Below are 69,848 nucleotides of genomic sequence, written 5' to 3' on the forward strand. Positions count from 1 at the left end.
ATGTCCCAGCTGAGTAGACAAGCCTCTCTCCACTGCCCCATCCAGAGCCAAGGGGGAGACAGGGTGAACTTTCAAGGTCATTTTTTGGCCATGATTCTATACAAAGAAAGGCAAGAGAACAGGGAGAAAGAGAAGATCTGTGTTTGAAGATACTAATATCCCAGGAGGATTAGAGTCCTCAAACATGGTTCTAAGAGTCGAGAGTTACACGGGGCTGAGATTCTAGAACTCACCAGATCTAGAATTCTAGAATTCTAGAATCCTGTGACTCTAAGACTCTAGCTCAACTAGAAGGAAAATATCATAGACATCACATCCTCTTCATAAAATCCATACTTCTGGAGAGAACCCTGCACCCCGAACTCCCAAGCCAAGCAGGCGTGTTTTCCCCTTTCTGCCTTTAAACTGTCTTCTTGCTCCTTGGTGTTCTGCTCATCTGCTCCCCCCTCCACAGTCTCTCCCCCAAGCCTGGCAGCCACACATTTGCCATCTGCATACAACCCAGTGATTAGCACAGCCATGCAGAGCAGGAGAAGAGGGGTTTGAAGCCCTTACTGCCTGCCAGTCAGAGGGCCTTCGGTCAACCAGGCTGCAGGGGAGTCACTCCTGGCTCTCCAGTAGGGCTGAGTAGGGGAGGGGAGACCTACTCATGCAGACACACACATACGCACAGAGGCAGACACACAAAGGTACAGAGAGACCTGCACATCACACATGGACATCTGTAGACAACAGCCACCCTCACAGATTCAAACAAATCAGAGCAGTCACACATCCCTGCAGGGACAGCCCCAACACACATATACACGAAGACCTAGAGAAAAACATGCACCAGCACACATGGATATTTGCAATGCAACACACACACACAGCAATGGAGACAGAGCCACACAGAGAAACACAATACCATGCATGTATATGTATATACAAACATGTGCAGACAAACCCAAAGACAGGTTTTACTTAGACTGAGACCCTCCCAGAGGGACACGACACTGAGCTGTTAGTGTACCCTCCAAAGGAGAATTGGCAAGAACATCATCCTTCCGGTACCCCTCTCATCCCCCTGCCACCCGCACTCATTCATGGGACATTATTGAAGGCCTACTAGGCATACAGCCTGGCTCCTGGCCCTCAGGAGAAAGATCCCAGAGCTGTGTGACACAGGGGAGCAGAGCTCAGAAGCAGCTGAAACACATGTAGGCATGGAGTTCAGGAAATCATTCCCATTGCTGAACAAAATGGATTGCCCAGAAAGGTAATGAGCTCCCCATTGCTAGAGGTAATCTAGCATACCGGAGAGGTTTATGCATCAGGTAGGAGAAGGAGTGCTGGGGGGAATGGAAGACCTTTAAAATCCCTTCCAGCTCTAATATTCTCTGTTTCTATCAGTTCCACTCCGTTTCAAAATAGTGATCTTGAACATTTTTATCACAGTCCCTATCAGCAAAAATATTTTATTTTTCAGGAAAAACATTTTAAACATACACCTCCATGTATGTTTATTTACAAATGTTTACATCCTTTTTGGGTAATACATTCTATTCTTCATAGATACACAGACACAAAAATAGAAAAACTTGAAATAATGAGATGAAAACACATAGATCCTTACCTGAAAGGACAGGTAGAACTGGTGGGAAAGTGATAGAACATTTATTGAGTGCCGCCTGTGTGCCAGACTTTTGATATATATTATTTCTTTGAATCTTCAGAATCGCCCTGTAAAGAGACTATCATGGATTTTTTCCCCCTCTCTCCTTTTTACAGATGAGAAACTGAAGCACAGAGAGGCTAAGTCTCTTACCCAAAGTCACGCCACCTGTAGCTGGTGAGGCTGCAACCTGGACCCAGTCAGGCTGCCTCTGAAGCCTACTGCTTCCCACTGAAGCTTGGGCATCAAGCACTGGGGTGGGGGGGGGTGCACCTTGTGTGGGGTGGGAGAAAGATCCATTAGGTTCTTGCACACACGGTGGCAAGTGTGAGGCCCTCAGCTGGGAGGAAGGGGCTCTAAAACATAGCAAGAGCCTCACATGACACCCTTGAAGGATTTGGACTTGAACCTGAGCAGCAGTCAGGATTCCCAGACCACCAGGACATCTGGGCAAGACACCTACTTTGCTCCTTAAAGTGCGGTCCATGGACCAGCTGCTTGGGCCTTACCTGAGAGCTTATTAGAGATGGGAGAATCCCAGGGGCCACCCCAGACCTGCTACATCTGGATCCACGAGTAACAAGGTTAAACTCTGAGAATCCGTGGGTTACCTGAACTTCACCGGGTCTGGGGTCCCACCCCACAGCGATGAAGGCAAGCAAGCCTAGCCTTGGTCATTCCGGGGGCTTCCTCCTCCCCAGAGCTGGCTCAATTCTGGAGTTGTAGAGAGTCCCAGAAAATCAGAGGTGGCTTCCAGGAATCTGTCTATGCTGCTTTCCTTGTCGCTCCTGGGCCCCATCTTGCTGTAAATCAAAGCCAAAAGACTGTTCCTTTTGCTGATATTCAGGTGAGATTCTCCGCATCACTTCCTTCCGGAAACTCCATTCCCCCAGCAGGACCCTCCCGGCCACGCTTCTCCCAGCAGCTTCAGTACCTACAGAGGACACTGTATCTCAGCCATGGGCTGATCTTCGTGCTCCCGTTCCAACGGGAATGTCCCCAGCGCCCGCACAGCCCCCAGCCCATGGCAGGTGCTCAGTGCGGGTCTGTGACTGAAGCATGGCCAAACCATCATCCCCTCAAAGGGCCCCACCAGCCCAGCAGCATTGCGCAGTCCTGGGGTCTGTGGTGAGGCCCAAGGCCTTGCAGCTCAGCTCTGGCTTCCTGGGCCCACCCTGATGCTAACCCCAATGCCCTGTCCCCAGCTCCCAGTCCCGCTCAGTGAGGGGCAGTGTTCGCCAGTCTGGGAGCCCATTTATCATTCATGTTTCTCCAGCATGTTCTTCCTCCCTCCGCCCCACCCCAGCCGCTCCTGAGTCTCTCTGATCATTTCTTTCATTTGAGACTTTGACCAGAGCTCAGAAGGCCTTAAATATGAGCCACGCTTCTGCCCCAAACCCTGGAAAGTACCTTGTGACTAAACCTAATCATTTGCTTGAAGCTGGGAGAGGAAAGCCTAGGGGAGCAAACTCAGGCTAACATTGCCGAATCTGGCCGGTCTCCCTCTCTGGGCCTCAGTCTCCTCTGCTCCAGGGGCATGGGGTTGGGGGTGGTTACAACTTTCTTCAGGTGGCAGATTTCAGGCACTTAAGAGTGGGACAGGGAGGAAGGGGGGTTGGGGATAAAGAAGACACATAAGGGATTTGGTACCAAAGGGTCGGTTCATCTCCTCGTTTGCTCCTGATTCCACATCACACAGCTATCCTCCACCCGTCACGGAGCTGTCCAAGTGGGGAGGCATGAGAAGAACCAACCCTGGCCAGATGAGATCTGCATCCAAGCCTAGCCTTCAACCCTGCATGGCCCTGAGGCTCCTGTGACTTAACGAGCTCTGGGGCGGGGTGGGGGGTGGGGGCAACTCTCATCCCACCTTTGTCCTTGCTCCAGAGGCAGTGGTGGAGTGGAGGCTGGCATGGCCACCCACTGCCCCGAGACCACAGAAGCTGAGCGGAGAAAGTGGTGTGTGTTTCTTTGGCTTTCCCTGCGAGCCAGACCAGTTCCTGCCCAAGGACAGACACTTCCTCCCAGGAACAGGAATGAGGCCAAGTGGAGTCCTGGCCTCCATGCCTGGGAAGGAAACCCAAGTTCAGTGAGGACATCTGTTCCTAGAGGAATCCCAGGCCATGCAGGGATGTCGGGGCAGAGGAGCCCATGCCCCTTTCAAGCAACCAGCATCTCACGGACAGAGCTGCTGGCAGCTAGGCGCCCTCTCTCACTCTGTCTACATCCTTTACTGAGGCCCTGCTCTGTGTGGGCACAGCTCCCGGTACTGGAGATCCAATACCAAGACCCTGCATGGAGCTCAAATCAGAGATGAGGGAAAGCCAGAGCAACCAAGAGGTATATGTAACACAGTATCAAGAAAAAGAAAGTAGGGTAAGGGCATGAAAATAATGTGAGTCTTAGAGCGGTTAGAACAGGCTTCTATGAGATGGGGCATTTGAGTAGAGACCCAAAAGAAAAGACAGAGCAGAGCAAGCTAGAAGCTATCCAAGGAGAGGGGGCTCTGCGTCCAGGGAGCAGCAAGTGCAAAGGCCCTGAGGTGGGCACCTGCTGATGGTATTCAAGGAATGCAGAGGAGATGCATATGGCTGGAGCTGAGTGAGCCAGGGCAAGAGAAGGGGTAATGGGTGAGATCGGGCAGGGCCTTGGGGGCCACCCCGAGTCCTGGGTTTTACTGCAAGTAACAGGGACAGGAAAGGCTATGGCAGGTTTAGGCAGAAGGCAAAACAGGATGGGGAGACTGGAGAGCAAGCAGGAAGCCAGGGAGGAGGTGACTGCTCGAATCCAAGTGAGAGCTGGAGGTGGTGGAGTAAGAGGGCGACATAGGCGATAAGGAGTGGTCAGATTCTGCGTCTATTTTGGCAGGACGGAGGACTACTACCTGGCAGGACTGTGAGTCAGGAGGAAGAGAGACAGAGAGGGCTTGAGGAAACCTTAGCAAACGCGCATGAGCAGAGCTGAGATGGGGAAGTCGGGACAGAAGGAGGCACCAGCCATGGTTCTCAGAGGCCGTTCCTCCTAGTTTCTCTCTCTCTTTCATACACTCCCTGCCCTTTTTATCTATTAATCTTGCCCTCAAACTGTTGTCAGATAAGGACACAGAGGCTGGGAGGCACCCAAGATCACACTGCTGGGCCGGCCAGAGCCTGGGGTTGAAAGCACATCCCAGTCTGAGCTATACTGGCCCATCACCACTGGAAAGAGTTTGCTACTTCTGTTCATTCACTATTTCATTCATTATTCAGATGCTTGTGTGCCTGCAACGAGTCAACAGGCCTGGGGCTAGGCGCCCTAGAGGAGCCTGGAAATCACAGAGCCAGCCCTGTGGTGGTGAGGGAGACTGCGAGAGAGCTGCATTGTGGGGCCCTCAGCTCTCAGCAAAGTAGAAACCAGAATGTGCAGAGACTGGGAGCAGCAGCCGGGGAATGTGAACTCCTGGATTCAGGGTCTCATGCTGCTGTTCACAAGCTTACCCTTAACCTCCCTGTGCCTCAGTTTCCTTATCTGTGAAATGGGGATAAGAATTGTGGCCATGTGAGTCAGAGTAAGGAGCATGAGAGAATCCGCTGAAGTCCTTCAAGCCTGGGGCTCCGTACATGCTCCTACACGTATGACTACGGGCAGAGCCTACACTTGAACTCAGGTCTCCTGGTGAGCGCCAGACAGCTCTCTGTCTGGACGCCAGCCCTCGCATCACCACCCTGCAGGGCACCCCCACCCAGAGGTGTTGGGGGAGGCTTGGCTTCGCACAGCTTGGCTTCGCACAGCTGGGCTCAGCTCTCAGCAGAGCCAGAGCCCCAGAGCCCGAGAACAGTGTTTAGGGCCTGACAGCCTGGTCCCACCCCTAAGGAGCTCAGGCGAGCTGCCTGCCTGCTTTGCCTGCCAAGATACTTAGTTGCTGACTTCCCTTGGAAAGCACTAATTACAGCATGGCTCCCCCAGGCCCTGGCTCCGTGATCTGTCACGGCCCCTCGGCTCTGGGGCACCGGCGGCAATCTCTGAGCCATGCCCTTGCCCCCTCTGCTCTCCCTTGGGCAGGGAGGACAGAAAACAGAGGGCTAGACAGAACCCACCAACGGGAATGCTGGGAATGGGCTCCGTGGTCCCCAGACCACAGCCTCAGCATCGCCTGGGACCTTGTTAGAAATGCACATTCCCAGGCCTTACCGAAGACCCACTGAATCAGAAACTCTGTGGGTGGAACTCTGGGATCCGTGTATTAACAATCACTCCAGATGACGATGATGCCTGCTCAGTAGGAAAAAAAAGCAGCTCTGATCCCTGTGCAGCTATGGTGGAAAAGCTGCAGGGTGCTGTGGATAGGTGGTTATAAGCTGGGCACTTTGAAGCACAAACCCAGAGAGACTCCCCCCACAATTCAAGGCCCTGCCCATTTCTTACCGTGCCATCTTGGGTAGGTCACCTCTTTAACTGAATACATATTTACTGATAACCTACTGTTTACTGTTGAAGGCCCTGGAGCTGTGGAAGGAAGAGAAAACAACAGCAAGCCAGCAATATCTTTTCCTATATTAACTCATCCCTTGCAAGAGACGTTTTAGGTATGCTTCTGTTAATCTGCAGTGGAGGCAACTGAGGCAGAGATGGTCAAGGTAATTTGCCCCAGGGCGAACCTGAGCAGCACTGGCATCTACATCATAGGATGTGCCTCCAGAGCCAAGCTCTGAGCCGCTGGGGCCAGGCTGACCTGTGACTCATCCAGGAGATGGACAAAATGCCATAAAGACTCCCTCCCCAACCCCTGGCAGGTCACGTGGTGTGCCAGGAAGATGAAATCAAGTTAGGAAGGGGGTCAAGTGCTTTGGGGTTTGGAGAGGTGACTCTTTTCACGGCGTGGTCTGGCCAGGGGACCTGTGAGCAGAGACCTCTCTAAGGCAGCTTTCTGTCTGTAAAAAGAGGGCCCTGTCCATACCCCTCCTCAGTGTGGTCTGAACACGTCACAAAAACATGTCTGTAACGCAGAGTAGCTGCCGGACAAAGAAGACCTGTTACTATCCGGAGAACTGGGTTCAAATCCTAAGTGGTCCGGCCCCTCAGCCACTCACTAGATGCGAGTCACTCCAGTCCCGTGGGCTTGTTTCTGCGGGGATAAAATGGCTGCCGGGAGCCTTGGCCATGACCCCACATAGTCAGGGAGCAGAGCAGGCGTGCAGTAAGGACACTCCCACTGCTGGTCCCCATCCTGATTGCTGGCCAGCTCATTGGGAGCTCCTTTCTCCGAGGCAGTGGGTCCCCGGGTCCAGGCTGCCCGCGGAGGCCTCGCTATTTTTATTTTTATTGTACTGGCTCCACAGCAGAGGCCTCTAACTCCAAATGGCTCCTGTTGCCCAGAAAACGAGGTGGTTGGCAGTGCAGTCTCCTGACTGGCCCCATACAAAGGCAGCCTGGCGGGCCTGCCTGTTGACGCCAGCCCAGGGTTCTGGGAAGCAAGGAGCAGAGCCCTGGGCGGGGCCAAGTCCCTGCAGGTTCTGGCATGTCCCGGCCTGGGCAGAGTGACGCTGGCCCGGTTGCCTTGTGCCTCTGGAAACACAGTGCCGTTGCTGGGTCCTCAGTGAGATGACACGTGTCAAGGGACCTGGCGCACACGCAGGGCATCCCTGCACGGGCAGAGGCTCAAACGCCAAATTCACTCCTACCACAGCTGCTCCCACCACACAGACCATGACCTTCATGTCAGCGTGGGCCTGGTTATTCCCATTTCACAGATGGAGAGACTGAGGCTCACAAAAAAAAATTTTTGTTTTCCCCTGAGTCACACCAGTCAAATTGGCAAAGTCTTGGCTTCAAAGCCCCTGATTCCCTCCCCACCTCCTCCCATGCTCCTTGGAATCTTCCTTCGGATGGGCCCTGGACAACAGGGGCAGGATGTCACCTGACTTCCAGAAAAGATCCCTCTGGCTGCTGAGTGGAGAGTGGATGGGGGAAAGGGGGGCGAGGGGAGCAAGAAGGTGCCCAGGTGGGAGTCGCGCTGCGAGGCAGTTTGGTTCTGGAAGGTGGAGCCAGGATTACTGACAGGTGGCCCATGGGGAGTGCCGGAGAAGAGCAGAGTAGGGATGGGGCTACCTCTGGCTTCCCTTCTCGAGTATTTCAGCCTTCCCTCAAATATCACATCCTCAGAGGCCTTGCCTGACCGGTCTCCTCTCCTAGGCACTGCTGGGCTCCTTCCCCGCTTAGTTTCCCTGTAGCCTTATTTCCACCTTACCACTACGCTGTCTGTTTGCCCCTGCTAGCAACAGTCAGCTCTTAGCAGACAGGGGTTTTGCTTGGCTTCCCTCCCTCACCCCCCCACTGCTGTATCTCCAGGCCCTATAGGGCACAGTGCCTGGCACATGGTAGGTGTTTAATAAATGTTGTCACACGCATGAATGAAGGGACTATGTATGAAAGCAGTTCAACTTTAATCCAGGGCAACCCAGGACGCCTCCTCTGGAGGTGGCTGGTTCACCTCAATGATCTGCCATAATCTCTCTGTGTGACCTCGGGCAAATTGTCCCCCAACCTCAGCCTACCCAGCTGCCCATTGGTTTCCATGACCTCCCAGCCCTGACAGTGAAGGATTTTTTTTTTTTTTCCTGTGGTGGCTGGACCAGGAGGGCGAAGCCAGAGGGCTCCTGGGGCAGAAGGCAGGATGGAAGGGGCCCCTGCGTGGGGCAGCCCTGCTAGCGCCTTTGTCAAAGGTGCGCTATGTAAATAGCAGGTGGTTCAATTATTATCCTTCCTAATCCGAGGCTTCCTAATCCTAGGCAGGTCTGTGTGTGCATGTGCTGGGGAACGGTGAATGGCAGAGCCTTCTGGAAGCCCAGGGCCAGGAGACGGCCTCGTCTCTGACCTTCAGCAGCAGCTCTTGCCCCCTCCTCGCACCCCAGAAGGATTTGGGTGATGGATTTTCCCAGGAACCTCGGGTGGTCACCTTCACGGTCTTGGCCAGATGTGGCCTACAGAGTCAGAGATTCCCTACCCCCCTACCTCGGATGAAGAGGACCCCCAAACCACCTCCTGACTGGTGTCCCGATTCCTTGCTCCCTAACCTCAGGCCCACCCTCCAGTCTCCACCAGAGTGGCCTTTAAAACCCATAAATCAGACCATGGCGCTCCCCTGCTTAATACCCTCCGATGATTTCCTATCTGTAGAATACTTTTACCAAGGTCTGCAAGGCTGGACCTTGCAAGGGCTGGACCACCCTCCTCCATCTTGGCTTAACCCCCTCTGACTAAGGCTGGCCCCAGGGCCTTTATACCTGCTGCTCCCTTCTCCTGGAACAGCAAATCCCCAAATCCTCACCTTGCTGCCCCATCTGGCATCTCAGCTCCCAGCATCTCAGGAAGGCCCAGTGCTTATCTGAATGAGCCCTAGCTTCTCACACTCGATGCTCTTCCGTTGTTCATGAATTATTTCTTACTTGTCTACTTATCTGTCTCCCCACTAGCATGTGAATTCCTTGTGGACAGGGACCTTGCGGGGGTCGCTGTACCTCCCACACCCAAAGAAAAGAAAATCCCCCTACACTTCAAATACTGCTCAGAACCCTGTGGGCTCCCAAGGACCAGCGCCAAGCAGTTTACTTATTTATCAAAGGCCGCGTAGCACTTGGTACACGCTCGGCACTGTTTGAAGCGCGGTACAAATATGAATTTATCTAATCCTCACACCCGGTTTTTTTTAGGTTGGTCCTCCTATTAGCCTCACTGCAGATGAAGAAGCTGGAGCACAGAAATGGTCAGGGATTTCTCTCAAGTCTATAGAGTCAGAAGAGATGGGTGGCTGATTAGAATGCAGGGAGCCTGGTCCATGCTCAGCAGGTGACAGGTGTACCCTGTCAGGCCCCCCAGGCTCAGCACAAGGCCAGGACCAGGCATTGACTGGAGGCTGGGGTGGAGCCGGGGGAGACGGGGGGCACTTTGCAAAGGGCTTCAACCTGGAAATCAGGAATTAAAACCTTGTTTTTATCCCAGGCCTTGCTGTGCGGCTTTCAGCAAGCGCACTCCCTCTCTGGGCCTCAACTCCCTCTCTATTTCTGGGGCTGGCCCTTCCTCCACCTTGTTTCATTTGTATCCCCTTGAGGCCTTGTGAAGCAAAATGGGTTATAGCTAATTTCCAAACCCCAGTCCCTCCAATTAGCAGAGGGTCTGGGACTCTTCTGCCGCCTACTGCCTGGCACGTCCCTTTGCCAGGTGACCAGAGCGTCCCCACTCCCTGTCACTGACCCGGCTGCTGTTGGGAGCACAGCTCCCAACAGCACAGGGAAAAAAGAGAGACAGAGACAGAGAGAGCGGTTTCACCAGGAGGCTCTGTCCTCTGTCTCCAGGCCCTTTGCCCCTGCTCTCCTTTTCCCTCATCTTACCCCCTGTCTGTCATTTTTTGGGATCCCAGGCCTTCAAGCCCCACCTCTTCCCCCGCACCCCTGCCTGGGCCTTCTGTACCCCCTCCCAATCAGCCCTACCCACAAAGACGCACCTGGCTGAGAGCCCACTGCCCCTGGGGAAGCCCAGACCCTTCCCCTCTGGTTTCTCAGCCACAGCCCCCCTTCTCGTTCCTTCTCCTCCCTGCTTCCCTGCGCCTCTCTTCCAGGCAGTACTGAAGTCCTTCCTACACACACGCTATTTTTGTACCATCACTCTCTCCTTCCTCTCCCCCTTCCCCCTACATTCACTTACTTCCTGCTTTTCCTTCACCTCGGCCCAGCTCTGAAAGAACCCGGCCCCTCGGGCGCGCGCCCACTGCTCCCACCCCTCAAGAGGGGCCTTCAGCTTTGGGGCCCAGGGGCAGGGCCACTCCGGGAGGGGCCTAAGGCAGACACCCCCGCCCCGTCCCCCCTCCACCCCCACTCCCGTGCCGCCTCCAGCCGCTCGCCAGCCGGCGGGAAGCAGGGACTAGCCGCGGCCCCGAGTCCGGAGGCTGGGGGAAGGAGGTCGGCCGCAACTTCCCCAGTCCACCTTAAGAGGACGATGTAGCCAGCTCGCGGCGCTGACCTTAGAAAAACAAGTTTGCGCAAAGTGGAGCGGGGGCCCCGGCCTCTGGGCAGCCCCGGCGGCGCTCCCACTGCCTCCTAGCCCTCGCCGGCGGCGCAGGTCCGAGCGCGGCGGGCGGGCGAGCGGAGCGGAGCTGGGGGCCGGGGACAGGGGGACAGGGGAGCGGGGAGGGAGCGGCGCGGGCGCGCGAACTGGCACATTGTTGCAGCCGGCGGCCCGTCCGGTCCCGGGCGCTCGCGAGGCGCGCCGGCGGCGGGGATCGCGGAGCCGCTCCCCGGGCTGCAGCCGCGGGGCCCGGCGTGGGGGAGCTAGGGCCGCCGCGCGGGCGAGGGGGCAACGCAGCCCTCCGCCTCCCCCACCTTCCTCCTCCCCACCTCCCGCCCCCCGGGCGCGCGGCTGGCGGGCGACCCTGGGCTGGCGGGCCCGAGCCCCGCAGCCTCCCCGGGCGGGCGGGAAGGAGGGAGGCGGGGAGGGCAGGCGGGAGGGGGCCGGGCTGCCGGGAGGGCGGGGGCAGGGGCCGGGACTGCGGACCGAGAGCGAGCCGAGCCGAGCCGCCGGCGCCGCGAGGAGCCCGGGCGGGGCAGGTGGGCAGCGGCGGGGGCGGCGCGGCGGGGCTCGGCGGGGCTCGGCGGGCTGCCCTCGCCCCTGCGCGCGCGGTCCTCCTCTCTCCCGCGCTGGCGGCGGCGATCTGCGCGCCGCCTCGCTCACTCCTCTCCCGCTCGCTCTCTCCCTCTCTCTCTCTCCCTCTTTCTCTCTCTCCCCTCTTCCCCTCTCTCGCCTCTCCGTGTCTCTGGCTCTCCGCCTGGCTCCCTCGGGTCTGTTTTTCTCTCCTGCCGCCTCTCCCTGGCCGTTCCCTGGCTTTATTTCTCGCGCGCTTGGGGTCTCTCCCCGTCTCGGTCTCTAGATCTCTCGGGGTTGGGGGGTGGTGTTCTCCGAAAATCGCAGCGGTGACGGCGGCTCCTAAGCCGCTCCAGGCGCCTGTTCCGGGTGGGGGGGGGGGGAGCCCGGCCGGGAGGGGAGGTGGGGGGGGAGAAGAGGGGGGAGCCTTAGTCATTTCCCCGCTCCAGCCTGCGCCCGCCGGAGCGCGCACTCACCGCCGCTCTCCCTCCTCGCTCCGCAGCCGCGGCCCATGGAGCCCGCCGGCCCGGCCCCCGGCCGCCTCGGGCCGCTGCTCTGCCTGCTGCTGGCCGCGTCCTGCGCCTGGACAGGTAAGCACCCCTGCCCCCCGCGGCTGCCGTCCCCCAACTGCGGGCCCAGGCCTGCCAGAGCGCCAGTGAGAGCCACTGGGCTAATGTCCAGCAGTAGTAAGGGGAGACATGTCTGTAACTGGAGTTACAGATGCAGAAACTGAGGCCCAGAGACGGCCAGCCACTTGCCCAAGGTCACACAGCCATGGGTAGGACCCACTCTCCCTCTCTCCTGTGTGGGCATTGTGCTGGGCCCAGTGCTAGGCAGTGGGACGTACCCAGATGAGTTGGTCCACCCAGCCCCTGCCCAATCTGATGGGGAAGGCAGGCTGTCAGCAGCTTTCTGAGCTAGGTGCCCCTGGCTTCTCTAGAAGCTCTTTCCCTGGACTTATGCTTTCCGCACGTCTGACTTCAGGGTCTGAGAGGAGGGAGTCGGGGCAGAGGTCCCTCAGGTGCTACCTGGAAGGGAAGAGAAGCAGGCTGTTGCCATTAAGGAAGAGTGAGCTTTCCCTCTGGTGCGTGGAGCAACACGGTGTTGGTGTGTGTATGGCAGAGAGAGAGAGGAAGGGAGGCCGCAGTAACTCCGGGGGTGAGCTGCTGTGATCAACAGATCCTAATGCGAAAGCACGAAAGCACGGTGGATTGTCCCTGGGTTTGCCAAAGCCTCTTGCTAGATGGTCTGCTCCTTGCTGTTCTCCCGGCTCCCCCACTTCCTCCTGCCTGCCTTCCCCGGGCTTCCACGCAGCTCCCTGCAGTTCAGGTGCTCTGTGGGGCTGTTACCTGTGGCTCTGAGCATGTCTTTTTGTTGGCCTACATCAAACACCTGGCTGTCTCCAGCCCTCGGCAGGCTCTGAAGGCTACCGTGTATGTTCGCCAAGGGGTGAGGTCACCATTCAGGAGTCCTGCTTCTTAAAGGGGTTTTGCAAAACCATGGGTCTCCTGGGAGGGCCTGGGTGGCAGTGTAATGGCTTTAAAGGAGTTGGGGTGGGGGAGAAGAATGGGGAATCTTGTTGTAGGCAGAGGGGTCCACACCATCCTTCTCTAGGAGGAAGGTAAAGATGAGCTCAGTACCCACCTCCCCCCCACACCCCTCCTTTTGCATTTGCCTAGAGACTGGTAACCATCTGATAGCAGTGAGGAAGGGAGAACTAGCAAAGAGTGGGTGGAGGGAGAAGTGGGGGTGGACAGCAGCTTCTCTCTGCCCTGCAGTTTCCCCAGAACCCCAGGGATCTACGTAGGCATCCCCCACCCCACCCCGGGTCTTCCCAGTATGTTTGGGTCCTGGCTGGGCGGAAGGAAACACTGATACATTTCAAGTCTGCTTGGTGAGTGGCATCTCCAGTCTGATCCACTTCTTGCTGCCCGAGCCACCCTTTCCACCCTGCGGAAGTCCTAGTTCCTGCCCCACGTCCTTCCTGGATCTGGCCTGGAAATGCACAAGTGTCTCTCACAAGTACTTCATTTTCCTGACACAGGGAATGGGGCCCAAGTTAATTTCTAAATGCCTGTTCCAGACCCTTCTCCAGCCAGGACCCCGTGGTTCAGTTTCTGGCAAATGACCTGGTGAGGCTGATTAGCAAGTGTTCGGATGGGCAGCCTGCCTTTCCTGGGGCGCTGGCCGGGAACACCGACACCCTTCTTGTGAGCAAATCTCCCCTTTTTGCCTATAAAAACAATCTATAAAATGGTAAAGATTAGGCCATAAAACTTCCGTTCCAATCCATTCAGCATCAATGGCCTGAAAAAGTGGGAGCAGCAGAGGGGCCAAGATTAACTTTGAAATAAATAAATCTGAGGAGGTGAGAACACATTTCTTGACCGAGGGTGGTGGGACAGGGGTGGGGTGTCGCCGTCATAGCTGAAGTCTGCCAGCCTCCTTCCCTCTGTGTCCTCCGGGCTTCTGGTCACACTCTGGGCCCCGGCATGGGCTTCACCTGGTCTGGCTGCCGGATGGGGCTGCGGCAGCCCCCCCTCCCTCGGCTGCTCCCAGCGTGGAGTTTATGACAAAGCACAAGAGAGGCAGGACAGAAGGGCAGGAAGGTAGAAGGAGGCAGTTGTCCAATTTTCCAAGAAAATAGATTTGTTCGAGTGAGAAACTCAAATGTCAGGCTTAGGAAGGCGGCATGAGATTGAATGACTACTAATGTCTTAGGAAGAACTGTCAGCCTGGTGGGGTGGGGGGGCGTGTGTCATGTGATTGCTGGGGCCCCACATGATCACCGCTTGCAGGGGGCCGGTCATGTGAATTATCTGGGTTGGGGAAGGCAGGAGAAGAAGTTACTAAAGATTGCTTTTAGCACAAATGCTGCCAAAGGGAAATTCTAAAAAGATGCCAGTGAAGTCACCAACCTGTGTTCTTGGAGCCGACGTGAGGCCTGTTTCCTAAAACAACCTCTCTGAGGGCCATTCGGAGCCTGGGAGTAGGGCAAGGGTCTCGGGGACACCTGGGCAGCCCCACAGCACCTGGCATCCGTTCTGCAGGCTCTTTGCTTGGTCCCACTGAGGTCACGGGCTTCTGGGGCCCCTACTGGGTAGATCTCGGTGACTCCCCCTGGCTCCTCCCCCTGTCCTAGAGGAGGCCAGGCCAAGATGGGGTTCAGGTGTTGGGGGCCAACTGGGCTCTCCAGCGACCTTCTGACCCTTTGGTAGAGGGGGACAGGGCGGTGGCTCCTGTGTACTTTCCTAACTGGTGAAATTAGTCTCATTTCCTCTTTCTCAAGAAGACAAAGGGGGTGGGGGGCTCTTTGACCCCAATGGACTCTGGCTGTTGGAAGTTTCTTTTAAACCCATGGTGTTCTCTGGGTCCTTTCTGGTCATGAAGTATTCCTTTACCAACTCCTTGGAGACCCGTGGTGTGGTGTGATTCAATCTGTATTTGTAGTCATTTGGCATGTTTGAGATCCTGATGGGAACCACATGTGGAGAAGAAGGAGAATCCATGTCTTTGAATGGTAACAGCAACAGCACCCGAGACTGTGCGCTGAGGACCTGCCTATGTCATCTCATTAGTCAGGAAAACAAAGCGTGAGGTGGCTTTTTATCCCCATTTTGCAGATGAGGAAAATCGAATCCCAACTTGGAGAAGTAACTTGTCTCAGGAGTAAGTGGCAGGGGGACTTAGTCCAGCCTGGAAGGAGTGAGAGGAGCCCCCTCCGGGCTCACATGGAGGTTTGTCAAGAGTTCCTTCTGGGGCAGGAGCCCTTCCCTGAGTCACAGTCGCTTCCTGGAAGGCACACTGAAGATGGAAACATCAAGAGCCCCTTGCCAGTGGCAGCTCATGGGAGCCATGTGACTTCCACCAGAGCCCCCCATCTGGGCTGCCGAGCTCTGGAGGCCCCCAGAGCTGGAATATTCCTCCTTACATCTTCCCGGTGCCCTTTGCGACAGATGGAGAGGGGGTGTGTGAGAGGAAGGGAGTCTAAAACTGTTGTACGGAGCCCACACACACTCGCTCGCTGCTTCCAATGGCTCCGTGCGACAGGTTATTTTCTTATTTGTAGAGTCTTGGACTGATGGAAGGCTCTCCCCCCCACCCCTCTTTATAAATGTGCTCAGATTTCTGGCCTGTCAACACAACGCAGATCATGTCACTCCCCAGCTCCAAACTGTTGAGTGGGTCCAAGTTTTTTCCAAAAACACTTGAAAAGAAAAGAAAAGAAAAGTGCAGCAGCCTGTGTGGGCTCCCTCCCTGACAGGCCTTACTCTCAGGCACATATTTCCCCAAAAGCTGACCTGACAAGACTGGCTGGCCCCCCATAGACCGTAGTTTGCCCAGCCCGCCAAGCGGGGGAGCCCCTAAGACCTGAGAAGCCCCAGAGTGGTAGAATCCCACACTGGACCCTGTTTACTGCAGCATTCCCCAAACATATGAACACGAGGCATTTGGCTTGTGCAAGGCTTGCGAACATGCGATCTGACCCAGTTTGGTAAATGCTTGTGTACCCATCCCGTGCCCTCAGCTCAACTCTCTCATCTCTGGGCCTTCGTGGATGCTGTTCCCACTGGCAGAGCTCCCCTTCCCTGCACCTCCTTATCTTCATATGCCCAAACCTGTTCCTCTTTCAGTTGGAGCCAAGGGAGCTCCTCCTTCTCTGAACCATACCCACCCCCAGGATTGTCTCTCCCTCCCCACCCCCATGGAGGCTACTTGTTGCTTTCTCCTTGTTTCCTGGCCATATGCATACGTGGTTCGCATCTGGTGGGCGTGGTGGTTCTGGATCCAGAAGCGAGAGCCACGGAGGGTGAATCCCAGCTCCGCCGCCTGTGGGGCCACCTCCAGCACTTGGTGTGTGTCGCAGTTCCCTCCTCAGGAAGACAGAGATGACCTCAGCAACTGTTTCAAGAATCAAGTGCATTGACGCACACACGTGTATGCTTGCCACTGTGCCTGGCAGGGAGCAAGCGCTCGGCACACGTCTGCCAGCCAGCCTCTCGGCCACCATCGCTTTGTTCTCCTGGGATTTCCTCCTCTACCAAAGTGGGGCTGACTTTTGTGAAGTACCCAGCACAGCTTCTTGCAGGCACTGGGCACGAAATCACAAACACTGTCATGGGAGGGCGTGGTGTTCCTCTTGGGGTTTTTCCCTGTAGCTGTGGGGGCCCTTGGAGGCTGGATGATTGCAGCCGATCCCCAGACTAGTGGGATTTAATTGTCTCTTCCTGGGACTGAGGCTGTGGGCGCAGGCTGCCTCTAGGTGTCTCTGTCCGGATCCACGGGTTTGGAATTGTGCGCTCCCAGACCCGGAAAGCCAGAGGGGGAGCCTGGGAGAGCCCCTGGTGGTCTTGCTGAGCGCCTCACCATGCCCCACTGGACAAGAGAGCCCAGCACTTGTGGGCTCACACCCCAGATCCACAGCAAGGCATGGATGGGATGCCAAGCGCCCTTTCTTCTAGGCCAAGCCTTTTTAAAACTGGGCTGTGCTGGAAGTTTCCATTGTTAAAGCCAGAAATCTGACAGGATCCCGAATTCCATGGAAAAATACTAAAGTAATAATAACAGGAACCACTGTTTCCAGCCACTTACGGGGCTGAGCACTGTATGCTGGCTGGCCTGTATGATCCCGGTGGTACTCAGTTAGCCTGGGCGATGTGCACAGTTATCAGATCACTGGACTAATGAAGAGATTGGGTCAGAGAAGTGGAGCAACTTACCAAGGCCACATCCGGACCGAGTCCAGATGACAACCCAGATCAGCCTGACTGCAGAGCGCAGGCTGTTAGGTAGACATCGCTCAGCCTTGTTTGACAGGTGGAGAAACCAAGGCCCCAGAGGGCTGGCATCCTGCTTTCTTGGTGCTCCTCTCGTATTTCTGTCAATCAGCGTATCCTCCCCAGGAGCTGGAGGTGGCCCATGTTCCCAGGATGGGTTTCCGTCCCATACTGGTGAAGGAAGCATCTATTTTCACAGCTGAAACTGCTTTCCTGTTCCCTTGAGCGTTGCTGGGGCAGGTCTCCTGACGGAGCCCCCCTCGCAAGATGGATTTTCCCCATCAGGTGTCTGGCCAGGCCCTCCGTCCAGAGTCCAGAGAGATGCAAAACAGACTAGGTGGAAGTCAGGCCACAGCACAGATCGGCTCTTTGTGTCTGTGAGATTTCCTGGCACAGCCACTTGGGGGCACAGGGGGTGAGATGGCCGCAGATTGGCTCCAGGAGCCTAAGGGATCAGTGGGGGAGATGGAAAGCCCGGAGCAAGCGAGCAGGGAGCCTCTGTGCCTGGAGAGCCAGCCAGAGGGGTAGACCCCTAGGGCCCGCTCCATTGCCAACCGTGTCCCCCAGAAATGGAAGCCTCGGTGGAAGGACAGAGTGTCCTTTGTGCTAGGGATGAGCTGGGCCTCGAATCCGTGCTCTCCTTCCTTACCTTTTTATTTTGGAAAACTTTAAACATGCACAAAAATGAGCAGGAATAGCGGGACGACCCCTGGCTTCCACACTGATCTGTCATTCTTTTTTGACTGCCCCCCCCCCACACCCAACTTTACTGGGAGCGGAGGGGTCAGGGGAGCTTTGGAAAACAAATGCTAGACATCAGGAGTCACTTCAGCCATTACTAGTCTGACTCACATCCCTCGATATGCTCCGTGGTCTAGTGCCCCCAATGTGCCCACAAGCGTGGAGTCCTTCACCCACAGTTCACAGAAAAGGAAACCGAGGCTCCTGAAAGCCAAGTTGGGCTCCTCCCATGGCCATGTAGCCAGTGAGAGTTAAAGCCAGATCCTAGCCTCGGTTTACTCTTAACCACTTTGCTATTCTTGTTATAATCATTTTAGTTATAAATATTGGTCCAACAAGTACTTTTGAACAGCTACTACATGCCTGGGTGGCTCTAGTTGCTGGGGTAACAACCATGGGTAGGCAAAAACACCTGTTCTCAGAGAGCTGATGTTCTAGTAAGGAAGAAAAACAGACCCAAGTAAATATTGCATCAGGTGGAGACAGGTACTGTGAAGAAAAGGAAAGCAAGACGAGGCATAGAAGGTTGAGTGGGGACAGAAGGAGGGCCTCTCTGAAGAGTGGAGGCCTGAATAATACTGAAGAAGCAGCCATGGGAATATCAGGAGAGCAAGCCATGTAGAAGGAATAGCAAGTGCAAAGGCCCTGGGGCTGGAAAGAGTTTTCTTTGATCCAGGGATAACAAGGAGGCCAGAGAGCCTGGAGTGAAGGGAGATAGGCAGTGTGGCGATTGGGAGAGGTCAGGGCCAGACAAAATAGGATCTGGCTAACTGAGCACCTTGACATTGAACATGTCAGGCCTTGTGATAGAATCATTACTCTGTGCCTCGCCTCATTAAATTCTCACCACAATTTATGAAGTGGGAAATATTATTATTGGACAGATGAAGAAATCAAGACTCAGAGAGGTACAGTGACTTGCCCAAGGTCACACAGCTTGTAAGTGCAGAGCTAGGGTTTGAGGCCCGGCCCTAAGTGCTGCAGCATCCTTGTCACTGCTTTCCTGCTTCCACTATTGCCCCCTCCCATGTCATCACCCAGAGCAGCTCACTGAATTAAATACTCCTTTCTCCTGCTCCAAACTTCTCAGTGGTTCCCACTGCCCTTAGTCAGACTTCTTACCATGATCCATGGGGCATGGCATTTTCCGGACCACGTCTGTCTGACTGACCTCATCTCAATCCACCCCCTCCTTCCTCTGTGGCTTATGGCCGCAGCAGCCCTCCTTCTGGCCCTCTTAGGCACTAGCCTCTTTCTTGCCTCAGGGCCTTTGTACATGCTCTTCTCTCCTACTGGAACAACTTCCTGGCTCTTGCTTCCTTCAGGTTTCAGCAGTAATCTCGCCTCATCAGAGGGGCCTTTCCCAGCCACCCCATTCTGTAAGTGGGTCTCCCCTTCTCTATCATGACAACAAAATTGTTTCTGAGCACTCCAAGCCATTTCTGTATTTGTGTCATTCTTTCAGCCTTGTGTCCCCTGCTAGGATGTAAGATGTTCCTACATGAGAGTAGGAACTGTGTCCGTCTTAGTCACTGCTGGGCCTCCTGGGGCCTGAGCACAGGGGCCGGCAGCAGTAGGCAGGCTAATACATATGGCTGAAAGAAGGAACAGGTGGGTAGTAAGATCCCCATTTTCAGGAAAAGGCTCAGAGCCTTGAGGTCACATAGGCAGTAACCCTGGTCTGAAAGCACAGTCCTGCCCTCACTACTTCTGTGGCTGGGGTCGTGGCCATGGCATGGATCCCCGCCCCTCCTGCTGTCATAGTGATCCCGAAAATGTCAAGAAGCACACAAATGTCAGGGCCAGCCTGGGTGGAGGGAGGTAGCCAAGACACCTGAGAACTGGTACTTAAAATTCGGGCTGTCCAAAACGGCTTGCCCGTGTCGGCACCGTGATGAATGAGCTGGCAAACCATGAAAGGTGAATGCCGTTAGTGCTCCAGTCTCTTGGTCGCGGTGGGTTTGGAGGGCCCAGCCCGACGTCAGCCACTCCCAAAAAGTCCTTCATTGCGTGAGGCCGCCCGGTGAGGGTGCAGTTGAAGTCCGACTGCTCCGCAGCCCCGTGACCCTGAGCGTCAGCCTTTTCCTCTGTAAAACGGGAGTAGTACCCGCCCTCTCTTGCTGGGTCCCTGTGGTGGTTCGGCGAGGCCCGTCGTCTTGCTGGCATTAGCGGTGCGTGATGCTGTCCCGCCGTGGTTACTATTACTGTTATTGTTGCCTGGTCATCGTGTCCTGGTTTGGGGCTGGGAAGAGCGAGTGGGACCCCCGTTCTGTCTGTTCAGTGGCAGCGAGACCTGAAACCCACACGCTGCCCCTCTCGGCCTCAGTTTCTCCTTCTGTGAAGCAGAGGCTCACCTTGGTGGCCCTCCTGTGGGCTCCTGCCTGCTCCAATGCCTCAGCCTGGAGCCCTTCTCACCCTTTGTCTTGCTGACACCCCAGGCTCCCTCTCCAGCAGGGGAGGCGGTGGAATGGCCATCAGCTCTGGGACCAATTCCTGAGTTCAAATCCAACATGCGCCTCTTACTCTGTAAGCAGGGGCTCTGGAGCAAGGGCCTTTCCCTGTTCTGACCCTCACTTTCTCCATCTGTAAAATGGAACCTCTGCCCCTGTTTCCTCTCGCGCGGGGACTGTTGAGGGTTAAGGGAATGAAGAGCTGTGGAAAGTGCTTTGTGAGCTACAAGGAGCGCTATAAAAGGCATCGGTGAATAGTGTCAGCTTGGGGAAAAAAATCTCATCCAGAGACTGTCTGCTGTCGGCAGCAGGGTGTGCTGAAACCTTGGCAAATGCCGTTTAATAAATGCGTGTTGCTTTTAAGGGGGCCTTTATCTCGGCTAGGAAAATGTGTGTGCGTCCTTGGCAGCCTGAGAATACAGCAGCCTGAGCTGGAGGGGACCCCATCGTGGCAGGGGGAAGCGATCACTCTCCAGCCCCAGGAGCAGCTATCTGTCTGCGTCCTGCTTCTGGCCCTGCTCTGCCTCTCAGGGTTCCAGCTTCCTCACCTGGAGGAAGGGGACAGCGACAATAGCAGTCCCCTAGCCGGGCTGTCATCGTGACAGTGAAGTGAGGGGTCCCCGTTCTGTGATCTCATGCACACGTGGGACCCATGGGAGAGCCCGGCCCTCTCCCTAGAGGAACAGTGAGGCCTGCGGTCAGAAGGACTCACCTGGGTCCTCAGCCTGTCCAGGTCCCACCTTTGGGCCTCAGTTTCTCCGTCTGCAAAATGGGAAGGTGAGAAGCAGATCCTTAGGTTGTTGAGGCACCAAGTATGGTGGATGATGGGGTGGTGTCCCCGTGTGCTCTCCCTGCCTCAGCGGGGCCACCAAGGCCTGCTGGACACAAAGCGTGTTTATAGCACATGTGTACCTTTCCCAGTGCTTTGCAGGCATTGTTTCCTCCCCTCCAGGTCCCTCCTGCACCGTGCCAACACTCACTAGGGCCTTCGAGCCTCCCCATCTCTGTGCCTTCTGGCCAGCAGTGGGCTCAGCCTGCTTACAGGGGCTGCAATGAGTGGGCTCATGCGTATGTCGGCCAGAGCCGGTTCTGCGTCAGAGAGAATGCTTAGCTCCTCGGTCTTAAAGCCGTGATCATCCATCATCCCCTCCATCCTTAAATGTCTGCCGCATGGCCATGGCTGCCCCGCGTGACCTGCTTCCTCTCTGCGTTCTTCACACGCGTTAGCCTAGAATGACCGTAGTGTTATTGTTATCATCGTCCCCATTCTACAGATGGGAAACCATAAGTCCGGAGGGGTTAAGACATTTCCTGGAGTCTCATAAGTGGCAGAGTTAGAATCTAAACCTGAACAGGATATAGCTGGGTACAAGATTAAGTACCTGCTCTTAAAGGGCCTATAGGTAAGTCTAGGGTAGGGCTATGGCTCTAACGAAACTGACAAATACCCATGTGATATGTTATGTGGTAGGTGATATGGAGAAAAATAAAACAGAGCAAGGGCCATGAAGTGGGGAGTGTTTTATACAGAGTGGCCAGGGAAGGCCTTTCAGGTAGGCCTGAAGGAGGTAAAGGAGCTAGAGTGTAGATATCTAGGGGATGAGAGTACCAGGCAGAGACAGAGGTGAGTGCAAAGGTCCTGCGGTGAATAGAGACTCTGGCATGATTGGGAGCAAGATGTCATGCCCTGATGGCCACCAGAAGGATTCTAGGTCTCGCTTAGAGTTCAGTGAAGGCTGCAGGAGGGTTTGGCTTAGGTTTTAGGGGCTCCTCTGGCTGTAAGGAGAGCATGTATTGTAGAGAAAGGAGGTGGAGGCAAGAAGACCAGTTTGGAAGCCGAGGTAAGGATGCAGGTCAGGGACGGTGGTGCGGTCAGGTGACTAGAAGAGATCAGAGTCTGGCCAGATCCTGGCAATACCCGCTCATTGCTGGGCTGGGGGCTGGGGGCTGGGGGCTGGGGTGGGGAGGGGGAGGGCAGTGGTCCTTCTGACCACTCACATCTGATGTTGGGGAGAGAGAGAGTTGGACCCCCTTTTTTTACAGTTTCGAGAAAGCGGAGGCTCTGAGAAGAGTGATTTTGCTAAGTCTCCCCTCTGGGGGTGAGCCATAGGGGCCATCTGGCCCCAGAGCCTGTGCTCTGGACTGTTGGCCCCTCAGGAGTTTCCCTGCTGCGTGGAGGGAGCTGAGGGGGTCTGCCTGCTCCCTACAAGGATATGGCACAGTGCCCAGAGCTGCCTGGAGTGGGGGTGGAGGAGAGAGTGCCCCTGTTTTATTTACAAGGCCATGTGCCTCCCTATTTGTACTGCCTGCGATGCAGCTGATATTTTCTACCGCGCCACGATGGGTCTGTCCAATGGTGCCAGGAGATGGCTCCCAGTGCTGGCCTCCTGTGCAGATGGCCCCTGAAGCCCAGTCCCAGGCTAGCCCCATCCCCTCTTGCTCACGACCAACGAGCATGTCCCAAGGACTCTGCCCTGCTGCCTGGATTGTGCAGAGCCCTTTCCTGTCTTCTGCACCTTTTCTCCTGTGGTTCCCCTTTCCTGGAATGCCTTCCCGGCTCTCCAGCCTCTGTCAGCCTTCATGACGAGGCTCATTGGCCACCACCTCCAATAGGTCTTCCCACATCCCACCACTCTCCCAGGACCCCATCCCCAATCAATGTCCCTCCATGTGGCCGGTGCCTGTGCTGGAGACTAGACCCCACAAGGGCTAGGACCCGTGTACTCAGCTTTGTGTCCTGTAGCTTTGAGGACTGGACTTGGCACTGGCATGGGGTTTGGGAGAGCACAAGTGGACGAGGCCTCCTCCAGAGAAAGTAAGTGCGTCACTGCGGCTCTCGGAGCCCTGGAACACTGGCGTCAAGCCCTGAGCCCCCATCTCGGGAAATGCAGGATCCATGAGCCCTCCACCCAGGCAGCCCCTCCGTGGATCAGCCTGAGGGGCTGTCTGCTCCCTGCCCTGGGGGGTGGGTTCCAGGTTTGGGGCAGGCCTCTTCACTGCCTAAGCACAGAGTAAACAGGTGCCCCAAGCTGGCCATCAGCCATCAACGTACATCAGCCACTGAGGACATAACTGTCCCTCCCCTTCTCTCACCACCATCGAGTATGGAAACCTGTGCATGCCAGGCACCTTCAGGCACGTGGGCACACGGGTGTGCTGCAAACACACTGTCGCCCCTGCTCCCAGCACTCTGCTAGTGCACACACTCACATTCATATGCCCGTCCCCCATAGCACTCAGGTTCCCTCCCCCACCCCCGCCACTCTCTACCTATGCATGCACACACACACACACCCGTGCACACCCCCCCTCCTGTGGTCTCCAGCCGGCTGTGCCCACACCCCTCCCAGACATCTGCTCACACCCTTGGGCACAGACACACCCTCTCATGCTGCCACCATGTTCACACACACCTGGGCCATGCATGGTTCACATACTTTCCCCCATGTAGTTTACACCCCCTTGTGCTGCTGTTTGCTGGGCCATCCGTGCACACTCATGAGCAACACTCTTGCACTTGCCGGCACACACGCATCATCTCCTGCACGTGCTCACTTGTGTACACACCCCTTTGGTTTGGCACACTCATGCACCTAGGTGCCCTCTCCCGTGTCTGTTCCTTCATTCTTGTGTGCACACTCAGCCACACTCCTGCACTGCACGCTGGGACACACAACCCAGAAGATGCCAAAGGCAGCCACTGACAAGGTGTGTTGGGGGGAGGGGTCATAAACCAGCAGTGCCCCCCGCCCCAGGACGGCCAGGAACGGTCGTGGTCATGGAAGGGGCCACTGAGCTCCCCAGCTGTGGGGGCCCAGTGCAGGGTCCTGAGGCCCCCCCAGGCATGCCTGGAGCTCTGGCCATGGCCTCCCAGACCTCAGGGCTCCTTGAGTTTGTGGAAATCTGACAGTGGCCGCCCGCCTGTTTCACAGCAAGTCCAGAGGGCTGTCCTCACCTGCTGCCCTGACCGCTCCTGTTAGAAAACTTACTCCTAGGTTTTATTTTATGACTTTAATTCTTTTCCAAAAGAAGTAAATGTTCGCTGAAGAGACACGATTTCCATATATTATTTAGTCTAAAGCGAAAAAGAAAATGGGCCGACCCCTGGCCTCATTTCCCAGACACAACAAACCTTAGCATCATGGTGTTGGTCACGCTAGATCATTTTCTCAAGACGTTCCAGCGATCAGTCAGCATCTGCAGACGTTTCTCGAGCATCTGGTCTGGGCCTAGCACTGTGTCAGGAGCCGGGGAAAAGCGGCAGTGAACAAAACAGACAAGGTTCCTGGAGGGGAGGCTCATTTAGACAGTAAAGAGGTCTGTAACATACATAGTACACGTATAGACTTTTCTTATTAGAGTACTGTAAATATTTAATACTCATCGAGTTTAAGAACTCTGAAAAAGATCCAAAATAGAACGAAAAACCTCTCAGGTTTAGATTCATGATGCAGAGAGAGTTGCGTTTTATAGCCTTGTATCTATAGTACCTGGCTCTTGTTTATTTAAATATGGTTTTATTTTATTTTACAAAGTCATAATCATACCGAAAGCACGGTTTTTCTTATTTTTTTATTGCACGAGTCATGCAAACAGAAAACATAAAAGCAAAATCCCTTATAAATCTACTACAGAATTAACATGGCTAATCTTTAATATGCACCTTGTTTTTTTTTTGGTTTTTTTTTTAACTTAGCAGTCTGAGACCACACTGAATGTGTCACTCAGTAAGGACTCTGATCTTTTGATATATTTTCGTGTTGATAATTGTCATTCGTCACCGTCCTTTTCAATGGCTGTAGACTCGGTCCTCCTGTGGGTTCACCATCACAGGATCAGTCACTCTCCTTCTCTTAGACATTAGGACATTTTCAGGTTATTTTTATAAGAGCACCCGAGTGAATGAAGCAAAATGTTTGCTCAGATTCTTAGTTATCGGAGGATGATTTTACATTGTTTTTTCTCATATGCTAACGACATCAAAATGTGGATTGCAGTTACCTTTGCTGGTATTCTCTGAGATTATTATTGTGTTTTTATACTTTTTCGTTTTCTCGACATGCTTTGCCACGAACAGGTTTCATTTGCATAATCACAATGTCATTTATAATTACGCCCCGCAAAAAATGTCCACGTTACCAGCTCTCATGGTGCTGGCTTTTTTAGACCTCCCTATAAGCCTCCCTAGGGGATAGGCCCTAAATCACTCCGCCATCCCCTCTCTCATGGGCAGCCTGGGTTTTTTCCTCCCCCAACTCTTTCAAGATCGTCATGTGGGAACCCCACACCCTGCTTGGGGTTATGTCCTCGCGGAACAGCCCCGCAAAGGCTGGCGAACAGCTTTCACACCTTTAGAACATCGTGCCAAACTGCCTCCCCGGGAGGATGTTCCAATTTCCCCTCCCACCGGCAGCCTGCGAGAATGCCTGCCCAGCCGCCCTCCTCTCCTGGAGACGGTTCAGGCGCCTGGACCGCGGCTCTCCCTTGCCAGGGAGTGCAGGGAGAGAGCAGGAAGTGGTTTTGCCTGCAATGCCAGCATGATGACCCCAGGCCCAGAACCGCAGGAGTGATTTTTAACAAGCCCAGTTTCCAGAACAGAACCTGCGGAGAAAAAGCAAAGCAAGCAAGGGGGAAAAAAAAAAAAAAAAACAAAAAAAAAACCTCTCTGTTGGAAAAAATACACATATACACAGATTAAAATAATATTTGGCACTTACGTCGCACTTTTAAAATTCTTCAAACACTTTATAAACACTAGCTAATTAATTAAGCCGCCTAAATCTGGCTGCAGTTGGTGGAGAGAGCTCAGAGAAGCTAAAAAAAAAGGGGGGGGGGACCAGCCCTCCCCAACTCCAGATTTTATTGTCGCCTGCCCGGGGTGTGATTACAGGCCTCCGGCTGCACCCCAAGAATAGCCTTGCTCCAACACGTTGCACGCCTGGTTCTGTAGCCGGCTCCTGCTCGCACCGCTCCTCTCACCAGCTGCTGACTCACAGCCCTGGGCCGCGTTATTGATAAGGATAATAATAACCGGCATCTATTCTACACGCCCTGGGGCCGGGCGTGGTCCCGGGGGGGGGGGGGCCCCAGCTCGCACTGTCTCCCGGATATGCCTGGGGCAGCTCCATTCAGCCTCAGCCAAGCAGAAGCTGAGAGAGGGGCTTGACCGGGGAGCAAGTGAAACCCTGCCTTCATTCATGCGTGCCTGCGTTCATTGAGCGTCTACTTACTGAGGGCCCGGAGCTGCCAGACTTTTTTCTAAGCAGGGGGTTGGAAACTGTTCCTTGTGGATGCTGCATCCTGGTTGGGGGGAAACATGACAATCAAGGATATAAATGTTATATCTGTGATAATAATGGGAACAGACACTGAAATCTACCCAGCCCCTACGAGGCAAGCACTTATGTCCCGCCGTGCCCTAGTGCTCAGGACGGTCCTGGGGAGTGGACGCCGGTACCCCCACTTTGTGGGTGATGGCATGGAGGCCCAGGGAGGGTGGTGCTGGGCTGGCTAAGAGAGGAACTGGCACCTGTGCTCCCTCCAAGCGGCATTTCCAGTTCCTCCAGTGGCCCAAGCTGGAATGCACACCCGTTGGGGTTTTTCTTGGCTGCTTGCTATTGGCAGGTGCCTGTGCTGTCTCAGGGGACTGCCTCTGCCTCTGGGGGCCTCCTCCGTGTGCCAGTCACACACCTGGCCAGCAGCTCCAGCCTGAGCCCCTGCCCTCTGTGGGCGCTGTTTTCCTCCCTGCATAGGGAGTGTCGGGCCGCAGTCTGGCTGCAGCTCTGCGTCTCTGGCCCTTGCCGGGAGAACCAGGAGTCCCCCAGCCCGGAAGACAGGCATGGGATGATGGGCACAGGGGTGGAGAGGCCTGTTCTGAGGCCCTGGGCTTGTTGGTAGGGAGGGCAGACTGGAGTCCGTGGGCTTCCGGTGGTGCCAGGCCATGGATGGGTGACAGATTCCCAGCTCTCACTCCTGCCTGGCCAGAGCCAGAGGGCATCTGCTGTACAGGGCAAAGGTGGCCTAGGGCAAGGTGTCAGGATGGGACGGGGTCATACTGCAGGTCATTGAGTGACCAGGAGGAGACAGATCCTCCCGTCCGCACCTACATCAGCTGCCACGACCTCCTGTCTGTCTTTTACTCTCTCTTCTCCCACTCCGACACCCACGCTCACGGTCCCTGCCCGTCCGCCTCTCCCCCCACCACCAAACCTGGCTCAGAATCAGACCCTGGGAGCTTTTGGACCTGAGTATCTTGCCGGCTTCTCTCAGCAGCTTCCCACGGCCCACTTGCCTTCCTGGCTGTGCCCCCCCCCGCCCCGCCACCCAACCCCATTGTCACCACCATGTCCTCTGTCTGGATTCCCTGCCTCACGGGCCCGACTGCTCTCCAGTTTGGGCCTCAGGCCCCTCCCCTCCACCACCCTTAGGAAGCCTTCCAGGGACCCAGACAGGATTCCTTGAGGCCTGCCTTGCGTCCAGCCCCTGTGTGTCCCTAGCACTCAGGACAGCCTGGCCCACAGGCGCATTAGCAAGGGTGAGCCAGAAGCTCACACCACAGACCCCCCTCTCATTTATTTGTCCTGTGATGACAGTAGCTTCCCTGTGCCCTGCCTGGTGCTAAGTAACTTCTAGGTGTCGTTGCATTTTCTTCTCTGAACAAAGCAGAGGGCTAGGGGATGCTCTGCCCATCTTGTAGCTAAGGAAACTGAGTCTCAGAACCAGGTGACAAGCGCGGGCCATGTTTGAATAAAAGGTGAGCCACGGCCTGAAATGGCCTGAACCCGTTTCAGGCTGCCTCAGATGGCTCTGGAGACCTATCCCTGGCCAGGGTTGTTGGTTGGTCCTGCCAGAGACTCACTGAGATGGGGTCACAGAAACTGATTGACACATGAGGAAACTGAGGCTCGAGAGCCATGAAGGGACCTGCTCAGACTCAGGGCAGCACTCCCATCACATCCACGTCCTGTTGGATGTTCTTGGCCCATCTGAAAGCCATCATCACAGAGCAGTAAGGTCTGAGCCGGGACTCAAATCCAAGTCCTTCCACTTCACGACTGCACAGCCTGCTGGTGGCTTCCCTGCTCAGCGGCTGCTTCCTGGGCCAGGCCTCAAAGAACCTAAGCTCCGCGTGGAGCCCAACGCACACGTGCTGCTCCCCACCTCTGAGCCCCTGCCCCTCTGCTGAGCCCTCTGTCAGGAATGCTGTGCCTCTCACATCCTAGGAAGTTCAGAGCCCAGCTCAGACCTGACTCTTCCTCAGAGGGCTCAGGACCTCTGGGGTCTCCCATTACAGGCTCGGGGGAGGGCCGCTCCCGGTGCGCACTCAGTCAGGGAGTTGTGCGTAAACACGTGAGGAGACGCACAGGATCATGGCAGGATGAGTTTTAACGACTGCTCTGTTTTCCCTCCAGGTGTGGCCGGTGAGGCGGGGCTGCAGGTGATCCAGCCTGACAAGTCAGTGTCTGTTGCAGCCGGACAGACAGCCACTCTGCGCTGCACCGTGACCTCCCTGCTCCCCACAGGGCCGGTTCAGTGGTTCAGGGGGACAGGGCCAGGCCGGGAGTTAATCTTCAGTTTAAAAGGAGGCCACTTCCCCCGAGTAACAAATGTTTCTGACGCCACAAGGAGAAACAACATGGACTTTTCCATCCGCATCAGTAACATCACCCCAGCAGACACCGGAACTTACTACTGTGTGAAGTTCCAGAAAGGGACCCCTGATGATGTGGAGTTTAAGTCTGGACCAGGCACCCAGGTCACTGTGAGCGGTGAGTATGGCCTGGGCCTCCTCTGTCCCCTGGTTGTGACAACAAGTCAATAAGAATGCCCTCCATTATCTGACCAATAGCTAAGTATCAGGAATTGTGGTGGGTGTCCCCGACTTCAGCCCCTTCCACGGATCAGGGAAGTTGAGGCCTGGGGAGGTCATTATGCTTGCTCAAGGTCCCTGATAAATGGTGGAAAAGTCTAGAACCCCAGTCTGTGGGTCCAAAGCTGTCGACTTTTCCAATCCTGACCAGCCCTCTGGTCCAGGGATGAGGGAAGTACAGTCTGAGTGACTTGCCCAGTCACATGACCCAGTCTTACTCCTGCCTCCAGAGAGTGTCCCCTACATCTGGCTAACTCTTCTCGACTCAACACTAACTGAGCATCTGCTGTGTGCAGGCTCTGGTCTGTGTGCCGGGGAAGCAGGGAACAAAACAGGGAAGGGCTCCTTTCTCATGAAGCTCACCTTCCCTTCCCTTCCTGTGGACAAATGCACCCAGGGCAGGGAGGTGGGGTGTGTCTCCCACCCAGCTCTGCCTTCCCTGCTCTGTGACCTCTGATGAGTTGTCTGCACATTGGGCCCAGTGTTCTTGTCTGTCTGTCACAGCGTGACCCCACAGAGCCACTGTGGGGACTGAAGGAGACCTTAAAGCGCCCAGAGCAGGGCCTGGCACGGGATCAGTGTCCCAGGAGCATAGCCAGGATAGGCCTGAGCCATGGGACCTTGGCCGGGTCACTTTCGCTCCCAGACCCCGAATGTAAGTGGGGTTTGGGGGGTGATGGGTGCCTTGCAACCTGGGCTGCTCATTAGAATCACCTGGGAAACAAAGATTCCCCAGCCCCTGGCTCCCCCTTAGATATTCTGACTGACTTCATCAGACATGAACCTGGGCAGGTGAATTTTTTATCTGCTCCAGGGAACGGTGATGTGTGGTTGGGGCTGAAGAGACCTAAGCCAGGGATTCCCCGAGGTCACAGAGGAAACACTGAATTTTTCTCCCCCTTGCTCCCTGGAGCCGGGAGAGGAGCTTTTCGGTGGGTGAGTGTTTCACAAGAGCCTGTGTCCGTGACCACTGTGAGCAGAGTGGCCAGGACATCCTCCCGAGGAACACACCTAGGGCCAAGCGGCTTCCTGCTATCCAGCCCAGGGAGAGGACAGTGGCACCCTGCTCAGATCCCAGCTTCACGACCAGGGACCTTCCCATCCTCCAGCACGTGTGCCCCTGAGCAGGGGCTGGGCTCCCCACACACACTCACCACTCAGCCCCAGAGCCCTCCCTGCCTCAACACACCCGAAACGTCCTGGTCAAAATCTGTCCTGCCTCTCTCAGACACGCTCCCTGCTTTCTGTAAATAGCTGATCTGCAGGAACACGCCTGTGATCCCATTTACATTTTGAAAGCCATTTCGCCAGACTTGCTTCCTGAGGGGATGATTAAAAGAAGAGGGAGAGAATCATAATTTGCTGGTTTCTGTCACTTTTCTCGTTTGGGGTTCTGCATGGCAGTGGCGGGGAGCAGGTCTGGGGACTCTTCCGGTGTTCCCGCCAAGCTTTCGTTTTGTCTTCTTACTGCCTAAAGGACAAATACGTAGTTTCAGAAGTGACCAGGACCAGATCTTAGGATAATAATCACCGGTGTTGTTTATTAAGCACCTACGGTGTGCCACGTTCTGCATTTTATGTGCATCCTCACCAATCACCGACATGGTGTTTTGACCCACTTTGTACCAGAACAGACACTGAGATGCAGGAAGAAAGAACAGAGAAGCTAAACTGAATCAGGGTGTGTGTGGGGGCGGGGGAGGTGAGATGAGCTGTGCCCTTTATTCACGGCGTGCTCTGGGCCAGCCGTGTTCCTCCCTGAGCCTTGTCCCCCTAAATGGGACCATCCTGGGGCCCCCCCTGAAAGGGCTGGCTGAGGGGTGAAGGAGCCATGGGGCAAGGAGGAATCAGTCCGGTGTCCGGTGCCCAAGATGCTGCCCGTGAGTGGTAACCAAGCACAGCCCCTTGCCCCTCCAGGGGCATTTGGGCCGCTGCTGGTTTCATGACTTCACTAACTCACCTGACCTCAACATGTTCCATGTATTTTAGGAAACAAGTTAAATACTTGCAAATGTAAATATTTGTAATATTTTGTATGTTTGTTGTAGGAGGTGTTGGTAATAATTAACAATTTAGAGATACTCTATGGAAACTTCTATGGGTGAAATACCCCCGCTCCCCGTTTGATTCACTGATGTGTGAGCTTTCAGGACGCCGGACGGCTTCTCCCTGCTTGTAGTCCCGTGTCTCTGCCCTTGAAATTAACTCATGATTAAGAAATAAACCAACTTGGGCTTTCTCAGCACTCGGTGATCTTGGTTTTCAATCCAAAGCAGACGCAAGAAAAGAACACAGTTTCAGAAAAACATCCCTTCATTCTCTCCTTGGATTCAGGGATGACACAGATGAGACCTTATGGAATATTTGTGGAAAGATGGGAAACTAGAGTTAATTCGTAAATATCTGAACAGAGAGCTCTGAATGTAGATCAGGTTTGGGATAAAGATCGATCTGTGTTTGTTTGGCTCTGAGAAGCATTTTCCGTGTTTTATTCAAAGTGAAACTGCTTGCATTCCCTTACTTGCCCCTCCCTGCAACCCCGGGAAGAAGAAATGCCTCCTGTCCCATGTCACAGACGGAGAGCCACACTGTGCCACGGCCACACCTGTGGTCAGCTGGCCAGCCTGGTTCCCCTCTCCCCTGCACGGACTGTTGAACCTGTTGCAAACCTCAGTGAGGTTTGCAGGGAGGCAGCTAGGAATGGTTGATGCCAACAGTCAGACCCATCAGAAACGTCCTTCCTGTGCCCAGATTTGTGGGAAGTCGCCTGGCAGAGAAGAGAAGGGGCGACTTGAACTCAGGCCTGGAACTGCACCTGGGCCCTGCCCCTGACTCAGAGTTCAACTCTGGGACCGTGGGGCCTCCTCCGTTCAAGGAGAAGACACGGCCCTCTGCACACTATCAGAAGGGCGGTGCGTTCTCCACAGCGTCTCACACGTATTCTGAGCGCTGATGACCACAGTCATGCTCACTGTTCACAAATGCTCCTCTTGTAGCCAAACCCTCTCCCCCCGTGGTGTCTGGCCCCACGGCCAGGGCCTCGCCGGAGCAGACAGTGAACTTCACCTGCAAGTCCCACGGCTTCTCCCCCAGAAACATCACCCTGAGATGGTTCAGAAACGGGAATGAGCTGGCAGCCTCCCAGACCAGCGTGGACCCAGAGGGAAACAGAACGTCCTACAGCATCTCCAGCACAACCAGACTGGTGCTGGCCCCGGGGGATGTTCGCTCCCAGGTCATCTGCGAGGTGACCCACGTGACCCTGCAGGGGGGCCCTCCTCTTCGTGGGACTGCCAACCTGTCTGAGGTCCTCCGAGGTAGATGCCCCTGCCCCCAAACCCCAGCCCAGGTCTGGCCCCCTAGTCTCCAAGCCTGCCCCTCCCCCGCTCCCTGCCCCAAGCCCTTGGTTCTCTGGAGTCTGACCCCTGGCAGACCCTCCAGGTCACCTGCAGCTAGATGTGCCGTCCCCTCCTACTGTTTCCATGGCTGCCGTGGGATGAACACCTACCACGTGCCAAGCACTGTGCTCAGTAGTTTGCTTTACTCTAACACAGCAATTCCAATTATTGAGCACCTGCTGTACTCCATGCCACCGTGTGCTTGGTGGGGTCATTTGTTTTGCTACAGTTATTCTGTTCCAAATGTATGCATGGAGCTGAGAATCTTGATTTCACTCATTCTTAGCTTATCAGGAGCCATCATTCCTTGAGCACCTACTGTGTGCTGGGCACTGTGCTTAGGGATTTCATTCATATGCAAAGACTTAGTGTTAGAGCACCAGCTGTTTGCCTAACTCTGTTCTGGGTGATTCCCTTGCTGTGTGGGGGCAGCTAAGTTCTCGAGCCCCTCCATCTGTTCCATGAGGTGAGAGCTTCTGCCCTGTGCTGTTTCAGTTCCGCCTACCTTGGAGGTTTCCCAGCAGACCGTGTCAGGGGACCAGGTGAAAGTCACTTGCCAAGTGAAGAAGTTCTACCCCCAGCGCCTCCAGCTGACCTGGCTGGAGAACGGCAACGTGTCCCGAACAGAAATGGCCTCAAGGGCCTCGAACCTCGTAGAGAACAAGGATGGGACCTTTAACTGGACGAGCTGGCTCCTGGTGAACTCATCTGCCCACAGGGAAGACGTGGTGTTCACCTGCCTGGTGCAGCACGACGGACAGCCCGCGGTCACCAGAAACCATACCCTTGTGGCTTCAGCCCACCAGAAGGACCAGGAAACGCAAAAAACCCAGGGTGAGGCCTCAATGCCGACTGTCCTGGCACTTTAGATTTTATGTTTCTTAACATTGAAAGTAGTAATTCCCATTTATTATGGAATAATCTAGAGGTCTGTAGATACGAAGTCTAATTTTACAATAAGTGCCCCTCCCCCCAAAGCCCACAGCTCAGCAGTGACCGCTGGTAAAGGTTTGGTACCCATCTTTGTAGTTCTTTTGACAGAAACATGCATTCGAGAGAGACCAGGGGGAGGGACACTGGCCTGTTCCTAGCTTCCTGCCTCCTGCTCCTGCACCTGACAGAGACTGTCACCAGGCCAGGCTAGCTGTCCCTCCTGCTGTTCTTTCTTGTCTGGGCCTTGTCTCTCTAGCTGCCTTTGCAAGCCTGCACCTCCGGAATGGGATGGGAACCCCAGAACCTTTGCAACTTACCTGTGATGAATGACCTTGCGCAGACTCTGATACACGTGCAGCTGTTTCTGGGGGACGATTTCCCAAAGAGCGTTTCTAGGCCAAAGTGCATGCCCGATGAAGACGGTGACAGCCTTGCCGTTCCCCTGTTCCAGTAAGAAGTGTCAGTGTGATTTTCTCAGCCCTCCCAACCTGTTGTCGACATCTCTCTCTTCTTTCTTCAAAATAGCAGCACCTCATTGGCATTTTGGTGCCACTATGGAATGTTCCATCCCTTGTCATTAACAGAGCTCTGCCTTGCACCTGGCCGACCTTTTGGATGGATCACAATAGAGACCATATCTTTCCTGGATGCAGCCTATGACTGAATGGGAGCTCTAGGAGCCTTGGGGCTGTGGCAAGGTGTCCCTTTGATGTCACTGATGCCTGGTTTTCATAGGATAAGCACTATACTAGCAGACAGGACCTGTGAATTTTGACCCTGGCCCTGTCACAGACAAGCTAGGTGACCTAGGACAAGTCAGTGCCTCTCTCTGGGCCTCTTGGCCTGCTCATGGCAGTGTTGAAGAAGACGCCCTTGACCTCCAGCTCTGAGACTGAGCTGCCAGGAAGCATTGCTGCCTTGTTCAGCATCATAGCTTCAGGACCTGGCATCTAGTAGACACTCAGGAAATACTTTTAAAAAGAATAAGTGAGTGAGTGAGTTGGTTGATTGTTTAGTTAGTAGGTTAATCCTCAGAGCTATCCAACAAAGTAAAGATTATTATTGGCCTCAGTCATACAAGAGGAGGTCAGTACGTACAGGGAGGTTTGAATGCCTGGCTCAAGGCCACACAACCAGGTGCACTGATTTGAACGCACATCTCTGCCACTCAGAGCCCTGCTCCTGACTACCCACAGTGCTCTAGGGCAGGATCCCTCTGACCTGTGCCCTAGCACCAGCCCTACCCACGCGGTCTCTATCCATGCGGTCTCTATTGCATGTGACCTGGAGTCCCATCTCCTCTGCCCTGGTGCCAGGCACAGACGAATAGACAGCTCCTGAGAGCTCTGTAGAGTCCAGTAACCAGCTGCACATGTCTGCCATTGGTCACCATCCCTCGACAACCCGCCCCCAGCCTATGTGTGACAGCCAGTTACGACTCGGAATTCCAGTCAGACCTGGGCTGTCGCGGTGGCCACTCTGGTTCATTCCAGATGAGAAGGAACATGTTTCTGTGCCTTGGGAGTGAGATTTCTGCCCACATCCCGAGGCCAGGTTTCCTACATCGCCATCAGCCAGGAATGCTTTCCCTCCTGGCCACCTCAGCACGGTTTTTGCACGAGGATCACACGGGACCCACGTGGGGAAGTGTGTGCCTACCCATGAACGTGCCCTTGTGACTCGGAACACATATGGCCAGATGTTCTCTGTTAATGATGCCTACCTAGTGGTGAAAAGGGGTGGTGGGTATTAAGTTTCACTGTTTTTAATTTGCATATGTGAAGTCTCTGTTCCATGTGGTCCCTAGACAATAATGACAGCCGGAGCATCTTCATTGTGGTGGGCGTGGTTTGTGCCTTGCTGGTGGCTCTGCTGATCGCAGCCCTCTACCTCCTCCGGATCCGACAGAAGAAAGGTGCGTGCATTCTCCTCTTCCTCCCCCAAGAGCTGGCCCCTGGGCTGTCCTTCCCAGAGGGAGAGACCACGAAAGTGCTCTGGGCTAACGTAGCTTGAGCCGTGAGGGAGTCCAGTTGCTTCCACAAGAAGCCCAGCGGTAACAGTGTCAAGGCTGGCCCAGCACCTCCTCCTCCCACCACCCCCGTCCCACTGCCCTGTGGGTCCCTCCCTCCGTCTCACTGCTCCAGGCCTCCCATCCTCCCAGGACCACTACCAAATTGGGAAGCAGGGAGATGCCAGGACATGAAGGGGGGCTCAGAAAGGAAACATTATTTGCTAGGAACCCCAGCAATGTCTTCTTTCCTCTTACCCATCCAGGTACATGCCCAGCCTCTAGGCGGGAGGCTAGAGGAGGTGGGGATCATACCAACGCCTCCTCCAAGACTGTTGGGAAAGATTAAGTGGGCCATGTCATGTAAAACGTTCAGGGAGTGCCTGGAACACAGCAGGTGCTCAGTAAATGTTAGCTCCTGTTGTCAGTATCGTATGTGAGCCCAGAAACAGGAACCACCTTCCTGGAAAACTGTTGTCACAGTGGCAAAGCACACAGCCTTTGTGCAGCAGGAGGGTCGAAGGGCAGATCTGGGACATCGTGCCCTCATTTGTGTGTGGAGGTGCTGTGGCCAGGCCTCTGACTTCAGAATCAGGCAAACCAGGGTTTCACAGCCTTGTTCTAGATTCCAAACAATCGCATTGGCCTCTGTGAGCCTCAGTCTCTGCATCTGTAAAATGGGTATAGCAGTGCCTCCCTCGGAGGAGAGTTACGAAACACCGATGGGCTCACGTAAAATAACATTCTCAGACCTCAGAAAATATATGCTCTCTTCACCACTCTTGGAGGAGACGATTTTAAGCCAGTGTTTCTGAAACTTCTTCAACTACGAGTTACAGAAACACATTTCATATCTCCACTCGGCGCACACCACACTCCTGTGGATAAAATTGGAACTCTGGTATTTTCTTTTCTGTCAGATTCTATACTAAATTCCCTTTAAAATGCTGTTTGTGACCCACCATATGCCGCAGATCGCAGAGCGCTGTCCTGAGCTGCCTTTCTGCAGCCGGACCCCGGGGCTGGGCTCCAATGGGTGTGGTGTTCATCAGTCACACGTCTCTGCACCCCTTCCCCTCTGCTCCCCAAGCTTCCCTCCCTCCTGGACTGGCTGGCAGGACTCGGCTATGAGTACTGGCTGAACCTTAGCCACCCCCATCCAGGAGGGCTGGAGTCCGGCCACCTTTTGGACTCTGGAAGAGGTTTCTGTTAGGTAATCTACCGGGTGGTTTTCCCCTAATGTCCAAGCCTTCTCATCACACAGGAAGGGCAGAGAAGCAGGCTCCCCTGCCCCCGGAGAGTGAGAAGCCCGCCCATCGGAGGGCATTCATGGTGGCCGTGAGTGAAATCCCAGCCCCTCTTCGGGGCCACCATGTCAGGCATATGCACCCTCCTTACTGTGGGCTTGGGCCCGGAAGAGGGATGGGGCTTGGAGAGCTGCAGACACTGCTGAAGGCCGCCCAGCCCTCAAGGGATGGGTCTAGTTGTGCTCAGAGCCCAGCTCTCAGATGTAGGCCCTGGTGACAGTGACAACTAGCGCTCTGATGTGCCATACACTGTTCTCACCACAAGCCTCTGCGGTGGTTTTATTAACCCGCCTTTACAGAGGCACAGACTGAGGCACAGAGAGGCTATAAAATTTGCCCAGGGCCTCACAGCTGCTAAGAGGTGGGGCCAAGATTCAAATGTGGTCCGTCTCCAGGGACCACGTCTGAGAACCACTCTGCACATCATCTCTGCCTTAATGAGATGACCCTTCACTCCTCATTGGTCCCTGGAGGCGTCTGTCCATCCTCTACCTCAATACCAGCAATGAAATGTACTGATTTCAGCTCTACTGCTTACCAGCTGTGTGACCCTAGAGAACCACCCAGTGTCTCTGGTCTAAAATGGTTGGTGATTGGTGTCCCGGCACTCTGCAGCCCATCAGCTTCCATTCAGACAGTGGATGCTGAGATGCAGCCTTCCCAAGGCTACCCGCTCACCCAAAAACCCACTACCTGCCTGCCCAGGCACCAGGTGCTCTCCTGGCAGGGAGAATTTTTGTGCTGTGGAAGGCTCTAGCCTGGCAAAGGGTGACTTTTGCAAAGGTGTACAGGTTGCCTCTTAATTACAATTTTACAGTGGGATGGGGGGTCAGTTAGTGGTCAAATCCCAGCAGGTTCTCTGTGGGATGCCCCTTATCATAGGTTTAAATTCTCTGAACCAGATGGATCCTTTCTTCCCGCCTAAGATCCTTTTTTGCGACGTAGTGACATGAAAATAAATGGATGTCCAGCCCAGTCCTGTGAGCTGGAGAGCTGAAATCCAAGCTCAGAGAGGGCACGTGATCCAGCCAAGGTCACACAGCGAGTGAGTTGGGGGCAGACATGGGATTTGCACCCGCTCCCCCAACTCTCACTCTGCTAAAATCTGTTCCTCAGCAGTGAAGTGTCCTGACGGGGACCCAGGCTCCTACAGGGTCTCAGGTAAGGTATCTGGCGAATGGAAGTGAGGCCAGACAGACGCAGGGCAGTCGGGCCCTCCTGGACTGAAGGCTGCTTGGGGATCGGACCTTGGCAACCCCCAGAGGTGGGAAAGTGGGAAGGCCCAGACCACTGGTCTCCCTGATGGAAGATACTGGACCTCCCGCTGGAGTGGCCATGGGGGATTCCTGTGGTTCAGAGGAGGTGATTTCAACAATTCCTCACAACCTCCCTAGAGGCAAACCTTTGCACTCCCCCCTCCCCCACCTGCGAAAAGTTACATAAGAACAGTGTGTTTCTAGGTTAAATAACTGGTTTGGGTTTCTTTTTTCTTTCAGCCAAGGGCTCCACTTCTTCTACGAGGTAAGTGCGCTGCTGGGCGAGGAGGGCTCTGTATTGGGTGGGTAGTCGGTTGACAGCCCCCCCAAACTGTGAAGCACCATCCACGCCCACTGACCCCCATTGCCATGCAGGGCAGCCTTGCTATTTCTCTCCTGTGTAAGCGGCTCTGCCAGGGCCGTGTTTAATAATTGTCTAGAGCAAGGGGATTTGAGGGGATTTCTTCGGCATGCGGAGGCTCTGATGTCCTGTCTGCCGTCCGCAAACAGTGAGACCCTCAGCCAGTCCCGTTCGGAGGGGGGCGGAAAGCTGCCGTCCCCACACGCAGCCCTATGATCCAAGTTGCGAAATTTGAGCTTCCTTTCTGTCATTCTGTGTGTGTTGCCAGCCCGGGCGCAGGTGGCCCTGGGAATGCCGGGACAGGTAGGGTAGAAACCGGTCTGCAGCCGACCCAGCAGCCGAGGGTCTGCTAAAAAGCAGGGGGACGGAGATTGACTAGCTTAGGTAGGAGATGGGGCCTCTGCTGAAGAGAGGACGTGAACAGGGACTGAGCCAAGGAGCTGTGAAGGGAGTTGTGTCTGCTGGGCAAGAGCGAGCATGGCCAAGGCGGGAGGCCGAGAGGAGGAGGCCTGCGTGCTGGGGCAGAAGGAACGGGAAGGGCAGGAGATGAGGCCAGGGAGATGCAGGTCCACGGTCGCAGCCCAAGGCCACGCAGCCAGGTTGTGACTAATTCAGACTTCCCAGCTTTTAAAGGAAAGCCCCCGATATTTGCCCCCAGCGGAGAGATCCAGAACCCCATAATCTACCACTTGAATGGACCTGCCTGGAAACAACAGATAAATTGCACAGACACGCCCCGCATGGGCCATAAATAAAAGCCATAAATAGCTTCATGTTGGCTCAGGTCAGGTTTTGCTAACAAATGGGTTGTGCAGATCTTTCCCTTTTTTTCTTTTTTCTTTTTCTTTTTTCTTTCTTTTTTTTTTTTTTTTTTAAGAGCTTTGTGTATTTCAGAACTGCAGAGTAGGAACTAAGGTTCTGGAGTGGAGGCCAGTGGTCCAGGCTTTGACTCCCAGTGGGACGAGGAGCCATAGGAGGGAGACGATCTGACTTGTGTTTTAAAAGGACTACCGTGAGCGGCATGTGGGGAGCAAGCTGTGGGAGGTGACGGAGGCGGCACGGAGGCCCAGAGGAGGTCGCCACAGGGGTCCAAGCCTGTGTGGGTGGCCTGGACCAAGGGGGTAGGATGGCAGAGGAAGGGGCAGATGCTGCATGTAAAGTCAAGAGGACTTGCCGATGGATTACAGACTCAAGGACAGTCCGATGGATTACAGACTCAAGGACAGTCCCCAGGTTGGGGGCAATGGGAGTGCCGTGTGTGTGTGTGTGTGTGTGTGTGTGTACACCAAGTACACTCTTTTCCAAGGGCAAGACTTCTCTTCTTTTTGTTGCTGTTTTTGAAGATTTTATTTATTTATTTGAGAGAGCATGAGCGGTGGGGGTTGGGGGAGAGGCAGAGAGAGGGAGAAGCAGGCTCCCCACTGAGCAGGGAGCCCGGTGGTGCGGGGCTTGATCCCAGGACCCTGAGATCATGACCTGAGCCAAAGGCGGACGTTTAACCCAGAGAGCCACCCAGACACTCCAAAACTTGACTCCTGTCCTTTGCCTGGAAACCTTCAGTGGCTCCCACGGCCCTCGACAGTGTCCAGCCGCGCCCCTGAGGCCCGCAGGCCCCTCTCAGTTTGGCCCCCACCGACTTGGACAGTTTCCCTTCCAGCTACTCCCCAGCCTTCACACTCCGTGACTCAGCCACGCTGCACGCCCTTCACAGCCTCCCACACGCTATGTCCTCGCTCTCCTCCCAGGCCTCACGTGCCGGCCTCTCTCCCTGAGATGTGCTCCTGCACCACTCAGGGTTCCCCCCCTGCCAGGGAGCAGCATCACCATGGGCTCTGCCAACAGTGCCCCTTGGAGTTGTGTGACACGGGAGCTCAAGTGGGCACCCCTCCTTTCACCTGCTTGTCTCCCGCCCTTCCCCTGGGCTCAGCGAAGACATTACACACACACACACTCACTCCAGGGACAGGGTCCCGTCCCGGCACTTCTCCTGGTGCCCCTGCACTGACAACCACCGTGTATTCCAGCTGCCTCTGGACCTGCCCTAGGCTGGAACCCACCCCGCAACCCTCCCACACCCACCACCATCCCCGTTAGGGGCAGGGAGCCTTTCCTTCAGGTTCTGCTGAACCTGGCACTGTGCCTGGAACGGAACAGGTGCTCGGTTAAGGTTTGTGGAATGAACCAAATGCACGAGGAATGAAAGAAAGCCATCCCAAACCATGGCCCCAATCCCCAATCTCTTCCCCTTCCGAATCTCTAAAACTCTCCTTCTCAGTGCCTTCCCGGCCGCAGATATGGGAGGATCGTTCTTTTTTATTTTGTTTTTATCGTTGTCGTTGTTTGCTTCTCTTAACTTCCCAATTAGACATAAGTTCCCGAAAGGAAGGGACAATGTCGTAATAGTAACGACAGCGTCAGCAGCTAACATCCATCCGTCAAGCACTTTCTGCATCCCGGGAACCCATCTCTGTCTTTTCCTCTAGTGGCCCAACAGTAATTTTAATTATAGCATAAACCCTCTGATTTACTCTTGCGCCATGTTCATTGAACAGAGCTTCTCAAACTCCGAGCGTGCAGCAGAATCTCCTGGATGGCTTGTTAAAACACAGATTACTGGGGGCCTCCCCCTCTCCCCTCCAGAGTTTCTGATGCAGGGTTTGCGTTTCTAACACGTTCCCAGGTGGTGCTGATGCTGCCGCTTCCAACCCAGACTTTGAGAACCCCTGTTCTGGAAGGTTATTCTTGTCACAGTGTATGCGGAGGAAACTGAGGCTCAGAGAAGTCGTGTGACGTTCCCAAGGCCCCACAACCGGCAAGTGCCAGAACTCGGGCTCCAGCCCAGATTTCCCTGCCACGGGAGCCCGTTGCGGCTGCTCACTGCTCTCATGCCTCCCACTGCCTACTTTTTCTTCCCCAGAGAAGCCAACCATTTTCCGCCTAGGTTTTATTTTTCCAGTGTGAATCTACCAAGGGAGCCGTGAGATTGCCTGCTCCCTTTCATCTCCCTAAACCGAAGCACTAGCTGGTGAGCGGGGATGCTGGTTCCCATGCAGCGGCCAGCTTCCGGCAGCCGGCTGGGATCAGGCACTTTCCAGGACAGGCCGGTGTAGATAACAACCGAGCACCTTTAGGAGGGAGCTGAGGGTGGGTGCCGCCACTTTGAGCTCAGGGGGCCCTTCAGGTCTCAGGGCTGGTGGAGGACTGGGTTAGGGACATAACTGTAGAACATTGTCTGTAACCTTCCCTGGCTCAGATGGGAGAAAAATAGGTCTCTGTTCCCTTAATTGGGCACTGGGGTTCATTCGGTCGGCCGTTTGTTCACTTGTCAGACGTTCACTGCGTTTATTCTTGGAATACTTAGGGCTTCTCTGATTCTTTCATTTATTCATCTGAATTGAGCCCATCTCAGTGCCTGGTCTTTAGCTGGGGGGTTTCGAAGGAGAGCAAAAAAAAAAGATACTCATCCTAGTCTTGTGGCACTTTTGATTCAATGTTCATTCATTCATTCATTCATTTCTTTGTTTAACAAATACTTAGGGTGTGCTGACAGTGCCCCAGCCCATTACCGGGTGTCAGGGCTTTAGTGTGGAGCCCATGATCCATCAGGAGGGAGGTCACCAAACAAGCTGGGTGGGAGGTTAATACACGATGTCATACAGGTGCTGGCTGGATAAAACAGAGCTAGGCAGGGAGCAGAACAGGGTGTGGGCTGCAGCGGGCGGTCAGGGAAAGCTGGTGTCCAGAGGTGACATTCAGAAGGTAGCTGAAGGACAGGAAGGATCTCACCTCGGGAATATCTGGGACAAGAGTGGGCCAGGCAGAGGGAACAGCCAGTGCCAAGACCCAAAGGCAGGAGCAGTTGGAATACGGAGGAGGCCAGGGCAGCCGGGCTGGAGCGGGCGAGGGGAAGAAATGGGAGACTAGAGCACTGAGCTGGGACCGACCACATAGGCGTGCCATTCTGGATACGGAGATGGATTTCACTGTACCGTGACAAGGGGTTAAGGGTTTTGAGCAGAAAATGACATGACCTCACCTACACCTTTTCCATGTGGAGAATGGCATGCCGAGGGGTGGGAACAGAAGCCGGGACACCAGGGAGGAGGCTCTCCAGGAACCTAGGGAGCTGGGATGGTGGTGGAGGAGACTTGAGTAGCTGAGTTTGAGAAGGATTTTGGAAGCAAAGTCCACAAGCGTTGAGATGGGCTAACGTGGTTTGTAAAGGAGGACAAGCGAATCAGGGATGATTTCCATTTCTTTAGCCTGAGCCCAAGGATGGGTAAGAGCAGTGCCATTCTCAGAGATAAAAGAGAGACCCAACAAAAATGGATAATTGCGTCTCATCTGCAATATTGCTCTGAAAAGAGGAACCCAGTGTTCTGAGAATGGAATTTGAAGCCCGGTGAAGGTTTCCCCAAGAACGGACTATTTGAAATAGAATCCGAAGAAAAAGAAGCAGTGAAGCAAACAGAAGCTGCCTGTGCAAAGGCCCTGGGGCAGTCTGAATGTCTTCATTCCAAGTCACTTTTACGCACCTCTACCCATGTGCTGACGAAGCATGGCAGGCAGGCGGCAGGCGGGAAAATAATCAAGGAAGCTTGAAGGTGTATCCTGGAAGGGCAGCCCAGCCAGCCCAGCGCTGTCAGAGAAGCTCTCCCAAGAGAGTGACACCATAGATAAGTCTTAAAGAAAGCACAAAAGTCAACCAAGAGGAAAAGTGGTTGAGAGCGGCTTTCCAGGCTGTTGTTGATGCAAAGTATGTCTCATTGAATAGCCATTGTGAAATACTCAGTGGGTAGATCTGTGGGTAAATAAGGTCAGGCAGTGAAAGGGCCTGGGGCAGTCCACAGGGGCCAGAGCACACAGCTTACTATGGGTTGATGGGTGATGGGTTTTATTTGAACCAGAGGCTGTGGGGAGCCTTGGAAGGGGTGTGGATAGAGCTTTGTGATCTTCCTTAGCAGCCGGTGTCCCTGCTCCCAGAGGGCTGTTTCTGTGGCCACGTGGGGCTTGTCATGTCCCAGAACTGCTCTCGGAGCCAAGATCTCGTGCCAAATCCATTAATAACCCTGCTGCCAAGCCCCATTGCTCATTTCTGACATTATCCAGGCTCACATCCCCAGAGTTGCCGGCCTGAGAATTTACACAACTCCCGTAAAACTGTGGCTCCGATGTGCTCACCACCTTGACCATGACCCTGAAGTGAGCCAAGCCACGGCCTTCAATTACAGAATCAAGTGCATGAACAGCTCCTTTGATTAACCAGGACACTGTACCTTCTCTTTTCTTTTCTTTTCTTTTTTTTTTTTTTTTAATGCTAAGACCTAGATGTGTAGAATATAGAACGTGTAGAAAATAGGGGAACGAAAAGGGAGGGGAAAAAAAAATCCTCCCAAAGACCACTGCTGTTAGCATTTTTACTATGTTTCCTTCCTTGTTATCCATACATTTTTAGAATCCAGATCAAACCACAGAGAATGTTGCCTTTTCACTTATCACTTTAAGGTAATCATTTGTAAAAAAAAAAAAAAACAAAAAAAAACAACCTCATAAGCCTTTTAAATCTTTATCTATGAACCTATCCTAATTTCCTAAACCAGTCCCAGTTGGCAGAGCTGTAACATAGAAACCTTCCTCCCTGTCCTGCTCTGTGACAAATGCCTCCGTGCCTAACGCTTTTTCTATATTTTGAATCCCCCCCCAAAATGCTCACTTATGAGTCAAAAGATGAGGACACCTTCCAAGCTCTCGATTTTGCCAAGCCGCCTCCCAGCAGGCTTATATGGGTTTGCCCTTCCCGCCAGCCATGTATGAATGTGTCTGTTTCACCATACCTTCCCCAGCACCCGGTATTTTAACTTTTTTTAAAATCCTTGCCAGAAAATGTAGGTTGGGGTCGGGGGGAAAGAAAGATAAGTGCATTGCTTAAAATTCCTTCTCACTAAGACTGACCCTTCAGTCCAAACATTTGATAAACCCTGTGTTGCTGTTGTGACTTGCTCCACCCATATGGGAAATGGAATGAAAATGTTATTCTTACCGATTTGCATGAGCACTTGAGATAGGGAGGATATTTTTATCTGTGCGTCTCTTTCCTTTTTAGGTTGCATGAGCCCGAGAAGAACACCAGAGAAATAACCCAGGTACAGTCCTTGGTGAGATGCCCTTCCTGGGAATCTCGATGGTGTGATTTCCTTCCCCTCAACCAGAGTTGCAGCTCCTGTTCTAAATTAAGACTCCTTCCCCAGAGCGGGGCAGGGGCTGGGGGGTGGTGGGGAGAGTCGGGGAGCCTGACATTCCTAATGTCCCCCTCGTCCTCTGTGCACACTCTCCCTCTGCCCCAACCAGGAGAGAATCACAGTCTCCTTGATCCAGCACACCCACTGTACAACTCCAGGGGGCGCTGTCCGCGGTTTGCTTACTAAATGCCTCGTGCAAGGGCGTACTCCCTTTCTGGCGCTTTCTCCTCAAAACTGCTGATGCAGTGGCGCGGGCAACTTGGTTGGCCTGATTCTGAGAAGCCTAGCCCTGCTTCTTGCTGGCTGATGTCAGACCTCGGAAGCAGAGGGCTTCTCCGCCTCTTGAAATGAGACAGGCCCTGCCCTGAACCCGAGAGCAAGAGAGGACCAGCTGTCCTTGACATTTTCCCGGCTCTGGTCATCGCTTCAGACACAATTTGTGGTTCAGAGTCAGGGCTGGTAAAAGCGCAGCATTTCTGGCCTCAACACTGCGGCCTGCTCTCCTGACCCGGTCAGCCCCAAGGGCTGGGTGGTGTGACCACAGCTGGAGTCCAACAGACTTTGGATCCTTTCCAGCTGTGTGACTTTGACCCAAGTATTTAAACTCTCTGGGTCTCAGTTGCTTCACTTGTAAAATGGGGTAAGTAATTCAACAACGGGCTGAGTGGGGCCTAGAGAAGGTGCTCCGTGCGACGGCATGGAGCCTCCAAGCCCTCGGAGGTTGAGCTCTGCAGTCATCACTGTGCACCGACGACAGCCAGCGGCTGCCGTCGCCCCCTCTGCCTCTACGGTCGGGGCAGGAGCGCGGAGGGAGCAGAGCTGGTAATGCGTGATGAGTAATTTGAAGGCAGCAGTTGTGCATGGCAAGACGAGCATGTGGGGGACCTTTGGGTTGGCTAGGTGGCCGATGATGGCTAATGTTTATCGAACATACGTGTGTCACTTGATAGGTGCCAGGCTCTCTCCTAAGAGCTTTACCTGAGGGATCATATGTGATCCTCACAGGGACTCTGGAAATACGGTTGTATCCCTGCTCTACAGATGGTGAAACCAAGGCCCAAAGAGTTTAAGTGAATTGCCTGAAGTCCCTCAACTAGACAAAGCCCAAGTGAGACGCAAACCCTAGGCCTCTTAATGCATCTGCTCCCCGGGGTCCTATGCACTGCTCTCCTCTGTCTCCCGGATCTCAGCTTCACCCTGAGTGAGGCTGAAATTGCTGTCTGTCCGTCCATCCATCCATCCATCCTTTCAACACTGATTGGGCTTCTTCAATGCTGGCCTTGGTTCCTGCATTCTAATTCATAGTAATATGTGTTGATGAAACCAGTAAGTAAATGACTGTGTCCACCCACTGTGGGTCGGCATCTACTCCAACCCCCAGACAGACTCTGTCATGGGGGATGGGTGCCGTCATGAGTGGAGGAGGCACAGGGCGGGAGCCCTGGAGCCCGCCGAGGCAGGGTCTTAGGATAAAGCGCTGCTTGTGCTGGAACGTGTGAAGCGGATTAGGTTTCATGATGAGGAGAAAGGGGTTGGACACCAGGCAGAGGAGGGAGCACTGAAAAGGCAGGATGAGGTTCAGGAGGAGGGACACTGAGGCAGGGCTGTGAAGTGACCCAGCTGGCTGAGTTCAGGAAGCTCCTTCAGGCTATGCAGGGCTTGGAAGGGTAGAGCTGGAGGTAGGTAACCCGGGCCAGAGAAGAATGGGGCATGACTCAGGGCTGAGCCAGTGGGGCCCAAGGGGAGACAGAAGCATCCAGCCTTTGGTGCCAACAGGCCGATGAGTGGCTGGGAGCCCCAGAATGAATGTCTCTCCACCACATTTAGATCCAGGACAACAATGACATCACCTATGCAGACTTGAACCTGCCCAAGGGGAAGAAGCCTGCGCCTCGGGCCGCCGAGCCCAACAACCACACAGAGTATGCCAGCATTCAGACCGGCCCGGCGCCTGCGCCTGAGGACAACCTCACCTACGCGGACCTGGACATGGTCCACCTCAACCGGGCCCCCAAGCAGCCAGCCCCCAAGCCCGAGCCGTCCTACTCGGAGTACGCCAGTGTCCAGGTCCAGAGGAAGTGAATGGGACCGTGGTCGTCTCTAGGGTCTGTCCTCGCGAGCCTTCCTGTCCCATGTGGGACAGCTGTGATGGGGACAGCCAGCCCAGTTCCCAGAGGGCCAGGATGGCGCAGGCCCCGGGACCCCAGGATGAGGCTGGCTCTTGTTTCCCCGACCCACTTGGCTCTCCAGCATTTCCAGGGCACCCGCCGTCCTCCCAGCATCACCACACATGGAGGCCGATGGTGCCGGGCCAGCCGGGGGACCGATCTGGGAACTGGCCAGAGCCGCCAGGGATCCAGGAACCCTCATGCCTGTCTCCAACGACATGTGGGTCTTGGTCACGGTCTTGGAGACCCTGACGAACCCCCTTGATGTTCTGCAGCCTGATCTTCCAGGGTGAGGAGGAGAAAACCCCACCTCCTTTCACCACCCATCTGGGGCTTGGGGGAAATGTTCCCTTTAGATCCAACCGCCCCATCCATGGAGAAGCTGGGGGAAAAAAAAAAAAAAAAAGAAACCTCTGGGACCCACATCCCAAGACTTGGTGAGATTGCTGCCAACGTCCTAGCCTCCCCATCCCTGGACTGATGGAGGCGGAGGCCCTGGGGGAGGGGAGGACCCTCCAAGGAACTCCCATGCAACCACCACCACCACCACCACCACCAAGGACTGCGTAACAAAATCCTTCTCCTCCTGGCGGCCCTCCGAGACTCCTTGAGGACCCATCATCCCAGCCGTGACGCAACACGTGGCCCCTCCTCTCCTTCCTAGACCTGAGCTTGCTTCCTCCAGCTAGCACTAACTCAGCAACATCTCGCTGTGGACGCCTGTAAATTATTGAGAAATGTGAAATGTGCAATCTTGAAACTGAGGTGTTAGAAAATTTGATCTGTGGTGTTCCGTTTTGTTTTTTTCTTAAAACGACAGCAACGTTATCTTGGCTCTTTGTCATGTGTTGAAGTCCCCTGTTGGGTCTCGTGTGACCTAAGGTTTACCGCTTGGTGGTCCTGGAGGGATCCTCTTACAGCAGAAACGGAGTTCCTGCACGACCCAGGCCCCGAGGATGGGGAGGAAGGTTGCGGTGTGGCTGCTCCGTGGAGATGCTTAGCCTTCTCTCTCCGGGACGAAAGTGGCCGTGCTCTCAGCCGAGCCACGTGGCCGGTACTGCTGCCTTCCGTGCCCCCAGCGTGCTAAGCCCAAACCTGCCCAGTACTTCTCCAGGCTGCGTCCTTCACAGGGCGAGAGGGAGAGAGGAAAGATGCCTACCCCACCCCCATTCCCTGCCATTCCACAGGCACTGGATGCCATGCAGGGGAGGGAAGCTATGCGTGGCTACTTCCCCGCCCATTAGTGACTGCCCCCTTTCCAGCTCTCCAAGCTAACCCCTGCTAGCGGAGTCTTCTATTTCTGCTCTCAAACGCTTTCAGGATCAAACTGGAATAAATCCAAGACAGCCAGGAGGTTGGGCAGATGCTGTGACCTACTACCCCTCACCCCCCACCCCACCCTTCTGGTGGGGAGTGGGGGCCTGGCTAAGCCCAGGGCCAGCACGTGTGGCAAGCCCTGTTTATTTGGTCTTCACGTATAAGCGACCGATTCTGCGAGCTGAGAGGTTCCTCTTTCCTGCACTCCTGGGTCCAGCCACTCGATGCCCCAGGGGTCCCAGGCCATCGGAAGGAGAAGCTGAGGCACCTTGCCCATCAGCAGGTTCCACACGTGGAACACAGGGAGCTCAGCTCGGACCCAGTTCTCTGGGGACAGTGATTTGGCGCTTTACGTGGTGGCGTCCAGGAATCGGCTGAGCCAGCAGGCCACGTGGGCAGTTTTGGCCCGATGAGCCGAAGTTTCTCTGCGGCATCTGGGAGCACAGTGGCCCAGCCACCTGGCTCGGGCCGCTTCCAAATTCCGAAAGGTTGGCTTGTAAACCTTAGTCTCCCTCGCTTCTGCCCAGAGAAGACACATGTGTTGAGCGTGCGTGCGTGTGTGCGCACACACATGCACACAGAATCTTAAGAGAATGTTTTCTTGGTGCCATTTTCATTTTATTTTATTTTGAATTTTGGAAGGGGAGTAAGGGAATGAGGCCAAGAAAGTTGTGCGGCTTTAGCTCCGGCCTGGCAGCCTGGAGATTCCCGTACCTTGTGTATTGAACCCCAGGAAAAGGAAGAGGTCGAAACAACACTGCAGAAGGAGCGTGGTTTCGGGAGTTTATTTTAAGACTGCTAGGAAGGAAACAGGCCCCATTTTGTATATAGTTGCAACTTAAACTTTTTGGCTTGCAAAATATTTTTGTAATAAAGATTTCTGGGTAACAACGACCCTTCTGGATGTTGAGTGGCTTTGTCTTGACGCGTGTAAGCCCCCCTGTCTCCGGGAGCCGGGGAGAGGCTGGCGTGTGGCCCTGGAGCTTGGAGACCGTGGGGTTTGGGTCTCTTTCTTGGGTTTTCTAGACACAAAGACTTTGTTTCCCCTGGCTCAGAGGAGTCGGCAGAAGGTTATGCCCCAAACACCTGCATAAGCCTTATTCCAACAGAACCGTGTTTGAATCCCAGCTCTGCCACTCTGCAGAGTTCACACAGCTCGCCTCCTCCCGGAGACTCAGACTCACCGTGTTGTCAACACAATGGGGACAGTCGTGCCCGTAGCCAGGGTTCCGGTGCAGATTGAAGGGGGCCGGGGCTGCTGAGCCCCAGGCCTGGTTTGTTGCAGGCCTTCACTAAGTGTTGGTCCTTCCTCCCTGCCCTAGACGTTGCACAGCTGGGACTGATCGCCCCTCCCCACCGGTGGGATCTTGCACAAGTGGGTCACCCTCTGGGAACCTCACTTCCTCCTTGACTAACCGAATGCAGAAGTCCGGTGCTCGGCCTAGAATATCCTCGCCAGATGATTCTTGGCAAGTGCTCGCATATCATGCTCGTGTAAATGTTGGCTTCCTTCCCTCTCCTCCATGGGAATACTCATAATATTAATGACAATTAGATAATGACAGTCATATGATATTAACAAGTGGGGCTTACCGTGTGTCAGCATTTGACCTTGCTGAGCTTCAATCTTCACGGTGGAGGTAGGAAATATTCCTGATCTTATGAATAGGGAAGGCACAAGGAAGAGGTAGAATTTACGCAGGGTCGCACTGCTAACGAGGGCTGTCGCTGAGACGCAGGCTCCAGCTGTGCGACCTCAGTGGGCAGCTTCTAACCCCTGAGTCAAGAATTGAGACCTCTCGTGTTGGCACTGGCCAGGTCAGATGGGGAGAAACACACCGGTGCCTCCCAGTTGTTACCTCATTTAGTCTTTCCAGCCCCCGGATGAGGGGGAGCTCTTTGTCATACCTATTTTGTGGATGAGTAAACTGAGGTCCAGAGAAGCTAAGAGCCCCCTGGCAGAGCGAGGCTTGGAACCCAGAGTCTTGCTCTTCCTCAACACATCCTACTGCCTCATTCACTTCTCATAGCGGCCAGATAGCAGGGGCTGTGCCCATTTGGCAGGGAAGGAAGGTGGAGGAGCAGGAGACTCGGGGCACCAGGCCGAGCTCATGCAACAAACCTGCAGTCGAGTTGGGACTTGTACTTGGGTCCGCAAGCCCACATGGGACCATCCCCGAGCCTGATCTGTGATCAGAGATCTCAGGCATCCAAGGCAAAGGAGACTCCCACCGGGCTCAGGGAAGTCACCTGCCTCACAGGCCAGGCCAGAGAACTGACAGAGAGCTCAGCCCTCAGCCTCCCTCGGGGCCCAACCTGGGAAATCTGTGTGCTGCTGGCTGGGATCGGGTGTTCAAGGCAAGCATCCAGGCTGCGTGGGCGAGGAAGTGCCTCGCGTTTTCTGAGAGGGTGGGGGATGATGGACAGTGTGTCCGGGCAAGGAGACTTGGGGGGGTGTATTTCATGCAGCACCTGGGCCCCACCTCCTCCACGGCCCAGATCTCCAGGGCTGCGGGTTGGCAGGCAGAATGAAAGTTGATGGGAGCCAAGTGACCCTCTTCCTGCCCGCCAGGAAATCAGTCCAGCAGTCGGCGTTTATCGGGTGCCTCGTCTGGTTCTGTGTTGTGCAGAGAACCACAGGACCCCACTGCACCACCCACCCCCCATGAGGACTCAGGGGCCGTTTGCGGCCCCCCACCCCGGCCCCTTTTACATGATCATCAGGAAAATCTCTGCCTTCTCTGCAAGATTCCAACACCCAACTGTGAAAAACTCTGCGTGTTCCAGCAAATTCCCAACAGCCAAAATTTGACCAAGGTTTGTTTATTTAATTTTTACATAAGTACTTTTTAATGTATCAGATAGTCTCCTAAACTCTGAACAAATATTAACTTATTTAAAATCAATTCACTCCATCCTTTTAACAAACCTAGAAGGTAGGTAGTATGATTATGTTCTGTTTAATAAAGACATGGGAGCAGAGAGAGATTGCCTGTCCTGTTCAAGGAGCCATTGTCCAAAAAGTGGTGTCACCCTGGGTGTGGGTGGGCACTGGATGGGTGTGCAGGGTGCGGGGGAGGGGGTGGTTTGCTGGAGACGCAGCAGGGGACACAGACGGTGGGAGCCAGGAAATGCGGTCTCAACCATCAAAACATCAGAGTATGAGGACAACCCCGGTCACCTGCCTGGTCACCGGCCAGTCCTCATAGCTTCGAGCTTCCCTGGGGCTCAACCCGGCACCATCACATGTCTCTACTGGCCCCCACCCTTAACCATGGCCTGGGTTTGTTTTCTGAACATGGGATTTTGAAATGGAAAATGATTTCCAAAAGAGACTTGCACCCCAGATGTTCGAAAACAGGCAAAACCTCGGTGACAGATCGGGGGATGGGAGCTGTCCTTATTGGGAGGCAGCAATGGGGACCAGTCTGAGGAGCCTTCTGGGGTGATGGGATGCTCTGTATCTCCATCTGAGTGGGGGCTGTGTGGGGTGGGGTGGGGGTTGCGGATGTAAAATTCCATCCCGTGCACATTTAACGTGTCTGCATTTTCCCATGTGTATATTACACCTCAAAAAAGACAGGTTGTCCCCCCGGGGCTTCAACCCCCACCCCGCCGTCGACTTCAGATGCCTGCCCCAACCTGATAGTTCTGGGGCCCAGCCCCAGGTGAGGGCTCTGGGAACACTGTCGAGCACCTCGGAGAGATGGCCTCCTAGTGACCAAAAGAGCGCACAATACGGGGAAGGCCAAGGCTACAGGACAAGCCATTTCTCTGACATCATCTGTCCGCTGAGGCTGCCTGACCTACTCCCCCCACGCCCACACTCCTCCTCCTGCCACCCGGGCTACCGAGGCCTCTGCACAGACTTCACCCTGTGACCTTGGGCAAGTGGCTTCACGTCTGAGCCTCAGTTTATGCTACTGGGAAATGGGATGGAGTCTTCCCCTCTGGGTTCTACTGAAGATTACATGGAGAATAGACAGAGGACCCTTTGCAACAGCATGGGACAGACAGCCGTCCGCATACTCATATTCACACTCACACACACACATGCTCACATGTTCACAACCCCCCCCCACTTGCAGGCATTCACACACACATTCACATACACACAGACACGCTCATATTCAGACCCACACAATTCACACCCCCCCACACCATGCATTTGCACACACATCCACATTCCTGTACATTCACACCCATGCTCTCACACACATCCATACACATAATCACACCCTCCCCCCACATACACACACGCACACACTCACACACACATTCACACCCATACACCAAAGCCAGGTTCTCAGAGGAGCTCAATGGTGATGGGCCTCCCTTTCTGGCTGAAGCAATATTAGCAGCTCCCTCCTCCCTCATTAGCCTGGGGTGGCTCCCTCTTTTTTTTTTTTTTTTAAGATTTATTGATTTATTTATTTGACAGAGAGAGAGAGACACACACACACACACACACACACACACACACGGCAAGAAAGGAAACACAACCAGGGGGAATGGGAGAGGGAGAAGCAGACATCCAACTGAGCAGCAGGAGCCCGATGTGGGGCTTGATCCCGGAACCCTGTGATCATGACCTGAGCCAAAGGCAGATGCTTAATGACTGAGCCACGCAGGCGCCCCTGGGGTGGCTCCCTCTTACCGACTCTGGGGAATCCAACACCCAGCCTGGCCTTCAGGCTCCTCTTCCTCACCCCCCACCTGACCTCTTTAAGGATATATCCTGCTCCTCTAGCCGGCCTCGTCCTGCCAGCTCCCAGCTGGAGCTACCTTTGGCTGCCCCCACCCCACAGTGAGTCACCCTCCCTCCTGCCTGCCCCTGAGCCAGACCATGAGCTCCCCAACACCAGAACGTCACTTCCTGCCTTTGGGATCCAGCCCCTGGGAGAAGGACTGAAGCCCGCCACATGCCAGACAGGGTCCAGACTTGAATTCTTTATTCCTCTGAAGATGGGCACTATCTTGTGCATTTCACAGATAAGAAAACTGAAGCTCAGGGAGGTGAAAAGACAAGATCACTCTTTTGCCGGGATTTCTTCAGCTCCTGCTGTGCGCCTGGCCCTGCAAACCTCTGGGGAAAGCATGCTGAGGAATGCCGACCACACCCTCATGAGCTCATGGGGTGCGAGGGAGCCAGAGCATCTGCTCAAGGGGTGTCCGTGTGTAGTTCTCAGGAAGTTACAAAACAGGAGAGAGGCAAACACAGAATGGCAAAGCCAAACGCAGCCACACTCCTTATAGAATTAAGCAATCCTTCAGGGGGTCTTCTTAAACAATGCCCCAGGAGGCATTGAAAGGAAGTTCCACCTTCTTTGCCTTATTTCCAAGTTCTGGATACTTTTTCTTATTAGGCTTCACTCGGTGTGCACAGGGCAATCCAGGCCTTCTGAAGAGGAAACCCCGAGCTGAGGCCTAAAGGATGAGTAAGAATGAGCCAGATAAAGAGGGGCCCGTGGAGTCAGCGCTGCCCAGAAGCCATTCTTCCAGCCCTGGCTGAGCTCCGCCGCCCTGTCTTGCATCACTCCCCCCATCACTCCTTGCACTGGCAACACAGTTCCTGGAATGAAACACAGGGCCTTTGCACGTGCTACACCTGCTGCGTGGAACACCTGCCGGGGCTCTTTCATGCTTGTCCTCCAGTGCAAAGACCGGGCTGAGTTCCCTTGTTAAAAGCCACCATTACAACACTGCGAGTACCTCTCTTTGTAACCCTGGTCACTGATATTGACCTTATGGTTCCTTGATTAACATCCCCCTGCTCCACTGGCCTGGAACCTGCCTCAGGGCATGGAGGATGTTGGCTTTGCTAACCAGTAACTGCCCTAGCCCACTGGATGCATCCAATAAGTATTTGTTGGGTAGATGGGAGGAGGGAGAGAAGGAGGGGGGGGAGGGAGAGAGAGAGGATGCCTGGGTGGATGGAAGATAGATTTGTGGCTGGGAAGGGAGGGAGGAGGGAGGAAAGGTGAGGAAAGGAGAGCATGTAGAAGAGCCCAGAAGCTGGAGACTGCAGGGCCTCTTTGGAGAACAGAAAGTTCCCCAGCTGGCAGGTTTGGAACTAGGATTCAAACCCCAAGCCATCTTGCTTTTCCCACTGAGTCCCTCTGCCTTTCATCGTGATCCTGGGTTCAGAGCAATCACTTTTTTAAAAATGGATGTGTGCTCCCCAACAGACAAGGAGCCAGTGACCTTTGTCTGAGCCTTTGATGCCTCCTCTGGGGAGACTGGGCCCGTACTTAGAAAACATGATGAGCGATGGCAAAGATCTTCTTCTACCCTGAGACTGCACAACCCCGGGTGGCCGGCCGGGCTTTGGAGCTGGTGGGGCTCTGCCGCCCCGCCCAGCAGATGTAGTTTCCTGGCCAGGTTTCAAGGACAACAGGCCAAGCCCTCACGGGGGAAGGTGCCCTGGCCGGCCACCCGGGCCTTCTGGCCCCGAGGACTCGCTCTGGGCAGGGTCAGCTGGTGTGGCAGCCGGTCGTCGTGGTAGGGATCTGGGCCACGGACCTGTCTCCAGAAGGAGGCCGGGTGAGGGTTTAATGGCAAGCTGGCTGTGGCCCCACAGAGGCTGTGGGCTCCGTCCTGCCCTGGCTCCCGGGGTGCCGGCAAATGGACCCTGCACGTGTGCAGATGAGAGCATTACCGCCAAGATCACGGGCGGGAGGCAGAGGCGCGGCAGCGGCCAGGCCGGGAGCTGCCATTACGCCAGGACCTTTCACTGGAAAATTTTTCTTGGGGCAATTAAATCTTCAGCTGTCTCCTCGCAGGGAGTGCCTGCTTGCATTTTAATTATCCTTAAAAGACAGAAGTAGGGGAAAGGACACAAGGCAAAGAATTAAAAAATAACAAATCTGCTTTATAAACAGCCATCATCTCGCTGCTGTGCATGTCTATTCAGAGGGCAGCTCTGCAAAGCCCTTGACCCTTTGCACTCCGGGCTCCCTGGGGCAGCTGCAGGGAGGGGGGAGCCCTCTGGGGGGGATGGACAGGGGCCCGGGGAGAGAGCACTGCTTGGGTGTGGCTGCAGGTCTTCTGTGTGGGGCCACGGTGGGTCTCAGGGTCCTACTTCGTCCTCACCACCCCCCTGCCCTCGGGCAGAAGTTACTGCCCTCGTTTTCCAGATGAGAAAATAATCTGTAATACGACGAGTTATGGCAATAAAAAGAAACAAAGTACCGATACACACAGAAACATGATGGGTCTCAAAAAACTGTATGCTGAGTGCCAGGTGGCTCAGTTAAGCATCTGCCTTTGGCTCAGGTCATGATCTCGGGGTCCTGGGATGGAGCCCCGCCTCAGGCTCCTTGCTCAGTGGGGAGCCTGCTCCTCCATCCTGTTCTCCCTCTGTGTGTGCTCTCTCTCTCTCTCTCTTCTTCCTCTCTCTTCCTCTCTCTCTCTCTCAAATAAATATATAAAATCTTTAAAGAAAAAGGTCTGAAAGAAAAGGGTCTGAAGCAACCAGACCCTAAAAGGTGTGCCGTGAGTGATTCCGTTGATACCAAGTTCTAGAGCCGTCAAAACTAATCTACCATGCTGGAGAGCAGAGAAATGGGTGTTGGAGAAGAGGAAGGGCTTGGCTGAGGGGGCAGAGGGCACTTCTGGTGAGATGGAACTGTCCTGTAGGTTGACTGAAGCGAAGCTTACATGTGTACGTACAGCCATTAATACTCATTGAACGGTATACTTAAATGAGTGCATTTTATTGTTTATAAGTTATATCTCAATAAAATAGATTTAATAATAGTAAAACGATGTGAGTTCATGTTTAGCTAGACTCCCTCCGTGCCAGTCCTTATTGTAAGCTCTTTCCATGAGCTAAGTGGCTTAGCTCCCACGCGGACCTGTGACACAGGCACTGTGAGGGCCCCGATTTTCCAAATGAAGAAACTGAGGCACCAGGAAAGTCATGGAATTTTCCCAAGGTGACGAGGCTGGAAAGAGGCAGAGCGTGGGTTCAAATCCAGACAGGCCAATGGCAGGGCCTTATAGTTTTGAAAGAAAAGTTCAAAGTTACCCAACTTAGGAGTCTTACAGGCGGGATTAAATCCCAGGGCCTTTCCAACACGGCAACGCTGGCAAAAGGGGAAAACTCATTCATTCAAGAAAACTGACCTGGTGTCTACTGTAGGTTATGGTGGCCACACAGGGAGCAAGAGTAAAGTGCCAGGTCCTTGGGGTGTCTGTGGGGGAGGGGATCACCAAATAATCCCCAAAAGGGGACATCACAGGGCACCCAAAGGAGTGAGCCCAAGACCACAACCTCTCCTCTTGTATTTGTGTGGAAACAGTGTTGCTCTGGCTTGCACCGAATTCCCAAAACTCCTGCCCCTCACTTGCTTTCCCTTCCAAGCCGCGGATTCTGCGGATGCGGGACAAGTTCTAGAGTCTTGTCTTTGAAGAGATGCGGCAAAGGCCCTTTGAAATGGCCCATCTGCTCTGAGCACCAGGGGCCTGCAGCTCAGCTATTTCAGGAATCGTCCCTGTGCATTACCCAGCCCTGGGGGTCACATTCCAGCCCGGTGGGAACAGAACCACTGGGACAGGGGTGACAGCTGGGAGACCCTGGGCGCCGGAGGGGAAGACTCTTGTCTTGAGCCAAGCACCCAGGCCCCTCGGAGCCCCTGTGTGGCCTTGGCTCCAGGAAATCGACACAGCCTTCAGCCAGTTTCCTAGACATTTACATCTTTGCTCATATCTACCATGTGTTGAGGGCCTGGACTGGGGCACTTTGGGTACATTACCCAACTGATTCCTCCCCAGAGCCTTTAGACCCCCACCCTGGGTTCCCAGGTGAGCACAGAGAAGGGAGGCAACTTGCTGGAGTTGGCACAGTGCTGGCGTCTGGGCCCCTCTCCTGTCATCCCGTGCCTCCCGAGTCTCACCTGGGCCCCTCTCTACCCAGGTGAGAGGGTGAGTATGTCTGTCTTTGGAAGTCAGACTGTGAGTATGTCATACCAGTGAGTATGTCTGTCTTTGGAAGTCAGACACTCTGGATTTATTTTCTGGGCTCCCCTACTTTCCAACCAGCTGTGTGACCTTGGGCAACTTTCTCCACCCCTCTGTACCAGTGTCCCCCTCTCTAGAAAGTCCCCTAAAACTCTCCCTACAACGGAGGATTGTCATGGAGCTCAAACAAAACAAGAAATGGAAACACGATTACAGCCAGTCCTCCAAACCCAGTAGCTCGTCCCATTATGGACACTGTTGTTGACATAAATGGGCTCCTACCCAATGACTTTCTATATATGTGGCACCTTTCCAAGGAGAGCACAAAGACCAGCCTCACGCTTTTAAAAAGCGCGTCATAGTATTCTCATTTAGTTGTTCACCTATGTGTTTATTTCCCAAACATGGCAGCTTCTAGACACCAGGCCAGGACCCCCAACGCACAAAGCGGCTCTCCGTTCTAGTCGGGGAGACAATCCACAGGTACGCAAATACTCGAGATCAATTCACCTTGTGCTGAGCGCTTGGAAGAAAATAAGATGGGGCAGAGAGATGGAAAGGCACGGATAGGAAGGGAAAACAATCGAGATACAGTGCCCTAACTCCCCGAGGACATGACAGGGCGCATTCCTAAAGCCACCAGCTGAACAAGAAGGGGGAGGCAGAGGAAGAACCTGGGCTAGGAGACTCCAGGCCGAGGCAAGAGCAAGGGCAAATGCCCTGTGGCTGGACTGAGCGCCGTGTGGTTGAACTAGAGGCAGAGAATGGGTATCTTTGAAATGGTGGTGGAGGGGCAGGCTGGGGCCATGGTGAGGAGCTGGGGAGTTATACTGAGATCTTGAAACAGGAAGCCCTAGAGCATGGGAGCAGTCTGCTCTAATTCTGCTTTTTACAAACCACCCCGGTTGCTGGTCGGGAACAGATCCCAGGAGCCACCGTGGAAGAAGGAGGACGGTCATGAAGTCCCCACGGACGGAGGTCCGGGCTCCTGCTCTTTCTTTACCTCTTTGCAAACAGTTTTGCAGTAAACACATGGCACAGCACTTCCTAGAAGTGGGACGGTCGGCATTAACATGCGAGCGTTTTGTTTTTTTTTTTTTTTTTCACAGTGTCCAGACTGCCACACGCACTCCGTATCACCTCCCGACCCACGTGCAGGCGTTCCAGCTGCCGCCCCCGATCAGCTCACCTGACCTGCTCCAGGCTACATGGCCCCCCAGGCTCTCTGGCCTGGTATCAACCCGCAAGTCCCGAATGCCTTCTTAGTTCTTGTTGCAATCTGGAAGTACAAGTCATTGAGAAGCAAATCTCAGAATCAGGCTAAGTGGCTAAAAGGACTGTCCAGGGCCCTCCTTTTCCAGTAGGAGTCAGAGACAGGTCTCCAACACCCTGAAGAGGCCAATTTGCCCCTATTCTTCTAACCACAGATCAGTTGTGCTTTTTTTTTTTTTTTTCTCTCCTTCTGTTCAGCCGTGACAATGAGGCATGGCACTGAGACGACATTGAAAACAGGCCCTGGGGTTATACAGGACAGAGGGCTAATTGGAAAACCCTCCTCTTGACCACTCTGTGAGCATCAGGTCTGGAGAGAGCCGCCATCCTCTGAGCCCTCTGCCTCCCACCCCTCAGGGCCCCCATCTTGCCCTGTCCTTGTCCCCTGGCCACGGCCACCACTTGCTTGCCAGTCTCTTGGCTTCCATGTCATGTCTGCTCCACTACCAATTCTCCTTTCCATAAGTGGCCTTTTAAAAGAAAGCATTCTCTATTAATCAGCAGCTCTAGCACCAGCAACAGCGTGGAGGTATAATTTTACTATTTTTCTCATCCTTTCGGGCTTCTTTCTGTTGTTTATTTGGGGGAAGGGGAAGGAGTGCTACGATCTCAGTCGCTCACAACCAGCTTGCATGATTTTAATCTTGGCATTTGGAGATGCTTTTGGAGGTGGTTTGTGTTCTTTCCAAGACTGACCTGGTGACTTACTTGAGAGAAGGTATTGCAACAGACTGTTCTTAATATTTTCTCATTTAAGACAAGGGACTTTTGTTTTTGTTTTTGTTTTTGTTTTTGTTTTCCATAGCAAAATAGCTGGATAGCAAAGTCTTTGACACAGAGAGGAATTATTATTCATTACCTGCTTATGAAATGCCAGCCTCTAGATGGGATGCATTGTCTCATTTTGTCTTCTCAGCAACCTCGTAAGGGAGGTATGAGTTTTGTACGCATTTTATAGGCGAGAAACTGAGCCATCGAGAAGATGACTTACCGGGGAGCCAGTCAAGGGTGGAACTGGCAAGCAAAGCAGGTCCCTCCTTTGTGATCACGGTTTTCACCAGCCATGGCGCCTTGAACCGTGTCAGTCCAGCCGACTTGGAGCTGCATGTCCCGGAATTCCTTCCTTGTATGGTTCTTCGATGATAGGGGTCCCCATGCGACAGTCTGCTCAAGGTTTCGAAGACACAGGTGAAGAAGCCACCATCTTTTAGGCTCTGAAGATCAGGGCAGGGCCCATGCATGTCATCGCTGGCCCGACTGCTCATCTCGTTGGCAGGGGGTGGGGGCGAGGGGTTGAAAGATGCGGGGTGAGGGGTGGGAGGCTCAGGGCCCAGACACCCAGAATCGCTCAGACCGCCAGGACCCCACAGTACCTTCCAGATGTTCAGCTTCTCTGAGACCTGGGCCATAGCTTTCCCTTGTGATGGATCCGTAGACAGCTGGTGCACAGTGGCCATGGAGCTGATGGCTCCCATTACGCGGGAGGTCACTGCCCTGAGATGAATCCCTTCCTCCAGATCACTCATAAAGTCTTTGCTTCTCCAGATGGGACCCTGACTGATCCACAGGAGTTCAGATTTTATTTGGAAAGCGGCCCGTTCCCCTCTACCTAGATTTGACAGGCTTAGCAAATAAAAATACAGAGCAGCCAATTAAATTTGAATTTCACGCACACACAAACATGAAGACTTTTTTAGTGTGAGTATATTTCATGCAATATTTGGGGACATACTTATACTAAAAATAATCTGTTGTTTGCCTGAAATTCAAACGTCACCTGGCATGGGCAGCCTCTATTTTATCTGGGTATCCAATCTCCATCCTCCAAGTAGATATCTTTCCAGGGAGAACCCCATAACACAGCCTCTTCCATGTGACAGATAGGACAAGAACACTGGAGTACACACTCGGTCAGCATGTGAGAGGATGCAGGACAGGCTGCGGTTGGTCTTTACAGGATCTCAGTTTCTCCCTCGGGCTATGTGGTGAAGCTATAAAGTCCCTGGGGAGTCCCAAGTCCACACACTGATCCTTATCGCTTTGGGGACAAAGCCCTGGTTCCTTATGGAGGACTTGCCACCGCTGCCCAGCTCACACAACCACCTAGAAGGACTTGCTATTTTTCCAAAGACAGTCTCTTCTCACTGGTAGGGTTTGACCTTGACTTTTCTTGCCTTGAATGCCCCTCTCTCCCTTGAATGCTAAACTCCTATTCACCCTTTACACCTTTAATGCCACCTCCTCCCAGAAGTCTTCCCTGAGCACTGCAGCAGAGAGACAAAAGCCTTCACATTCTCTATCCCTTTGGGCTTCTTGCAAGCTCACATTACAATGGATTCACAGCTTATGCATGTTTAATATCCTCCTAACAGGAAAAAAAAATAATAATTAAAACACCAGTGGCACAAGGGGCACACGCACATCCTGACCGGATGTGAGATACAGGTGGGGCTCAGTCCTTGAACCACATGGCCTAAGTTCAGGTGCCAGCTCTACCACTTACTGCCTGTATAACCAGGAACAAGCTGCTACCCTTCTGTGCCTCAGGCTCCCTATCTATACAATGGGTATAAGAATACCAACATCACAAGGTTGCGAGGGTTTAGAACACGTCAGGTTCTCACACTGGTGCCTAACACCCACTAACGTGATATTCTGACATCACCCCAGGCCCATGAGCCTAAGCCCGATGCCTGGAGAGGAGAGCCTGGAGAGGAGAGCCACCTGGTCCAGCACTGCAGAAAAACCTGGCTGTGCCGGATTCACCAGGAGATGCCCTTGACCCGGCGTCTCCAAAGGCTACGTCAAGTGCAATTTTTGTTTTACTTGATTTTTGCTTTCCAAGCTGACTCCATTAGATAGCAACCCGCCCCGCCCCCCCAGGCATATAACCAGCAGATGGTTTGGGGCTAAAATCACCATCCTGCCAGTTCTAGCAGTGTGAGCTTGGGCAAGTCATTTCAGCCCTGCTCATTTCCCCAGCCAAGTAGAGATGATGTCCCCACCTTGCAGGGCTGAGAGGTGTTACCCCCCTGTGCGGATACATTTTCTACCCAGCTGCTTCTAGTATTTTCCCCTTCGTGCAGCTGTTATCACACCGTATTGCATTTTCAGTTCACGTGGGTTCTCCCTGACAACCTGGGGGAGGAGGGGCTTTAGCCGCAATTAGTCTGGGCTGCCAAGGCCAAGTCTGTTCTTGGAATCGAGGAGGCATCCTCATATGTGGAAGGAAGGAAGGAAGGAAGGGAAAGAGAGAGGAAGAGGGAAGAGAGGAAGGAAGGATCGCCCCCTTTCTCCCCAGGCTCGTCTGACAAGATGTTAATCAGAGGAATGGACCAACAACCCCAGTTCATTCTCATATCTTTTCTGGAATCACAACTTAGGTTTGTAGCTGTCTAATTTATTATTATATGGTGCAGTGCGGGGTAATTATATGCTGTGGTATAATTTGTTATAACTTGGGCTGAGGCCTATAACTGTATAATTTATTATTATACAGTACAGTGTTGAATAATATGAAGAGTGTATAATTTATTTCAGGCTTACGAGCCTAACCTGTAATCGAAATGCAGCATGCCATCGATGCGGATGAGTTCATGTTTCTACAAAAGCCTCAACTTAGGGGTTTCTATGTGGCTGAGGTCTTTCCCTGGGCTTCTCAGAACTCCTCGCCGAGACTTGCAGAGCTCCTAATCCTGTTGGGAGTGAAGCTAAAATCTCGGGCAGCCCCAGCCCCTGCTGAGTGGGGCTTAGGCATCGGGTCAAAGGAAAGGAGGGACCAGAGCTGTCACTGTGCCCAGCGGGAGTCACCCTGTTCAGTTGGGCACCGCCATGATCAAAACCCAGTTTCCTGGTTGCCCAGCAGGACCTCCCTGGACAGCAGCATCTCCGTGCATCAATTTGATCACTACTTTTGTTCTGTCCTCAGCCCTGGGGATACCTCCTTAAACCAGAAAATGTTTCCGCTCGTAGAGCCTGTGCTCTGGCCATGAGTGCTTCTAGCTCTCCAGTCCCTGCTTCTCAAAGTGTGGTTCCTGGATCTGCATCACCCAGCAGCTGGTTAGAAACGCAGACTCTCTGTCACCTTGAACTCCTGAATCAGAGTCTACATTTTAACAGACCCCCCTGGCAATTCATATACACTTGAGAAGAACTGCTCCAGCTTCTACATGATTTAGGAAAACTGTTTCCTTCTGTGAGTCTGCCCTACAAATATATATACCTACTCACTGAGCTTTAAAGCAAAGTTCCTTCTTTCCCTGGGGCTTTTTTCTTTCTTTCTTTCTTTTTTTTTTCAGGAACATCCGTTCTTTTTCTTTCTTTTCTTCTTCTTTTTTTTTTTTTTTTTTTTGTCCTGGTCACACATGTTCACTGTGTAACTTTTGTTGAAAGTGACCAAAAAAAAAAAAAAAAAAAAAAAAAAAAAACCCTCACAAAGGAGAAAACTCAAAATTACCCAGGATTCCACTACCCAGAGATGACACTATTAATATTTTAGTGACTAAAGTATCAGACATTTTTCATACACGCCTAGACTTTTTTTTTAACAAAACTTCAAGAACAGGTGGAAAAGGGCCACCTGGGTGGCTCAGTGGGTTAAGCGTCTGCCTTTGGCTCAGGTCATGATCCCAGGGTCCTGCGATCAGGTCCCATGTCTGGCTCGGCTCCTCCCTCTCCCTGCCTCCTGCTTGTGCTCTCTTGCTCTCTCTTTCTCTAAAAAAAAAAAAAAAAAGAACAGGTGGAACAATATAGAGCAATGATTCTCCAAATTCAGCATGCATCTACCTTTGCAAACCCCAGAAAGCTTGCTCAAACACACACTGCTGGACCCCCCTCCCCCTGCCACCCCCTGGCCGGAGCTTCTGGTCAGAAGGCCCTGGGTGGGCCTGGGGCTTTGCATTTCTAACAGGCTCCTGGTGATGCAGAGCTGCTGGTCCACATTTTGGAAACTGCTGGCATAGCTGTTAAGGTCTAGGCCTCTGGGATTTAGCATTTAGGGTTGGAGTCCCCGCTCTGCCACCGACCACCTGCCCGCAGGGAAGTCAGTGGGCTCAGCGCTCTGGCTTCTGCTGCCAAAAGGATATCACCTGCCAGAACATTATGGCAGAACAGAACATTATGGGGAGGACTAAGTGAGTTAATTACATAAGTGAAGCACACAGGAAGTATTAAGTATGATTAATGTGAATATAACTTTATCATGGAGTTTTCTTAACCATTGTTCTTAAACATGTTTCAAGTCATTGTCTTTCCACATATTTGTTTTTAAAGGCCTCGGAGTTGTCTTTCAAACTTGTGTGTTTATCAGGTCCCTGTTTTTTGACTAATACAATATCAACAGGGCGGCAATGAGCATTTTCATGGATAAATCATGGTGCACCTGTCTGATTATCTTCTTTGGCTAAAAAGTTCTAGACGTGAAATTGCTGAGTCAAATAGTATGAACGTATTTCAGGCTTTTGAAAAGCTTTGCTAAATGGCCTTCCAGAAAAATAATACTGATTTCTAAAGCCATCAGTGGCATCTGAGTGGATCTTTTTCCTTTTATTTCTGTTAAAGCCATGTTGGGTTGGGTTTTTTAAATTACGCTAATATTTCATTTGTTATTTTGATTTTTTTTTTTTTTATGACTGTTGAAGTTGACTATCCTCCACCAATACCCTAGGACTTGACATAAAAAAAAAAAAAAAAAAATCCCTCAGAGGCGACTGGGTGGTTCAGTCAGTTAAGCGTCTGCCTTCAGCTCAGGTCATAAGCCCAGGGTCATGGGATTGAGCCCCGTGTCAGGCTCTGTGATCAGTGGAGAGTCTGCTTCTCCCTCGCCCTCTGCACTTCCCATTCCGCATCTACTCTCTCAAATAAATAAAGAATCTTTTTAAAAAAAATTCCTCAAAAGTTGTGTTTACACGAAGTCAACCAGGCCTTTTCCCCCTCTACTGAACCGACTATACTGGCAAGACTCCAGCACCTCAACCCTGCGGTACCTCTCACGGGGACCGGCTGCCTGTTTAAATCCCACCTGTGCTGCTGGTAACATTCCTCCCACTTAATAGACAGGTGTGGACTCAAGAAGGCATAAAACATTAATAGGGCAAACAGAGGGAGAGAAGCCATTTGTTCAACAAAAACTCCCTCATCATCTCCCACAGGTCAGGTCCTCAGCGAAACACGCGGAGGGGTGAGAACACAGAAACCAGGAAGTCTCCGTATCTGGCAGTGAGGTGGGTGGAAAGGAGAACACGGTAAATCCACACAAAACAATGAGTAATGAGGGCGTAGATGAGGACAGAGGGTAGGAATTTCAAGTAAGAAATGGCATGGCTTTGAAGTCAGAGCAGACCTGGATTCAAATCCTGTGTTTCCAACTCCTAACTTCAGGTAGGTTGCTTGACTTCTCTGAGTCTTAATTTCTGCACCTGTAAAATGTGAAGACTATTTTGAGGCTTAAATGAGTTAAAAGAAATAAAGAATGCCTGGATACAGGTAGGCAACGGATCTCAAAATGGTGACCCAAGGGCCAAATATGGCCCATAGAAGGTCTTGTTTGGTCTTTCCAGTGTTTTTGGAAAAAATCTTAGAGAAGAATTAGGATAGCTTAGGCCAATAGTTTTCCATCCCAGCTGACCAATGGAAACACCTAGAGATGTGCTGGTACCTTGAGAAGGTATCTGGGCTCATTCATTGACCTTCCTTCTGGCTAAGTAACATGGAATAAAATAGACTGAGTTTATCCTCTTATCTGAAACAAAAATCTGGACGAAAGATACAAAACAACAGTGTTCAAGACACTGGATGTCAGACAACAAGGAAGTGAACCCTGAGAGATAAAATACAAAAGGGGAGCCTGACAATTGCCTCCAGCTTACTATCTAGAGAGAGTTTTCAACCCACAGTGCAGGAGGGGGAACCTAGGTGAAGCCAAGTGGTCTCCCTGAGTTGAAGAGAGGCAGCTGGGAGGCCAAAGCAGGGTAGATTCGCTGAGGAGAGAGAACGGTAGAAAGGGAGGAAGGAAGGAAAGAGGGAGGGAAGGATGGAGGGGAGGGAAAGAGGAAGGGGAAGGGGGAGAGAGAGAAACGAAAGAGGGACAGAGAGAGAGAGAGAGAGTGCGCACACAAAAGTTCTGAAGATCTGCAGAGGACCCCTGGAGTCTTCTGAGTAGGATAAGCATATCCATATTAGCCAGAGTTTTCCAGAGAAACAGAACCAGTAGGAGATAGATAGATAGATGATAGATAGATAGATAGAGAAAGAGAGAGAGAGAATCTTTAATAGATAAAAGCACAAGAGAGCGAGGGTTGCCAATGGTGTAAGTCCAACACAGACGAGCAAGGCTCTTGCCTCACAGAGTCAAAGAATCAATCTCTTGGACAGAGAGGGAGCAAAGCAATAAAGTTTTATTAAGTAAGAGTACAGTGAAAGCTCTCGGGAGTGAGAGGGGCCCCAACGAGGTTGCCAGGGAGGGTTTTTCCTCTCTGGCCTTTTATTAGGACTTTACCGGGAAGTTTGCCTGTGGTTCGGTCAGTGGTCTGGAGCTAGACATTGTGTGAGGGTCTTTGTTTCTTGGGACATCTGTGATTTATAGATACATGTTGCTAAGTCTGGTCTTTAGAGTTAACTTCTCCTGTAAGACCTGATCATTTTCTATAGTTGTTTGTTATTTTCAGTGGTCCCAACGTAAATATTAGAAAAATATTTTTAACCCTAGTAGTTGGGACAGGGTGGTCTGGTTTTTCTTCTTCACCTTTGTTTTTTGTTCTTAGTGTCTGCACACCTGGAATACCCTCAGAGCCTGGTCAGGGGTCTCCCATCTCTCCCAGCCGAAAGTCCCATCCTTCCCCTATTCAAGTCCCTATCCAAGTTCAAAAGCCTAAGAGCCAGGAGCACGGATGTCTGGTGTCTGAGAGCAGGAGCAGACAGGTGTCCCAAATCAGGTAAAGAGCAAACTCATTCTTCTTCCACTTTTTGGTTTTAGTCAGACCCTCAAGGGATTGGAGGAGGCTCGCCCATACAGGTGAGGACCTTCTTCATGACTCAGCCTACCAATTCAAATACTAATCTCTTCCCCCAAATGCTCTCACAGACACACTCAAAAACAATGTCTTACCAACTCCCTGGGCATTCTTTAGTCCAGTCAAGCTGATACATAAAATGAACCATCTCAGCATGCATGGAAACTGAGGCCATGGTCAACTTGGTTGACCCCTTGTCAACTTGGTGCCCATATGTATTTCCTCAAGCTATACTGAATCTCCAGATAAAAGAAATTAAAAAAGCATAATTCCAGCAAACATGGCAAAAATGCACCAATGGTTGGTATACAACCAAAAACACACCAATCCTTTCCCCAAAAGAAGAGATAAGGTCCTTGAGTGATGTTTACTCTCCTGACATCTCAGAACTGAAAAGCAGCAATTGTCCTTATCTGCAGATCATTCCAAGACCACCGGTGGAAGCCTGAGAATGTGGACAGTACAGAACCCTATACATATTATGCTTTTTCCTATCCATATATACCATATAGTTTCATTAATAATTTAGGCACAGAATGAGATTAATAACAATAACTAATAATAAAATAGAATGATTATAACAATATTTGGTAATAAAAGTTATGTGAAGGTAGTCTCTCTCTCTCTCAAAATATCTTACTCTACCCTACTCATCCTTTTCTCCTTGTGATGATGTCAGATGCTAAAAAGCCCACGTGACGAGCCGAAGTGAGAAGAATGGCACTGGCTTGGTGGTGAAGCGTTAGGTTACCTCGGATCTCCCGAGGATGTCAGAAGAAGGATCACCTGCTTTCAGATCGTGGTTGACCGCAGGTAACCAAAATCACTGAAAACAAAACCATGGGAAAGGGAGGATTACTAGTCTGTGATGTAAAATTAACGACACTGAAATACAGATATAAAGTCCAAATATCTTATGTTACATGTTCAGGTAATAGGAGAACGAAGAACACAAAGGTATTTACTTAGTAAATACATATACACACAAATGTATTGGTAATTAAATAAAGAGGAAATACTCAAGACGATTATAGTCCTTATTTCTGTACCTGGAGCTGCTGGATCAGATGGCTCAGTGGCAGAGTTTATCTTGCTGTGGACCCTGCTTAAAACTAGCACCTTTTCAGATTACTCAGTAAATAGGCTAGACTAACACACCCCCGTGAAGAATATGTTGCCTCCAAAATCTTGGAGGCCCACTGGGCATTGTGCCTCTTTCTCAGCCATAGGATGGGTCAGATGTAACAATTTACTATCACCCTGGAAGGGATATCTCTCACCACACCCCACCCCACCGGACTTCTAGAAATTTCACTGGGGTAGAAGACACAAAATCTTCATCAGATTTACTTCCCATTTTGTGACACACCAGTGTCTTACCAGTAAGTTCAGAGTAGTGGCTGCTCCCTGCTTCCTGGGTCCAATCTGCATAATGTCTTCCAGGTCAGAGCCCCACATGATGTCTTGAGGAAAGGAAAAGTGATCAAGATCCCTGCCAATTCCATCATAAAGTGGGCCTGGAGAACTGATGTTCCCCCAAGGTAGGACAGGAAAGGCACATTGCTCACCTTACCCGCTGAAAGCAAACTGCTTCTGGTGTGCCCTGTGGACAAGGATGGAGGAAAAGGCATTTGCCCGATCGGGAGCTGAACACCGAGTACCGGGGGATATGTTAATTTGCTCAAGGAATGAAACCACATCTGGTACAGCAGCTGCAAGAGGAGGCATCATTTAGTTAAGCTTCTGATAATCTACTGTCATTCTCCAAGCTCCATCTCTCTTCCACACAGGCTAAATAAGAACGTTGGATGAGGAGATGGTGGGAATCACCACCCCCGCATCTTTCAAGTCCCTGATGGAGGCACTGATCTCTGCAACCCAACAGGAATGTGGTATTGCTTTTGATTCATTATTTTCTGAAGTAGAGGTGGTTCTAGTGGCTTCTATACCATAATATCCCTTTCCTACCATAATATCCCTCACTCCACAGGCCAGGGAACCATCTCGGGGATTCCACTAGCTGCTGAGTATGTCAGTTCTGATTATACATTCTAGAGCAGGAGAAATGGTCACAGGTTGGGTTTGGAACCCATGTGAGATGGATCTGACTGAAAATCCCATTGATTACCTGACCTCCATAAGCCCCCACTCTGACTGGTGGGCCACAGCAATGTTTTGGGTCCCTTAGAATTAATGTCAGAGCCAGAGGCACATAACCCCTAAATGGTCTGATTATTTCCTTTTCCCCTAATGTACAGTTACACAGTGAAAGGCTATAGGTCCCTTTGTAGGGAAGACTGGGAAAAGATTATCGGTATGAATTTTGGGAGGTATATCAGGGTCCTTCCTTAAGGGGACCTGGCCTCCCCTCCATTTAAGGGGTGCTTGGTTTGTAAACTGACTCAAGTCTGGGTATCAGTTGAGGGGCCATGACTCCTTTGTTATGATTTGAATTAGAATCTTGTTCACTTGACCTAGAACTCTTCTGCTTGTACAAATCAAGTAAGAATTTAGTAGACTTCCTATTTCACTTCTAGGAATACTATGATTAATGCTATGACACCTGTTTCACTTCTAGAAATATCATGATTAATACCATGAATACCTGTTTCACTTCTAGGAATGCCATGGGTCAATGTGAGTCACACTATTCTGATTGCTGTGCTTGGATTCAGCAGTCCATTATGGTCATCACACCCATTTTGTCTTTGGTGGTTGAGTGCAGCTACAGGGCTCCTACCACCCCAGAACCCCTACAACCCCAGGACCCCTTTGCTCCCATTGCCCAATTTAGGTCTACCAGCTGCATGGCTTCTGTTGCCACTGTGAGGTCTGGCCTAGAGAAAAGCAATCATGGAGTTCTTCAAGGATTCTGGGACTCATCTCACAAATGTATTTCTGAGTATTGGTGAAAAAGATGTCTTCTGGACCCTCCTCATGTAAGTTAGACCTTAAATGACAAATCCACTCTGACATTCTAGTCTCCCTACACCTCTGAATCCCTATCTCTACATTAAACCAAAGGAGGTTGGACATTTCCAATTCATTCACAGTGGGCTAACCACCTTTTGGTCCATCCTTCAGTCAGTCAACCAAACAAACTGAGCTGCATCATTTAAATGTGGAACCAAACAAATGACTTCCTGAGCTGCATCATTTAAATGTGGAACCCTTGCTTAGTAAACCCATGTCAATAAATTCGGCCTAATCCAACTTTATGTTTCCTCTACCATTTTCCTATCCCCTTAAGTATTCATTCTCCACACACATTCCTGGGATTTCTGTCTATAAAAATTAGAATACTAAAGTAGTTCTTTGGATTGTAGCTCACCTTATACCTCAAATGTTGGGACCTACTGGGATTTGAGTCTAGTTACAGGTCTGGAAAGAAAGAGGGGTGGTGGTAGTGGATCCTGGGAAGAATCAGCATTGTTTTGTATGGCAACCTATGTTCATCACATGTAACAAAGGTACCCTCTGGTGGACAGGTTGATAATGGGGGAGGCTGCACATATG

At 53.0% G+C, this 69,848-nt stretch overlaps 1 protein-coding gene and 3 long non-coding RNA genes across 6 annotated transcripts in view; all 4 read left to right on the plus strand.

Moving 5' to 3' along the window:
- Positions 1-3,043, plus strand: part of LOC101678340 — a 4,543-nt gene extending 1,500 nt beyond the window's left edge. The window contains exon 3 of the long non-coding RNA XR_200851.3: positions 1,771-3,043. This is a non-coding gene — a long non-coding RNA (uncharacterized LOC101678340). The remainder of the gene's footprint in view (positions 1-1,770) is intronic.
- A 7,461-nt stretch (positions 3,044-10,504) lies between these two features.
- On the plus strand, positions 10,505-48,984 carry SIRPA (signal regulatory protein alpha). 3 transcript variants are annotated; one of them, XM_004772926.3, is made up of 9 exons: positions 10,505-10,747; positions 11,769-11,856; positions 28,646-29,002; positions 32,100-32,420; positions 32,997-33,335; positions 35,242-35,349; positions 38,246-38,270; positions 44,470-44,509; positions 46,433-48,984. In XM_004772926.3, exons 2-9 carry the CDS (start codon positions 11,778-11,780, stop codon positions 46,685-46,687), a joined length of 1,524 nt encoding a protein of 507 aa, XP_004772983.1. In that variant the 5' UTR covers positions 10,505-10,747; positions 11,769-11,777; the 3' UTR covers positions 46,688-48,984. The 3 variants fall into 3 exon arrangements, 2 of the variants coding, with proteins under 2 accessions (XP_004772983.1, XP_044936194.1); XR_006606863.1 differs by lacking the exons at positions 10,505-10,747; positions 46,433-48,984 and adding an exon at positions 36,707-37,910 and having other exon boundaries at positions 11,668-11,856; positions 44,470-44,515; XM_045080259.1 differs by lacking the exon at positions 10,505-10,747 and having other exon boundaries at positions 11,678-11,856.
- On the plus strand, positions 29,009-31,348 carry LOC123392173. The gene is made up of 2 exons (XR_006606880.1): positions 29,009-29,758; positions 29,918-31,348. It is a non-coding gene; the product is annotated as an uncharacterized LOC123392173 (long non-coding RNA).
- A 12,650-nt stretch (positions 48,985-61,634) lies between the features above and the next one.
- LOC123391883 lies at positions 61,635-67,139 on the plus strand. The gene is made up of 4 exons (XR_006606584.1): positions 61,635-61,706; positions 64,473-64,544; positions 66,084-66,254; positions 67,012-67,139. It is a non-coding gene; the product is annotated as an uncharacterized LOC123391883 (long non-coding RNA).
- The last annotated feature ends 2,709 nt before the right edge of the window (positions 67,140-69,848 follow it).

Source organism: Mustela putorius, unplaced genomic scaffold (genome assembly GCF_011764305.1).
Source record: "Mustela putorius furo isolate JIRA1106 unplaced genomic scaffold, ASM1176430v1.1 tig00000054_pilon_pilon_pilon, whole genome shotgun sequence".
Classification (NCBI taxonomy): domain Eukaryota; kingdom Metazoa; phylum Chordata; class Mammalia; order Carnivora; family Mustelidae; genus Mustela; species Mustela putorius.

Excerpts from the sequence above, each read along its gene's own strand:
- SIRPA (XM_004772926.3), top strand. The coding sequence starts at position 11,778 with ATGGAGCCCGCCGGCCCGGCCCCCGGCCGCCTCGGGCCGCTGCTCTGC. Across the intron at positions 32,421-32,996 it reads CCTGTCTGAGGTCCTCCGAG|TTCCGCCTACCTTGGAGGTT; the intron begins GTAGATGCCCCT and ends GTGCTGTTTCAG. Across the intron at positions 44,510-46,432 it reads ACACCAGAGAAATAACCCAG|ATCCAGGACAACAATGACAT; the intron begins GTACAGTCCTTG and ends CACCACATTTAG.